The following is a 72,089-nucleotide window of genomic DNA, read 5'->3' as shown; positions in this document are numbered from 1 at the left end:
CTTATATTTTCGTATTTCTTGTCAAGTGGAGGGAAAACTCTTGAGGGGAAAATCCATTTGTTGTTGGCCAAAAATTCAATTTATATTCGATTACGCGACGATGTCTAAGTAGAAAAAAAAAATAAAATAAAAATCAACAAAAGCAAAGCAAAGCAAAGGCAGAATGGCTCAAGTGCTTGAGCAGGTTTTTCTTTTTTTTCCTCTTTTTTTTGGCTTGGAGCGCATTGAGAATGCCCTGTCATGCGTTAAAATTGCAATTTCTTTTGGTGAAAAAACCCCGGGAAAAAAAATGTTAAGCAAATTGATAAATGAAAAGAGGAGGAGGAAAATCAATCCCCCAAATACCGGTATCCCTCTTCTAATTGTAAAACACGAGGTGTGTGCCTGCCCGGCTTCAACCAACAAACAACATAACAATCATCGTCAATTGCATCGGCAGTTAAATATTCATGAGGCGAGTAAGATATAAAACTGAAAATAGATATCCCTCTGTAAAAAAAGAGAGAGAATCGAAAAAAAGTGGAGAGCTCTTGCTTGGAAGTTACGACTACGAGAGATACCCTATTCCAAGAGTGGGAAATAAATGGAAATGGGGCTATATCGGAACCTCTTTCCCACTCTTTCTGGTTTAGTATTTTGAGGATTGCATGAAATTTCGGTATTTAGATGGATTATACCATTATATACTCATATCTATATGTAAAAGATGAGTTCTGTATCTCTAAAACTGTGGACAACATATGCAACATATCCATGATTTGAAATATTTGTGCGATTTCAATGAATTTTGGTATTTAGTTAGATAATTCCATTATATATCTACATAGAGCAAAAGAGTTCTCTATCTCTAAAACTTTGGACACCACAACAACAACAAAAAGTTTCTATTATCTATAATAATTTAACGATTCCAATGAATTTTGGTATTTAGTTAGATATTACTATTATATATCTACATAAATCAGAAAAGAGTTCCCTATGTCTGAAATTCAGGACGCCACAAAGACAAAAAAGTGCCTATGATCTATAATACTTGAACGATTCCAATGAATTTCGGTATTTAAATAGCTAATACCATTATATTCCCAAATTAAAAGAAATAGCTGCATATCTTGAAAATTGTGGCCACCGCATAGAATATACCCCCAGATCCAGTTGAATCCTTCTCTTACACAAATGAACTTCAAAAACAATACCTCCCCGCACCTTAAGAGGTATCAAAACACTCACCCATAGACCGCATTTACCCTGGGAATGAGGAAAGGGAACGAACCCAAAAGAAGTATCCCATGGACATGAGCGCTGATTGCCCACATGTCGTGCATAGAAAATGCCCTTCCCCAACCCCCCTGCCTCATTCAGGAAGAGAAAACTCTATACTGTATTGGAAAACGATTTTCAGGGGAAAACAACAACCAACAGACAGACAGGCAACACGGCATCAGGCAAAACAAAGACAGCGAGAGAGAGTCCTGGCCTCGTCCTGTGGCACTTGCAAAAATTTCATTGCAAATGAAACGAAAAACTCAGCTCAGTTTTCATTTTCAGCCCAGTTGCTGTGAAGAGAGAGAGAGAGAGACTCTCCACTCTTCTCTTTTTTTGCCTGCTTTTACGTGGGTAATTTTCAGGATTGCAGGATTCCTCCTAGAGGAGGGGGATGGGGGATACGGATGAGGGTTAACGCCACATGTTGACAGCCGCATGTCGTCATTACAGGAGGGCTGCCTCTCCTCTCTGAAATGGTATAGGGGTTCTAGCGTTTAATACTTTAAAATTTAATCAACAAAAATCGGAAGGAAATTTCTATGCATATCAGAGGAGGGGATGGATTTTCTGGTGGGTCTCGTATGAAGGCCCATTCTGGCACTTCAGCATGGATTTCGTTTGCCGGAAAGACTGCCCATCTCTTCATATGTTCATTTATTTCCTTTCTGTCTCTGCTTCTTTGACTTCTATGACTAGCCCTATCCTTCAATGCCATGTTTCCATGCATCAGATGCACAGATCTCCGACTTACAAGCATTAAACAAACCACTCAGCATGCGATTTCAAAGACAATTACCTCCCCAAGGCGATGATATCCTTTAAAACACACACACGCACACAAAAAAGAAGGAGACCCACAGACAGCGCAAGAGAGCGGCGGCATGCAACAGAAGGTTCGCTTCGTTCGGCTGCAGTTAAAATGCTTTTCATGTTGTAAATCTATCTCTACCTCCCTCTTTTTGTGTATCTGTATCTACATCTCTTGACAATACGAGAACTGCAGAACATCGAAGGAATCGAAGCAAAGGAAAGGACTCTTTCTGTCAAAGTAAAACAACTCGAAAAATATCAACTTATGTAAATTGTCAGAGAAGCAAAGGGCGGTGGCAAGGGGGGGGAGCTGTCCCCTCTGTTGCCACAACTAGTATTTTATGTATGGGCGGCAGGACTCTGGCAGGACTCGTTTCTGTTGTTAGTTGTCCCTCAAGGAATTGCGGGCATGTTTGCTTCTGCTGAAATGAGCAAAAATAATTGCAAATCGTAAAACGGGGGGAAAAATAGTCGAGAGAAAAGTATTTCGTCGGCTGTCGCTGCTTTTCCATATGTGCCGACGCCGCCGCCGCCGTCGCCGCCAAAGGGGCAGACAAAAGGAGAGGGGCTGTGGGGGTGTGGAGGACTACACTCCATAGACTATAGTCGGGAGCACCGTCTCCCGACAGAAGGAAACGGAAATATGCAATGAAGCAGAAGTTGGGCCAGGAAATTGTTAAGACGCCGCGCCTCCGCCGTCTGCCATTCAGCCTGCAGCTCTCCCTGTCTCTCTCTCTCTCTCTCTCTCTCTCTTTTCTCTTTTTACAACTTTACTTTATTTTCCATCATTCGAAAGGGTTTCCCCTCCACTCCCCTCCCCTTCCCCGCTGCTTGCGTTTTATGTTCTTAGACGAATTGAAAAGCCGCAATGCAAATAAAATTTGCCTTCTTTTTTTTTAGTGTTGTCCTATGACCCCCTATTTCCATTTGCCATTTCCCTTGTTCTCACTCTCTCTCCTACACTCTGTTTCTTTCTCTCTCCCTCTTTCTCTGTTGTTTGCGCTCCTTTTTTTGTGTTCTTGTGGTTTTTATATTTCAATCGAATAATGTTCTTCTTTTTTTGCTTCTAAGCGAGAAAGTATTAAAGTATTTTGCATTTCCCCTTTTTCCTGTGTATTTTCTTTGAAAATGTATGGAAAATTCTAAGGATGTAAATGATGATCTATTGCCGGAGGTCGCACCCAAGAGGGTTTTTCCGTTTGCAGAAGGGGTAAAAGGTGGAATGAGGTGGTAAGGAGAGACCTAATTTTGATGCCTAAAGAATTTCTTTGGCGTTAAGAGAGGGCTTAGAAATTTCAGCAATTTCTTGAATATTTTTACTCAAAATTTTATGAAAATTTAACATTCAAACTTCTAGTTTAGAAATAACCTTGAATCTACACTTGGAACATTAATTTTTATATTCAATAAGCCCTTAAATATTTTTTTTATTAATATTTATATTTCAGAAGGAATTTCCATTTTTATAAGAATTTTTTTTATGACAAAAAACTTGTATGTTTTTTTATAGATCATTGTTTCTACATTTAACGATAGTTTTGTATAAAAATTAAATAATTTCCACAAACCACAAACTACAAATTAAAACCTATTATGCCTTAAATCTCGTCAATTTCTATCATAATAAATTTCCAAAAATTCATTGCTTCAACAAAATAATTATTCACAAAGTTTGCCAAAATTTTCGCAATAATTTCCATCCAAAAATCCATCTCTCTCCGCGTTTTGACCCACTTTGAACACCATAAACCCTTCAAAAACATAGAATATCCATTGAAAGAAATACAAACCCGAGAACATTTTGCATAATTTGAACAACTGTCAGCATAAATTGTATAAACAAATGGAACTTTCACATAAAATTCATAGCCAAATGCGAAAAGTTGGCTACGAAAAACAAAGCCAGCAAAAAAACTTCTCTCGTGAGAGAAAACTTTAGAAATAAAGTAAACGATAAAATGTGTGCCAATTGCAATTATTTTTTCCGTGTGCCAAGAGAATAAACTCAGAACTGGCCGTATAATTAGGAAAATGTTTACTTACGTGCTTTTCCAACCCTATTTTCTGAGAGGGCCATTAAATGCAGATATTATGCCAGGAATTATCCATATTTTAGCTGAAAAGATTCCAATTAGCTGAGGAGTCCTTTAATGGCACGGTTTACTGTGGAAGGTTAATAGAATTATTGTATATTTTTGCTGGTTGATTCGCTGATTGAATTCGATTATGCAATGAAACATGTCCCTTTGGCATTGGAAGAGTGTGGGGGGAAATGATGAAAAAAATTGTTAAACAAAAATGCACTTTAGAGGCAGTGGAGATGGATATGGGCAATGTCCCCGCCCACCTCTATGAAGGGGCACACGTGCCATGGTTTAGTCTGCCACGCTACCCCCAATCCCCGCCCCCCTGCCGTTCGTTCGTTCATTCGGCTGCCGCCTGTCGCCAAAAAAGTGGCTAAAAACGTGATGTGCATTTCAAATTGAGGGCGTCGCTGCATCCACCCACCCCTTCCTACCCTTTCCCCCCTTCCGACAGCATGCACCTGCGGATAACACTCCCTCGAATGAACATGAAACGCTTGCACTTTTCTTTATGTCCCTTTGGCAGGGCGCGTGAAATTGAAAAACCCAGGGAACTCCGGGAGAAGGAGGCCTGAAGGATCTACCCGGAATACCATGTTAAGTGGCTGCTCGTCGGCTTTCAGCGTTTGCCCATCCACAAGATGGCATTACTATCCCGCCAGGTAATGCACATCAGAGAGAATTTCACACGTCATTAGCTGCCTTCTTCCTGCATTGATGTCTCCCCAGAAGTGGGGTGGGGAGGGGGGAAATCACACAAGCTGCTTGGAATAAATGGCATAAGTTATACGAATTTTAACTGATTTATGGGTCCTTACTTGGGAAAAAGTGAACTTTAAAGGAGATTTGATAATCGAGCTGTATTTTATGGAAACCAAAGAGTGATTGAATAAAGGGATTCTCAAAGATTAACGACACCAAGAGACCATCTGATATTACATGGGGATGTTGCAGTAACACCCCCGGATGGGTCTTCTCCTTCTCAGCTACTGCTGATCATCATCCAGGCCTTGGACTTTTGATGTCGCAAATCTTATTGGGGCTTTCCGAAGCTCTTTCCGGCGACCTTAAAACCGAAGCCGATCTCCTCCTCAATGCGCAAGATCTGGTTTCACTTGTCCTCTAGGCTCGGAGCCGCATGGAGCACTGGCCTTGATCTAGCCGTTTGACATACCCTCAACCAAATCACCGATCAAGGAAACGATGGTCCCCCAGCCAATCTTCTTGGCTAACAGGTGGGCGGCAAGTGACTCGGTGGTTCCTCAATTTTGTTATATATTTTAAATAATTTTGCCTTTTCCAACTGTTTTTTTTTTTTGTATTTTCCTAAATACATTTTTCGGATAATTCCAAGAAATATTTATAGATAAATTGGTTGTTTTTCGAAAGAATGGTTTTAAATTATTTAAGAAGGTAGGAAAAATAACTAAAAACTTTATTCATGACTTTGAAAAAGTTTGTTGAAAAGCTCTAAAAATTTTCAACAATGTTCATGTCTTGGGCAAAAGCTTTTCCACAAGTAGAAGATGGTTGTAAAATACTTTGAAATGTATCCAAAGGATATAAGAATTTCTTTTTGTACAAAATATAAATTTAAACTAGTTTTGACAATCAAATATATTTTTTTTATTATTTTGTTCTTATTCTAATAAAATTTAATTTAACTAATTTAAAATTTAATTGGTATAAACCATTTTACGTTTTATAAAAAAAAACATTGCCCAGAATCAAGCATAAATTAAATATTTTATATAAATATGCAAATATTCATACAGAAAATCACGTATGAGTTTAATTCCAAGTCTATTTTCACAATTTTCAAATACAAGTTCAATTTATCCACCAACTATGGTTTTTCTATGGGGCATGCGCGCTGGAAATGGAACTAGTTCAATTCAGGGATGGAAAAGGAACTGGCTCAATCCAGGGATGGAACCATCACTAGTTCAGGGATGCACACAGAGTCCTGAAGCGACCAGGCATGGCTAAAGATAGTAGAGTATCATAGATTATAGGATTTGTCAAGCAGCATTTGAGGTGGGAAAATTCAAATGACAATAGAAGGAAATCCTATGCTTCTGCAAGTGTGAAAATATAAAAAGAAGATAGATTCTTAAATATTTTTATTTCGTTTATGGATTTTTAAATTAAAAAATATTTTTTGGGGATTTAAAAATGGATGAAAGTTGTTTCATTAATTAATAATTTATTCTTCAATTCTTTTTATATTATTTTTGTATATTTCCACTTCTTCCATTATTCTTTCTTTCCAGCTAAGCCCTGCCTTAAACCGCTTCCCATTACTACCAAGATTTTCTTCCAGACATTCAATTCCTCGATTTCCCCCGCCTATCCCATTGGGGTCCTTTCCATCCACCATCAGGCGGCATTCTTTAGGCATGCAGGTCCTTCCTTCGTTCGTTCGTTTGGCCACATGCCGCGTGGTGGCAATTGATGTCAAATTTATAACGACAAATACTCGAAAACTTTTCCACGTAGCCCAAAACACGGCACTTGCCGGCTTTTCCCCCGACAGACACACACACACACACACACACACACTTAGACATTGGCCAGCCAGACTTTTCCTCCTACATTTCCCACATTTCCACGAGCATCATTATTGCTTTTTGATTTTTTGGTGTGAATTTTCTGTTGAAGAGCAACACACAGAGAGTGGAAAGAAGAGGAGAGGAGAGGCCCCGGAAAGCGGATGAGTTATGGTCCAAGCAGATTGGAGGAGAAAGGCGTGGAGTCGAGTGGAGACCAGTGGGGTGGAGGAGCTCCCCTTTGGCTGTGGACACAGCTTGCATTTACGAGTAAAGTCTGTCTGTGGATCCCCCTTGTGGATGCCTCGTGTGTGGAAAGAACATATTAATGCAATTTTATGTAAATTATGCAACGTTTATGCGCCTTTTCCTCTACGCTTTTGATATATTCCTGCATGTATTTGTATCTGTATCTGTGACCCACAAACAATCCACAGACACAAAGGGCGGAAACAGCAATCGGAAGAGACACCCTTCCCTTTCCCCTCCTCCCCCTTCGATGTCTGGAAAGTTTGAACTGTGTCTCCGAACGAAATTATTATTTATGGCAGCTTGATAAATTTAAATGTTAATTAGAGACGACTCCCTTTTCGATGCAGGACGCTCAAGGATGCGCAGTCCGCCTTTGTAGGCAATCCATATTTAAGGGATATTTTTTGCGTTGTTTGCTCAACAATAAATGAATGTCAGCAAGCGCCGGAAAAGTGGGGAATGAAAATGGACAATTAAATGGAAAATTAATAAATTAATGTTAATAATTGAATTGAAAATTAATGCGTAATTTAATGGTTAATCATTTGTCAGGGATTTATAAATGAGGGCAGTGCTGTAAGCGGGTTGAAAAAGTGCTGTAAAACGAAAAGAAAAAAGGAGTATGGAATAGAACGAGGGGCGAAAAAAAAGAGAAAACGCTGCTGTGAAGCTGTAGATACGTAGATATTCGCCCAAGACGTAGTGTTGGTAAGTCCCCAACTTAGTGTTGAAAACAGTTCGGAAAGCACGAAAAAAGTCTTGCAAATGCATCGGCTGCCACCGAATCGAATCGTTTTCCCTTAATTTAATGCCAGACGGAAAATAAATGTTTCAACAATCAATCGAATCATCATTACTCCCCCCCCATACATGCCCTCATTCCCTCATCACATCTTTTCTTCCAGCAAACAATCGACAGCATCAACGCGTACTCCTTCGAGCAGAAAAATGCTTTCCTCAAATTAAAAAAAAAAATTCCCTTAATTTCATTGACATTCGCATTGAAAATCATTCGGAATTGTATGCAAAATGCTTCTGGGGGTGAAAGACGAACTTTTTTGCAATTATGGCCAAGAAATAGAAAATACCCGTCGAGCCGTCAAAACCGGAAATGGCAAAGTGGCAAAGCGCAAAGCGGAAATGGCAGGCATAACGGACACACACACACACAAACACACACACCCATGCACAGACACAAATACAACAACAACAGCTGCAAACGCAACAGAAAAATGCAAATTTTTCTGTGGAAAAGGAAATTATAAAAATATTTGTTGGCTGAAGAGCAGCACCTTAATCCCTCGCTCCCCCTCTTTTTCCATTACTTTTTTTTTTCTACGCCCTGGAAAAGTAGCAAAAGAATTTTTTTGCACGTGGAACGACGTCCCTTTTAAAGGGTATGACAGAGAGGGTATTATGGCTATGGGAAAAGGTGGGTCTCAGATCGGAAGAGAAGCGCTTTTGAGACTTTTCTATGTCTGTCTTTTTCTATGGGAAATGTTCCCCAAATTTACCACCTACTCTTCTTTTTATAGATCTGAAGATCTGGTCACTCTATCATATAGTTTCAGTAGGAAACATCTGTATTTAAGCACTAAATATAAGAGCCAATAAATATCGGAGAGCTTTCATGGGAAAAGTGAAATTAAATAAAGGGTATCTTTATCTTCTCATATAAAAATACCTCCGTATTTTCTTGTTCTTGTTGTTGTTGTTGCCTTGCCCCCGTGCCTGAAGTCCATTTGAGGTTCCCGCTCTTTGGGAACGTAGAAAAAGGAAGGTCCCCCAGGAACACCTCAAGTGCTCCGTCGTCTGGCACGAAAGTTTTTTGTACATATTTTCATTTTTTCCGCAGGTGCTCTTATAACAAATAACAAGTAGCCCTGCCACACACCCACTACATCTAGCCACTATATAGTAGGGATATACGAGTATGTATAGATATTTGGATATGGGCATGGCTATGGGGAGTGTGTAAAAAGAGAGTAAATTTATGCACTGCCAAGTGAAAGGTACGGAGCTCAGAGTTCATATAAATTTTAGCCACCGAACAGAGTGGCGCGGACTGGCTTTAATTATTTTTACAGGTGCAATTTATTTACATGAATTTCAATCTCCGCATTGGGGTATAAATTACCATAAACATTTCTCCAACTCCCTCTCTCTCTCTCAGTTCGTCCTGCATATGGGAATAAATGTATGGAGGATATCGCTAGCATCATTTTTTGTACCAGGGCTTTTTCCATGATGAATATTTAATGCAGCAAAAGCAGAGCGGGGCACGGGGTGGTGAGGTGGGGGGTGAAAAGCAACTCAAAAATGTCAGAAACAGCGAAAACAGCAAAACGCACAGCAATCCAAACAAAGGCCTCTACTGTTCCGATGTGGAATAAGAGGCCAGGCCTTTTTCTGATTCTGAAATCATATATGCACACAGATGCAGATACAAGAGGGGTGGGGGTGTGGATGAGGTGCATTTACTGCTGCTAGTGAGTGTGCGGTTGCACAGGTGAAAAGTCAGAGAAAGTCAAATTAATTCCACTTAATTTGTTTTGACCGCAAAAGCCAAAGAGTATCGAATGCCAAATGGATGTCAATCCAGCAATTGATTCCATATTCATACGAGTGTGGTCATATGGAGGATATTTTAAGCCATTTTATTGGTTAAATAAATATTTATTTAATCTCAGATTTAAATGTTGGCTTAGAAGGGATTACAATTTATTGACAACCAATGGAATTAATTCATTAATTCCTGGAAAAAACGATTGAAAATGTCTCAAAGGTTGAAAGCTGTTAATCCACTGTTAGTTCGCTGATAGAATTACTCTTAACAGTCTTCAAACATAATGTTAATAATCTGTTAAGTTTGATATGTTAATTTCATCATGTTAATGCTAGCGGTTGAAATCTCTTTAATGTTAGGTGAATGCCGCTGTTAGCGTAACTGTTGTCTAGCATTTGCTGTTAAATGAAAGCTCTCTTTGCCTGTTCGTTTTAACAGAGCAGGAAATTTGAACAGACAAGAGAGATAAAGAATTTTCTCCAGCTATTTGTCAGCGGAAAAATATGGGTTTTTCCCCACATATGCATTGATCTGATTGGCTAAGAGGCGAACAAATTGAGAGCCATTTAGAAAGTAATATATCTTTACTTTAACGTGTTTTCTCTCTTTCTCTGTTACCAGAACTGTTTGAATAATTATTATTAAGGCCAAGGCTTTTTTACAGGAGGAACAAAATATGTCGAGGTGGCCCATAAGATTGGTCGTTCAGTCGCTATAACAAGAAGTTGCGATCAGCGAAGTTATTTGCAAAAAAAAATTAGATTAATAATTAATAATAATTTATTTCTTCCCATTGATGAGCGGAATGCTCTTTTGGATTAAATAGATTTAAATACTTATTAATTTATTAGGAGATAAAAATCATGCTGATGGCATTTCTGTTCCGCAAGAACGGATTTATCCTATATTTCCTCCACCACATTCCACCATTCCTCCTTGCTTTCATACAAAATGTACATTTATAGGCGAAATCATTCAACGTCCGACCAACGCATTAAAGGAGATACTAGGGAACAGGTTGAACAAGGCGCTACTCTGGTCTGTCCTCCACCTCCTCTGACAATGCGCAACGTTCAGCTGAAGAACATCCTGAAAAACCTGGTTTATGTGGACGAGCGTCAGGCCTGTTCCACCAAAGATTGGTGCACGAGTTTCAGAACTGCCTGCTCCGAGATCAGAGTTAAATGTTAGCTCTTCGGTCTGTTACCCTTTGAATGTTAAACCCCAAAATTACCCAGTTTATCCACCTATCGGATAAGCCCCTACTGCTAAAAAACATTACAGGCCACATTCTGTTCGAAAATAAAAACATATTTCGCCCCTTCAAAAAGCTATCTTCAAGCTCAGGCTCTGGAGCTTTTATTTTTGTGGAGGAAGCAAAAGCTGTTCCGAAAACACCCTCACTATTTCCACCCGCATTTTATTTGGAATTTAGAAACTGAAAAACGCTTCTCCCATTGGCTGCCAGCAGGTTATAAAAGACAAGGCGGCGCCAAATAAAAGTTTAGTTGGCTCTGAAGAAGGCTCCACGGAGGATAGAACGGACTGAAGAAGGAGCTATTGGAGCTGGGAGATACGGCAAAGGAGTTTGCCAAAAAATAAAATATTATGAATTTTTGAATGATAAAAACACTGACAATAAAATTTATACAGCTCTTTGAAAGTGTTTTCTTAAACAGGATAATTTTTTGGGGAGGGAAAAAAAACACTTTAACCCTGGAGGGATGGAGGGTCATTCTTTTTGGATATAAATTTGATGAAAATATATAGACGATACCAAAAAGAAACGGAAACTGGTGCTGTTTATGACAATATGATGATAAGAAGGAATCCGAAAGTAAAGATTCTTCATTATTTGTTCGAAAAATCCTCTGGAGCCAATGATAGTTTTGGTTTCCCAAACAAATCGATTCAAAAAACACTAAAATGAAGATCCTGGTTCCTGGAAAGATCTTGAGTATTACCAGTGTGGCCACATTTCCAAAAGGTATACGCAGTGTAATCAATAAACAGTGTGTCCCTACGAGGTTCCAATCCTCTTTTATATGAACCTACCAATAGGGAAATACTGAACATTTTGAGTAATTAATTTTTATAAACTCTATAAATTTTTAGAAAAAAAGGTTATAACAAAAATTGTATATTTATAAAGTTAAAAGTTTTTCATAAAGTTTAAAATATGTAAGATGCAATACAATGTAAAATGTTTAATAAATTAAAATTTAATAATTAATCAATAATTTAATAAACTAAAAATTAAAAAACATAATTTTTAATGTGTTTTTTTATCAACATGATTCGTTTTACCAAGTCGTAGTTATTTTCATTGGAAAATTCTTGACGAAACCATAGAAAAAGGAAATCTCCTATGAAGTATTTAGTTTACAGAACATATTGGTGGAGTTATTAGGGTTTAAAAGTGTTCAAAATGAGGCCAAACTTCGATACTATTTTAGCAGAAAAAAACCTTCGTCTAGAGGCTCAAATGAACCTCCTATTAAGACTGAAAATGTACTGAAATTTTCGTTGAAAGCGATGAAGAGCCTCGTTCTTGTAGAGTGCAGATTGATATTGGTAGTTGAAGGGAGAAGTAGGGGGTAATCTAAAGTCTCCCAATAAAGCAGTTCAAAAGTCATCATCCTTTGTGACACCATAAGCAATCAATATAGTCCCTAAGAAGCAGGACACCGCTTTTAACAATAATTTCATTCCACTGCTCCCATGGTCTTTGGGGCAATTTTTAACCACCTTCCATTTCCCTCCTCGACACCACAAACTCCAATTAGGAGGATAATTAACACATGCCCACGCCCACTAATTGCACATCCTGCCACATGCCCCCAGAGCAACTCCCAGAGGGAACCTCCTGGCCTCAATCTTCGACCTCTGGCCTCAAAATGCATTTCTCTCTGCCTCGCGCGGAAGTCATGTGAAAATTAAAACGCTACGCGAAATTTCTTTCTATTCTACAATTTGGCAAAAGGAAAAACCAGGCACAAGAAGAAGAAAAACTTGAGGCTGGGAAAAATGGGGAATTTATTGGAAATGCAATTGAAAATGCAGTAAGCGTGTCGACGGCAGCCATCGAAAATGCTTTGAACTTGCGGCAATAAATTCTTTGGCTCTTGGCTGAAAAATTGGGAAAATCTAATGAAGCCACATAGCAACAGAGCGATAGCCAGCGAGGTCAGAGGTCAGCAGAGCCTACAAATTGTATTACAAGTTATAAGCTTCTACTCAAAAATGTTTTCTATTCATTGAAAAATTACTCACGTATCCCAGAAGGAGGGGCCAGTAGGAGGGGCCAGCAGCCGGCAAAAAAAGATAGTTTGAACTCTGAACTTCATTCGAGCAAGAGAGAGAGAGAGAGAGAGAGAACATTAAACTATCTTAATTCCTGGTTTCCATTCGAGTGAGCAAACAACAAGGGAATAGGATCCATGGCTCAATGACTGATGGACGGATGGACCGACGGACGGATGGACGGACGGACTCTAACAAGCGACGTTTAACGCCCCCGCTCGGAGTCCATTTTCCCTCCTGCTAAACAGATGCCACAAATAATTTGTTATTCAATACGAAACACGGATAAAAGTACACAGAGTGGCAAACGAGAGAGACAGACCATCCATTGGACATTTTAGTAAATTGGCTAACAACTTTTTCTGTGTTTTCGGGGGCTTTCGGCTTTCGGGGCTTTGGGGTTTTTACGTGATTGCTGCTGCCTGCCGGAGGAAGTGTGTGTAGCATGTCCTTCTGTGGTCTGTCCTGTTCTGCCATATGCTTGACCACAAAACACAACACGAGGACAGAAAGGAAGACCAACAAAAAAAAAAGGTTCCGACAAGGATTTTCCGTATGAAAGAAGGTGTTGAAGGGTGTCTGGGTTGCAAAAGGGAAAGCTTAGATACAACTTTGGGGCCTATGGAGGGGGATTTAGCTACAGTTTACAGCCATGTCAAATCTCTCCCATCATCCATCCTTTAACTAGAACAATTCCTTTCAAAATTCCAGCTTTATGTCCAGCAAACAATGCCACGCCACTTATGCCATGCATTTTTCCCGAGTCTCCCCCATTTCTGGTAGCTCGAGTTGTATTTATGCTCTGGCCACTTGATTTCCTTTTTATTTTATTGAAGATTTGTCTCAAAATGTCAACAAAAGGAGGGAAAAACAACAGAAAAAACAGTAGAAAAAGGCAAGAAGTTCCCCTCTTGAGGTGGGATGTGCATTCTGCCGGGCTCCCAGTGTCTCCGTGTCTCAGTTTCTCAAGTTTTCTTTGGGAAGCTGCTCTCCACTTGGTTTTCCTTAGCATTTGAGCAAATAAAATGTTTGCTTAAAAAATTGCAGACATGCATCCTTCGTCTTTTTCTTAAGTTTTTTTTTTCTTTATTTTTATTTTTTTTTTGGGGATAGTCTGGAATTTACTGCAGTCACGAACAAGACTCTGACTTTTGCCTCTGCTGCTGCCATGACACAAAAATACATTTAAAAATGTGATGCCAACATATGTACGATACGAATCCTCTGACAGAAGTTCACATATTTCTCTGCTCTCGAGGGCTGCGTTGACAGCAGAGAGTCCCCTCCTATACCATCCATCGCCTATGCACACGCCTGAGCATGTAACGACAGGGAGAGGGAGACAGAGAGAGATGTGGCCGAGGGGGTATTCAAGGATTCAAGGAGCAGCTGAGAGCAAAGAGTGCGGATGCGGTGTGCGTGTCCCGATAATCTGCTAAGAACTTTGATTCGAAAGTTAGGCAAGAGATTTAAGGCAAGTGGAGGTCTTAAATGGTCTTCATATTTCCCAGAAGTTTAAGTTTTGGGATAAATATTACCACAACAGTAAAAAAATACAGACACAATAGGTTGTATCTTTGAGTTTTCATTACTTTTTGTGAGAAATACCCAACAAACCAGGAAAAACTTCTCTTTTAACCAAGAAAACCTCATGAAAGGCAATACTTTTCCTGCATAGACATATATTTCTCATAAGTTTCGTATCTTCTAGAATATTTTCAATAAATTGCACCCATTTAAAGATATTTTCTACAACAAAAAGTGTTAAAAATTCCATATTTTTCCACATCTTAGGATATTTTCTATAAATATCTTCCATTTAAAGATATTTTCTACAACAAAAAGTGTTAGGAACTCATTATTTTTCTATCTAGGGATATTTTCTATAAATATCTCCCATTTAAAGATATTTTCTACAGTCAAAAGTATAACAAATTCAATATTTTCCACATCTAAGGATATTTTCTATAAATAACTTCCATTTAAATATATTTTCCATACGAACTCCTCAAAAAAAGTAGTATCCTATAAATATCTCCCAAAAAACAGAAAAACCAACCAACAAATGCATTCGAAAGGAGTGTCAAAGCTCATTATCCCTTCTGCCAGCCTCATAGGGGGAGGGGGTGGTGTCCTGTGAAATATTTAATATACTTTCATCCATTTCCCGTTGAGTCGTTGGGAAGCAACCATCTATCCACCTTTATTCGTGATCCAGAAACAGCAGCATCTCCGCATCTCTTATCGAATCAACACTGGCACAAATTCAATTACTCAACACTGGAAAAACATGGTTCGAAAGGGGGTTTCACGTATGAGTGACACTAATGCAATTCTCTCATCTGTCAATCATATTTTTCTTTTCTTTTTTCCCGTATGTATTTCCAAGGCAATTGCCAAAAATAATATTCGACTTTTGTTTCTCCAGAACTCTGTTGTTTTTTTTCTCTCTATTTTTGTTGTGTACCTCTCCGTTTGATGTGTTGTATGGGAGGCAGGGGCAGGTGCTGCTGCTCAATTTGCAATTTAATCGATTGCTGCATCTAACAAAATCTACAAAATAAATTTACACTAGATGTTTTATATAACCAAAGGATGTTCTGTGAAATGGAATTGAGATTGGAATTTTAAAGAAATTCTAGAGGCTATTCAAGGCCTTAAGAAGAATCTATAAGGGTCAGGATGCGTCGATTTGGATAGCTATTTATTGCTATTTTTTGTTCCAAGGTATTCCGAATCAGAATGGAGCTTTAGAGATTCAGCGTGTTAGAATCTGGAGAGTTCCTATTGTCATCAAATCCCTTTTCTTTGGTTTAGATATCGAAAAATCCCTTCTTCTGTTTACAGATAGATGATATGGTCCTCTGATTATCACAAAATCTTAGTTTCTTTTAGAAGAAACACAAAATTAAGTTATATTCCAACGATTTTCAGAGAAATTCCAATGAAATGGTTTTACGAAACACCTTTTTTTTACAAGAGAGACGATATCCATTGCCTAATAAATAAATAAAGCAACTGACACGCTCATTAACACCTACACTCCACTCCACTCCACACCTCTACTCTCTTCCCCCTCCTCTCTGTGGCAAAGGAAAACACAAACAGAATCGCTTTCGAAACAAAATCGAATGTCGAGGCATCGACTGTCGAATCGTCTGTCGAGTCGTCTGTTGCCTGTCGACGGAATGGCATTTGTTGGACAGATTAAAAATACAATTTACGGCAAATCTATTGCGGCTAACATGGCAACAGGAGAGAGAAAGACGACGACAGGCGGGAATTAAAAACGGGAGGACAGAGGATGGAAAAAAACGCGCTGAGGCAAAAAATGAAAAGCAAATAAAAGGCAGAGCCCAAAAGTCCACAAGGAAATCGAAAAATGAAGCCCACACAACAACAACAAAAAGGACAGAAAGAAACGGGGTGGGGTAGGGAGGGGTAGGGGGAAAAAAACAACAGATGTTGTGGCATAAATTTGTATAAATAATAAACAATTTCTGAGGATTGCAACAGTGGCTGGTCTTCTCTAAAGGAAGGATTCTCTGCTCTCAGAGGTCAAAGGACGCCATCTCATCTTCCGAAAGCGGAGGGTAGTAGTTGGGAAAGTCTGAGGGTTCTTCTTCACTCAGGTCCTCTGTAGGTTCTTCAGTGGGTTCTTCTGTCGGTTCCTCCTGGCTCTGCAGCTCTGTATACGATTCCTGGATCTCTGAAGCTTCCTCTTCGGTGTGGCGCTGCATCTCTTCGGGTTCCTCCTGGTTTTCACTCGGCCATTCCTGCGATTCCTCCACAAATCCGCGCCTTGCGTGCGCCACTTGCACCTCAAAAACCTGAATGGTGAGCATCCGCTGCTCCCTCGTGAGGCTGAAGAAGTATATGGCACCCTTGATGTAGGTCCTGAGATCCTTGAGCCTCTGAACGAATGAGCCACTGCCCTGGCTAATGGGCAGGTTGTCCAAGGCCCTGCCAGCGGCCCGTTCCACAGCAGTCTTCATCTTCACGGAACAGACCACCTCGCAGACCACATACAGCGCCGCGAGGCCCATCAGAAGGGTCGAAACGGACTCCACAACGGATTCGCACCAGAAACAGTTCTGGCAAAAGATACGCGACATCCAGTGGATGAAGCGCTCCATGCCGCACCACAGGACATGCATCAGCCACTCCGTGACGAAGACCGTGAACATCACTTCCACAAAACCGAAGATTCCCGGTGCCATTTGCATGAAACGCCTGGGAATCACCTGCATGTGGCTCAGAAACAGCAACGTGGCCAAAAGAAAGGAACTGCTGCCCAGTTTGGGGCCTGGCGAGTATTGGTCCTCCGGCAGAGGCACAAAGAAAGCGGCGCCAATCAGATGGAGGCCTCCCGCTGTCACGCAAGCGAATTTGGATACCATTTTTTCGTGGTAGTTTTCACTGGGAATTTAGTTTGAATTTTAGCTTAAAGTTTTTCTCCCAATCGCTTGTTACTTTCGGAATTTCCTTTTTCGTTTCTATCGAACATCAACATTGACTGAAAGGCAAACTGAGATTTACTTTCTAGAAGATACATTTATCTTTTTCAAAGTCAATGAGGTACATTATCTTTATGCAGAGATCCGAAATGGCAGGGAATTCGAAGGATATTCCATGCTCCCACTACTTTGTCCCATCTCTTCTCTGTTTCTATTTGGGTTCTCCTTAGCTGCTTTCTTTCGCCTCGTTTCTGCTCTACTTTTACTGCTTCCACAGCTCTCCGTCTCCCCCTCTCTTGTGGCTTTTAAACACGTCATAAGCCGTGTTGTGGCTCTCTGGCCTTAACATTTATATAGCATACTTTTGAGGGCCGTAGCCCATTCCATTTCATTCGCCGCAGCAGTGTAGGTGTGTGCTGCCTCTACAGCGTAAGCCCTGGGGGTATTTTAGGCTTTGGAAGGCATTTGGTGACACGTTTGGGTATTTCCAGATTTCGAAGAGAAGTTTGCGCTAGAAACAGGAATTTTTATTACACATTCGACAGATTCATATAATAACTACGTGTATAGCGTTTGAACAGTACGTTCCGCAATTGTAAGACAGTTCAAACAGGATTGGTAAAACATTGAAGACTTTGTCGAGTTAGTCCTCTTATAAAATAGACAATTAGGGCTCGCGCACACTATAGCTGAAAGCGGAGCTGAAATCGGAGCAGATAGCTGATTTATAAGCTCTGAAAAAACAAACACACTGCACCGGTGCAAGTGCGCACATTGCAGACTGAGCTGAGCTGAAAGCTGAAAAAGCTCGCTGAAATCAGCTCAGCTTAGTTTGATCGATCAAGCATGTTTGTTTTTTCAGCAAGTTGATTGCTGATTTTGTTCAAGTTTATTGTTTCATAAGTGATCGTAAATGGGCTGCGAAACATTGTTAAGCGAAATTATGGTTAACCCAGCGCTGGGGAATAAGCGGGATTATTAAAAATATTTGAATAATAGTTTTATTTCTATAATTTCTGGAAGGCGATAAATTGGGCAAAAAAGTTTAATTATTACCATTTTCATATGTCAATAATAAATATAATATACTATGTCCCCAAGTACAGTAAACGCTCGAAAGACATCACAATGTTTATTATTATACAAAATAAATAATAATTGAAAAATGTAATATTAATTCGCAGTGGCTTTTAGCTTTCAGCAATCAGATCAGCCGACAATGTACGCACCTGCAAGCTGATTCTGCCTGAAAAAAGCTCTCAGATCAGCTGAGCTTTCAGCTCCGATTTCAGCGCCGATTTCAGCTCCGCTTTCAGCTATAGTGTGCGCGAGCCCTTAAAGAAGAAAGAAGTAAAGTCTCTAAAGATATACCATCAATATTGGTTGTCGATGTTGTCGAGCCGCTCCCTTGGTCATTTCCTCAAATTTGTGCGGAGGTAACGCGTTTTTAAGGCCAATAAGGTGCTAAATAAGGCGAGTACTATATCCAAGTCCATCAGAGGGAGGCCATGCTTTTCCATTCGATTCTTGTAGGGCAGGTTTCTAGGCAGATACTAAGCAGTCTTGTCTCTTATACACTACAACTGTGCTGCCAGGCCAGAGGCAGATATGTTATCCCCTGCGCCAGCCGTTTTCCTGGCCACGCGACAGACCAGGAGGGGCGCCACACAGATCTCCACCTCGATGCGTTCTAGATCGCGTCCATATTGGACGTGCTCCTTCCAGCAGGGCACCGGCCTGGCCGCATTCTCCTGCATGGATGTGGCAAAACTGTCGGCCAGCACCTGGACTCCGGACGGATAAGCTGCGACTTGAAGACGTAGCGATGAGCGGTCAGGGCCGCCTTGTGCGCCGCAGCCCGCGTGTTCTTCCATTGGGAGTCGACGATGGTCAAGATCGTCTGATAGCTCAGTGTGCGGCGTCGCTTGGGATCGCCACGACTCTAGCAAGTGGCTGAAAACCTGTCGCATTTGATCGAGTGTGTGGCCAATGCGTGGATTGCAGTCGGTCGCCAGGGTGGTGCGGCCGTGGGTCAGGACCTGCTGCAGATTGGACAGCTCTTGTTCGTTCATGCCCAGCGAGTCCACATAGGGAAGCACAAGCCGACGCAGCTCTTGCAGGAGGTTCAGCTCGACAAAGGAGGCCATCTCGAAATGATTCCGTGCATCACTGGGCTGGCTGATCAGCTGCAGTTTCACTTGTTGCAGGCGCTTCTCTCGCTCTCCCGGTCCAATGGAGTCCATCATCTGGAGGCCACTAACCGCCAGCAACTGGGGCTGATAAGTCCACGGATCTGTTTGCGGATTGTGTTGCAGTATGTCGTTGTGCAGTATGAAACGATTGGCACGTGGTGCCACATATGTACGTACCCAACACATTGCCCGCCATGTACTCCAGGAATCTCCTCGCCCGCCAGCCGAGTCTCCTGGGGCAGCAGGCAGCGCAGCAGGACCTCGGCTCCCTCCATGAAAAACCGCACAGCCAATGTGCCAATGGACGTGCTCCTTGTCCTTCACCTTGGAAAACTCAATCAATTGCTTGAATAACGTGCCGTTGGCCAGCTCTCGCTTCGCAGCGGCTCCTTTCCAAGCGAGTGCAGCAGCTCGTCCTCGTTTCTCGAGACCTCCCCGGCGGCTGTGGTACTCCGTGGCATTGATTTGCAGATCTGTGCAGGCTCCACAGCCAATGGCCATCTTGGACGTCCGCTCGATGGCCAGGAGACCGCTGAGCAGCACTGAGGCTCCGCTGAGGGTCTGCAGCGTAAGGTACGCCTGCCAGATAATCGACACCATCACCGTGAACAGCTAGCAGCCCGTCAGCCAGGCCGTGTACTCCAGAGGCGACATCTTTCGGCCGCAAAACTCTTCTCCGGCCTATGGATTCGGTGACTGTCGGTGGATACCGCTTCTGTTTCTGTCCTTCAATTCTGTGTTTAAATTATTATATTTTCTCATTGTCATTTTGTCAATAAAGACAATACCCATACAATTTCCTTTTTGATATACATATATTTTCATTTATTTATTTGAGGCTTTTTGGCAAGTCCTTCGATTTATTCAATCTTCTATTCATTCCTTTAATTACATTTTTCACAGCCCTAATAAAACTCCTTTTCATAGTTCTTCCAAAGAATAAATCTTTAAATATTTCTTCCAAATAAAATTCCCTTAAAATGTTCAACATTCCAGGGTAGCACTCCCGTCTAACACCCAACGAACAAGCATTCCACATTCCCACAGCATTTATTCCCTTCCCCATGACTCCCCCCCTCTTGGGTCTTTCTCTTTGTGGAATTTATATTGGCCACTTTTCCACTTTTCCGGTGTGTCTTTCTCTGGTTTCGGTTTTGTGATTTTCCCCATAAATTATTCGTGTTGCAGGAAGCAGATCTCCCTCTCTCTTTCTGTGGTGCTTTGCGTACTTTGTGGCACACAGAAAACATCGCCACTTAATGTGCAATCAAACAATTTCATGGCCTATACACTACTACATGGCCCCCGCCCGCCCGCCCCTCTTCTGTGACAACATATTCCACTCCTGGCAGGTCCTTGGGCAAACATTTTGATCCCCAAAAGTCAATGACAAAACTTTCGGCCATAAAAAATCAACATTATTATGTTAATTGGTTAGGTTAGGCTTTTACCTCCCCCTCTCCCTCCTGCTTGACCGTGTACGGGGGCCCTCGAGGACTTCTGCCTTTTTCCAGATTTTAATCACTAAATTAGTTTACAAAATATGTAGCTAGGAAAATACCTTTCCAGGAAAATGCCCCCTAATTCAAGGGGCAAGGGGCACGGGGCAAGCAGGTAGAACCGCCTAAAAGCATATGCTGGGCCTTTATTTGTCTTAAACAAAAAAAAGGTTCGCCTTTTTCTTTTGTTTTAGCCGTGGAAAGTTTTTCTTGGAGCAGGAAAAAAAAACAAAAATAATAAGTAAACATTATTTATTTTAAAAGAAAAGCAGCCGCTTCGCTGCTGCGCTGCGGTGCTATGCTGCATGCAACCCTCGGGCGTTGAAAAGTGGAAACAATGGCGGACGAGGAGGCGCCTCCAAAACGTCAAAGTAATTAAACAAAAAGTAATTAAGATTAGCGGACGAGCCAGCGAGCCAGCGAGCGAGAGAGTAGCCTGCGAGGCATCCAGCAGCAGCGCGCCATTATCATCATTATCGTTATCGTTATCATAGTGGAGGGGGCGGGGGAAGGAAAGGTAAGGTGAAAGTAACAGTAGCGGAAAAAGGTAAGCCAAAGGTAAGCTTCGCTACCTGACAACTTTGACGTCATTATAGTCATCACCATGGGTGTGGGGCAGCCTCTTCCCCACTCCACACTCCACCCCTCGTTAGGGTCTCTCCTCCTGGTTTTCCCTTTGGGGCATTTGCCAGCAAATTATTATTATTGTTTCCAAAGAGTTTTCCCCTCTCTCCCTCTCTCTAATGATCCCTAAACGCTGGTTTTAAACAATAACAAAATATGAATGAAGGGCCATTTCTTCTTCTGTGAACTCTGAACCCTTCCTTCCTGCCTTCCTTTAGGAGTGGCAGCAGAAAACTCTTCATTAACTTTTTGATTCACACACGTATCATCCATCCACATCCACATCCATTCGCATCCATTTTCCCCCCACTTCCAATGGCAGAAGCATCGTTCAATCCCTTTCGAACTTTCTGGGCAGATATTTTACTGCCTTAAATCGTATATTAACCCCTAGCCCCCCCACCCCCCCTACCACCAACCCCCGCTCTCCACTGAAACGAGAGCGTTGATAGCCCATCCGAAACCGAGAGATTTATTAGCAAGGAGTGCAAGGAGTAGGCCTTAAGCATGGGGTGATTTTTCACGTGGTTTGTAGACCAACTTTTTGTTTTTGATTAAATGAAGCTTAACGAAGAACGAGGCAGCAGCAGAACGTGGGGCAGTGTGGCAGTGCGGCAGGATTGGAGGTGCCTGCTGCCAACTTAACTAATGAGCTGATTTACAGCAAAACACGTACAGCGATACAAAGGCCAAGGACTGCACTTGGCCGAAAGGTGAGGTGAGCGTCGGGGTCACCTTTGCCTTTGTGACCCCTAGGTCCTATGACAAATGCGCTTTACTGTTATTTATGGCAGGACCGCAGCGCCAAGATGTTCTACGTGCGGTCATTAGGAGACCCTCAAGGCCTAGTAGAGGGGCGTGGCCACGACCAGAGAGTGAGAGAGAGAGAGAGAGACACAGGCAATTTGTAGCAGCGCCACATCCATCGATGGTAGAACTTTGACTCTGCGAAGTGGTTCTTTAAGGGCACTTTTAGAGGTCTTTAATGATCTAAAATCTTTTGGTATTCATTTAGGAATTTTTCAATAATTTTTCGAATAAAAAGTAAGGTTTAGTTTCTTATTTTGCTTCGAGAAATGGTTCCAAATGGGGCACCTCTTACTCATCATTCGCATACTCCCCTCCCTCTTAGTACAGTTTATTATTTTTAAATCTTGTAGATTTCTTAGGAAAAATCGCCTGAAAAATGTATGACTTTTCACACTTTTCGACTTTTCACATCAAAGTCCTTGCTGTGAGGCTCCCCTCGTGTCACTTGAGGCCTTGCCGCAATGCCTAATCCCTAATTAGGCACCGGATATATAGACAGTATATCCTTCTCTTCCAAGACAGGCCAAGGACATCCCATAAGCCGCCCCGAATGCTGACAAATTGTAATTGTGCGACAAACAAGCGGAAATCGGCTTAAACTTCGTCTCCTGCCAAACAAAAGGTAAGCCGCAGGGACGGGCAAGTGCCACGAGGTGGCATGAGGCATAAGGCATGACTTCCTTTATTGAGTTATTAGCCGCAGCGCCTCGTGGCAGCTGCCTGCCACACACACTTTTAGGCCATGTGGCAAGTCAATTTGTCAGCGTGCAAAAAAAAAGGAAAGCAGCCGAGAAAAGTGTTCATCAAGGAAGGGGGAAGGGGGACGGGGGGCAGGCGCTTAGTCATGATTGCTAATAAAGTCGAGCAATGATTTTTGAGTCCGGGAGTAGGAAAAGGATCCACCACCTATTGACAGCCAATGGAAATGCAAATATCAGCGGCATGACAGAACACTTTTCCACACGGTTTTCCAAACGGTTTCCGCGCCTTTGGGCTAATGGCATGCGAGGGGGCTTTTGTCGTGCGACTTCGCGCAGCGAAGCTTTTCAATGAATTTTCACATATTTTCCGACCATGAAATTCATTCAAAATTGTATTCAGAAAAAATAGATAAAGGAAAGCAAGGGGCAAGGAATTTCCATATGAATACTGCAAACGATAGGCGATAATCATCCAGGCAATCGATATCCACGCTCTCTTCCAAAAAGGCTTCGATTTGCAGTCAATTTTCTCGACTATTTTCGCATTTCCAATCATTTTAGTGAACCTCTTCCCTCATGAGTGATGCCCTCATCTTGGCAGTGCATCAAAAACACCTACGTTGCATACATTTTAGGTGCCGCAAGCAGGGGCAGGTGCAGCAGGCACTTATGCGTAACATTGCGTAAGTGCAGCTGTCAGATAAAACGAAGGGAATGGGAATGGAAATGGAAATGGAGGGAAATGCACAAGGCAAAGTGCATGCCAGCTTGAGTGTGAAAATTGCTGGAAAAATGATTGCCACACACACACACACACACACGGGCGAGGGGCAGAAGCTTTGATTATTCCAAGCGGGATTTTCGATTTTTTTTCTTGGGGTGGTGAACCTCAAACATTACGTGATGTTATTAGGTCGAAAGATGTTCCCTTTCTCAACTATAAATCTCTATCGAAACAAAGAAAGAAATAAACCCCCGAGAGTCGACTATTTCTACCTTATTTTGGGGCAGCAGCATCGTTCTCCTAGTAAACCCCCAAAGAAAAGTCGCAGACAAACTGCAAAACAAAATGTATCTATAAAGGGAAAAACTAGGAAAAAGTGGAGGAAAACTTTCAATTTTCAATTTGCTGCAGACTTGGCCCCAAAGTACCAGAAATAAAGAAGGATTCCTTGCCCTGCTATAAGGGGGCTTTTCTCCCCGAGTATCCTTTGCTTTGGGCCACATTTCCAGTCTAATTTTCCCCATGTTTTTCCTCTTTTTGGTCTACTTAAAGTCGCATTGGACTGGAAGAATAACATTGATCAGAAACAGCAAACAATCAGCAGTCAAAAATTTCATTGTTAAGGCAGCAGCAGGCGGAAAATAGGAGGAAAAAAAACACCACAACAACAACCGGGAAGGAAAACTTTCGACAAGGCGTGAAAAATACAAAAGGACGAGAGCGAAAAAAAAATCCAAAGAAGAAGAACTTTCTCCATGGTGAGAGAAAAACTTTAGAAAGCAGCCAACAAAGTGTTGTAATGGCTGGACCTCCCCTCCCCGTCCCTCAATTGCCCACCCACCACAAACAACACTTGACTTTTGACCCAACAACGAGGCGAATGTGTTGCAACGACCTTTGTGGCCTCCTCTGCCTCCTGTTTTTTGGTCACATGTTGGAGCAACAGCTGCCGGAAGACCACTGGGGATTGCACACACAATGAACTTGCCACGCGGCGTTGCACGTATTTCCTCTGAGACGGGGGTGTGGCAGCAGTCATCTTCCACCGTCTACCGTCTAGCCTTCCGTCTGTCCGTCTGTCTGTCTGTCTGTCAGTTTTAATGTTTTTGGCATTGAGCGATGCCTGTGATGCTGTGATGCTTCTGACTCTGATTTGAAAGAGTTCATTAAGCTCGTTTGGACAACTGGGAGATACTTCTACTTCTCGCTCCCTCTCCCTCTATCTCTTTCTATCTCCTTCTCTGTCATGCTGTCGTTTTCTTCTGGCCAAGTTCTGGTATCCGCTTGTTGCTGTTACGATAAGTGGGGGGGTGCTACTTCCCTGAAAGGTGGAGAGCTAATTAGCCCATGCTCCAAAATCTGAAAGGATAATGGGATTCCAGCTTAAATTCTGGACGAAAACTAAGAGGCTCAGGAAAGGCAAGAGATTGAAAGTGTCTGCACGAAAAGATTGAATGGGAATTAGAGAATTTAAATGATTGAAAGCCTCTCCTAGTGTCTATCAACAATCAAACACGATGCTACTCCTAAAAATAAAAAATAAAAGAATTGTATACCAGAAAATAGACAAAAAAAAGTATTTTATAACAAAATTCTTAAAACATTAATACGAAAAAATAATACAAAAATATATCAAAATACTAAAATATATAATAAAATAATTTTATGCCTGAAAAAAATATCAAATCCAAAAGAAAAATACTACAACAATTTTATAATATTAATTACCACAAACTTAAACAAATACAAAATAATAATAAACATCTAAAATACTCTAGAGCAAAAAAAAAAAATCCACAAATCTACTGGAAAATATTAATACTGACGTATCTTAAAAAAAACAAAAAAACAATTAAAACAAAATACTAAACAAAAATTGTATAATATTTATTACCACCAAATTAATGAAATGAAAAATAATAATAGATATCTTTAATACTATAAAGCAAAAAAGAAAACTCCACAAATCAATAAAAAAAATATTAATACCACAAATAACTCTGACGTAGCATAAAAAAATAAATATAAAGAAAAAACACAAATTCTATAAAATTGTTTACCACAAAATTAACCAAATAAAAAATAGTAATAAATATATAAAATACTCTAAAGCAACAAAAAATCCAAAAACCTATTGAAAAATATTAATACCACAAAAAATACGGACGTATCTTGCAAAAAAACTAAGAAAAATCAATTCCTAAAACATACTAAAAAAAATTCTATAAAATGTATTACCGCAAAATTAAACAAAATTAAACAAAAAACTCCACAAATCTATTGGAAAAAATACTAACGTAACTTAGAAAAATCAATTAAAAAAGAAATACTAAAAAAAAATTGTATAAAATTTATTACCAAAAAATTAAACAAATACAAAATAATAATAAATATCTAAAATACTCTAAAGCTAAAAAAAACTCTTAAAATCTATTGGGAAAATATTAATACCACAAAAAATACTGACGTAGCTTACACTCAAGCACAGATTTCACGCTTCCCCTGTCCAAAACGAGTTCCGCTTTAATTTTGAAACAAATTTTAGCAGAAAACTCTCTAAAATGAGAGCTAAAAACATTTATTAAGATACAACTTTCAGCATTGAAAGTTTCACCCAATTATTACCCACAATTAACTCTACTTTCATGAGCAAAAAAAACAACACTCAGAATCAAATCGAATGCTATCTCAAATTAATTACGCTTTTTCAGCTTTCACACACGTAGAAGGCATCCAAATAGTCGTATAAAATTCAAAATAAATTGAATTAACTCTTCTAATTAAATGCTCGCCTTCTAATGTGCAACATGCAACATTCGCTGCACAAAAGGAAAGCGGAGCTCGAGTTGAAAATTGGTTGTGATTTTCGTGTTTTAATTCATTTTAATTCAATTTTCCATTAATATATATGTACAGTGCCTCAAACAAGGATTCGCCCGTCTGTGCGTGCCAACATCCAACGCGGCTCGAGCTCGAACTCCAACCGATGGCATGAGGGTTTGACGGTGGGTGCCGGACACTCTGTTAACATTTTTGTCGCGTGTTTTGCGGTCTGTTGTTGTGGTTGCGGTTGCACGCAGAACTACAAGCCGCACGACACACCGAACACGAGCAGCAGCAGCAACAAGAGCAACAACAAGCACAGCGGAACGAACTGCAACAGCAACAACAACCACATCGAACCGTACACGAACAGCATCGAGCATTTTCCGCCTCCTTTTGGTTGGCTCCGAGCGAACGAAGCTCGGAACTTCGGCTCATTTTCCGTCATTTTCCGGCCTGTTATCATTCGTCTGACCCGGCGTATACGTATACGTAACAGCATTTTTCATTCGTTGGATTTTCTTTTCTTTTCTGAAGCATTTCCGGCGCAGCACGGGCAGCGCCAGAGCCGGGCTCTGTCTCGGAAAATCAGTTTCGTTACGCTTTCCACACGAAACGGACGCGTGTTGCGGCTGGCCTGGGGCGCCACAAAATCAAAATAATAACGTAAAATCTCACGTAATGTCGCAGGGAAAAGTATCGGTAGTAGTACTATATTTGCCGGGAAATTCGGGAGTGAAGTGTGAAAGGTGATCATAGGAAATGGGAATTGAAGTGGACATAGAATTGAATTTCATGGGAATCGAAGTGGACAAAGAATTGAGATGATCTTTTCAGAGCTCTAGGATCATTGGATCCTAAACATTGATCTTAAGATCTGGTGGCGGAATTTCTACAAAGTAATTTGTGTAGATTTTGTGGGAGTTCAAGATAGATATAGATACAAATCACAAATGTCTATGAAATGTTAGGATGTGAAGATCATAATAGATTTTTTTTTTAATCATACCTCTTAATTGACCATTTTTGATAATAAATTATGAAGATCTCTTGAGTTAAGAACCAAAAATAGTTAGAAATGGTCGATAGGCGTGGGATTTTTCTGTAAGATCATAAATGCTTCAAAAAATTGAATGAAAATCGAAAAAAAGGGGATACAAAGTGTATACAAAAATTAAAATAAATTAATAGTTCTCGATATTTTCTCTGAAAGTGGGCATGCACTAGGACACCATTAAATCACGATCACTGTGCAGTGTTTTTCTCTTAAAATACTCCAAAGATCATTGAAAATACTTGTATACCAGCTTTCGCGAACACATAATCATCGGATCGTTTAAAAGGCTCAGGCTTTTCTTAAAATTCCTCCCCTCTTGGCAATTTTAACCACAAAAACCGCTCAATTCTTGTGCAAAAGTCACTTCTGCAGCTCTTAAAATGTGCAAACAATTAATAGTTAACTCTGCTAATGCACATTTCATGCCAGCCAAAAGAGTAAACAATCTCAGAGACGAGTCCTCGAACGACACATGCAACAAACGCACTTCAATCAGTGCTACAACAGCGGGAGTGGCAGTGGCAGCGGCAGACAGTCTGAAAAATTCTCAAACAAACTTATAAGCGAATAAATGAATGAAAAACCAGAGTTCACTTTCGGGAGGGGAAAACCTAACCAAAAAAAAAAAAGAGAAGAGAAGTAAGGGGGAAGCTAGAGGGAGGCACGGTTGGGGGGGAGGGGGCTTTGGTAGCGATTGATAAAGGACTGCAGTGGCTGTGGATGCCACACTGCGAAAGGCAACGCACAACAGGCAAACACAGTCGAAAACAGCAAAGCAAATATAAACAAAGAATTTAGCTTAAAAATACATTAACCCACTACTGGCTGAAGGCAGCACGGCAAAAGGGTCGGGTACGGCCCTGCATGTGGCACTGCACTGCAGCCAGCTGCTTGAAAACTGCATACGTAATGGGTACAGTGTGTGTACGCAGGCGGTACAGTGGAGCCTTGAAGGGCAGCCACTTTTGAAGAATCTCCAGGATTTCAAAGATCACATTTATGGGAATTTTTGTAACAAATTTCTCCTAAAAAGAAGTCTCCTTTCTGGTGCAGTGTGACCATTCTATATTAATTTTTCAAGCAGATGGGTAGCACTGGGTATCATTTTTTAGACTTAGAATTCCCTCCATACTTCAATACTTGCTCAAATCGTGAGAAATAATTACTTTCTCGATACGAAAAATGTTTTAGGGGGCTTCCAAACTCTTTCGACACCTTTCGATAGAGTTTTTCCATGAAACCATTCAAATGTTCACCTCCTAGTGTTTTCCACTGTGCCAAAACTTTAGTTGTTTTGCCTTCCCTAGCATCGATGCAGATCAATGGCAATGCATGCCGTACATCCAGTGTAAGGGGGAAAACAGGAGCAAACAGAGAGGGGGCCTAGAGAGATATAGAGTGAGAGTATCAGTGAGAGTCAGAGAAAGAGGTCTAGAGAGAACGCACTCCCACCAAAAAAAAAACCGTCAGCTGTTGGCGCAAAACTTTTTGTCGTCAGTGCAATGCAGAGCTTATTGCTCCTTTATTTATCCTTTATATCTCTATTTGTTGTACGCTTTTCACTGGGTTTTCTCTTTTCCCTTTTTTATTTAGCTTCGGATTCGGAATCGGGTTTGTTTTGCTCGTTTGCTCTAACAAATTTACAAATTGCGTCGAGGAGGGTGATGGGGGGGGCAAAAATATGATGATGCCATCGATGGCAGCTGATGATGGCAGAGATTTTCGGTGGATATTCTGCGACTTTTGTGCCAGAACTTTGTTTGATCAAAAGTGAAACATTTTGTTAACAATGGAGTAAATATAAACTGTTTGTGATTGGCTTTATTCAGAGTTCGTTTGGTAAGAGAAGGGTTTAGTCGGATTTAGAGATGAGAAATATTATTAAATTTTTAGTTCGTTTTAGGACTTTTTGGATTAATTAAAAAAAAAAATTAGAGCGTTTCTAAAAAAGTAACAAAAAAATAAATTTTAAAAAAATACCAAAAACACTAAAGAAAATCTTAACAAAAAATATAAAAAAATAAATTGGTCAAAAAAAATTAAAATGAAAAAAAAATAATAAAAAACGTAAGAGATACTATAAGAAATCGAAAACCACAACAAAATGTTAAAAGTTAATGCCAAACAATAAACGTAAAAAATACTAGGAAAAATTGAAAACCACCATAAAATATTAAAAATTAATACCAAACAATAATAATTTTATTTTTCCATTATTCAAAATTCAAAATATTTCAATACATAAAATATTACATTATTTTTTGCACCATTTGTCGTGGGAGGCTTTTTATTGTTAAGAATTTCGCTGACATCCATTCCATTTTCCCCAACTCACTCCACTCCATTATCGGGTGGCACTAAAAGCTGTCAGCTTTTAGAGAAAGGAACAGCAAAACGAAGCTTAGGGGGGGGGGGGGGGCAGTGGTCCATCCACTCAGCCAGCAATGATTTACACCCTGGAAAGAAGTCAAGACTGTCAGGGCTTATTATTGCCAACAAAATGCTCTTTAAATAAATTCAAGTGGCGACCACAGGTCCTCGTGGCTAACCGTCTAATTAGAATGACCTCCGGGAGGAGGACCGACAAAAAGTTGCAGCTGCGAGATGTGACCGGAATCCCTGAAATACGAGTATCTGCCAATGCGGCAGATTCTCGTAGCTACGGTTTTTGTTTGCTTTTCGGCTGGCAGAAGTTTCCGTCTCTGCCACAGGCCGAAAATCTGCTTTTTTTTGGAGTCTAATTGGCCGAGTTGCATATGGCCACAGAAATGGAAAAAACATCGTAGATCTCTCAAAGAAAAATCGAATACCTGATGGATATGTTCTCTTCCTTAATCGCGTTTATCGCAAACAAACGATTATGGACAAATTTGAGCAGAAAACTCCGAACAAAACAAGCGCTAAATAGCCTCATTAAAATTTAATTTTCCCAGACAAAAAAAAAAGAAAAAACAAAACACAGCAGAAAGAACTTTCTCAGTCTAAAAATTTATTAATTTAATTACCAAACACTTTGGCAAACTCATAAAAAAGTGCATAAAATGGCCCCGCCCACTTGTTCTTACAACCATTTTTTGGATGTTAAATCTGTTTTGGTCTATGAGGAAAATGCTGCTCCATCATGTGTGCTGGGGGAAAGGGGCATCAAAAATTGCTTAATTTCATAAGCGAGTCATAAGGGAAAAAGTTTTTTGTGTGTTTGCCGGAGGGGTGGGAGGGGTGTGTGCGTGTGGGCGTGTTTGCCAGACTGCCACAAAAAGCTAACTGGCGACACGCTTAAAAGCCATAAAAAATATCAAAATTTCGAAGAGAAAGTTTCGCCTGTAGAGAGAGATGGCCAAAAAGAAGCATCTTTCAGCAAACGATACATAGCAGGACAGAACAGTGCGTTTCGGGCGTGTAAAGATGCCATTTGGTTTATGGAATCTTTTCTTTAAGGGATATTTTGATGGCCCCTTACTCCATAGATCTTTTATATCAGACTTCTAGGCCGAAAGAGATATAATTCTGTCTCGCACTGTACATACACACATTACTCTCAAACGGAAACTTAATATATTACAAGCGTTGACAAAAAAGAAAGTTATAAAAGTAGGAAATAAAGTCAGAAAATAAAGAAAATAAACAAAAGAAAGAGAAGAGGAGCAGATGGAAGACTTCCCTCGTAGAAAACCTCAAAAAACTTAAGATAAACAACAAATGGAAAGAGCATTCAAATTAATTGGTATATTCGTAAAAAACTTTAGACTGTCTGTCGGCACATGTGTGTGCCTCGACGTTAAAATGTTATCCCGCTAAAAAAGAAACAGAAAATATACTTTTAGAAAATACCTCTAACTGTGGAACGCTTTAAAGAACACTTTTCTGCTTATAATGATCTTTCGATTGTGATGAATCTTGGAATTTAGGTGGAAATATCATTGTCTGAGAAGGTTCCACATCAGAACTCCATATATTTGAATTTATGGCTGCTACCAAACCCGTAAGCATTCGTTTTAAAGTATTCAAAGCTCTAAGATAGCGATGAAATTCGGTATATTGGTGGATAATACCATTATCTGTGATTATGTCAAAGTATAAGTCGATATCTTTGAAATTGTGGCTACCATAAGTTCCAGGAGTAGTCCAGAATTTTCTGAGCGATTGCAGTCTAAAGATCGAAATAATCATACAGATATCGAGACAAATAACTTACATTCCTGAACTCTAAGAAACCCAGTTCAAAAAGACTTATTTTTTAAAGAAACATCGAGTAAATCTTTCATTTCGTTAGTTCCTTGGTTTGACTTTTAATTTCGAATCGATATACAGATAAAGCAGAGCAGCATTTATCAACTGCTCGCCAGAGAGAGAGAGAGAGAGAGAACGAGAGAGAGCGGGAGGGTCTCTAGAGCAAATCTTTATGACTTTTTCGGGGTTTCCTTGTAGCCCTTTCCGGGAAACTTTGCTGCAACACGTGCTACACGGCTGTGGGTATGACTGTATGGCGTGGCAGCGAGAATATGGCTCTATGGGGATAATATTTTGCCAAACTTTATTGAATTCCGCCCGGAAAATCTGCATGCTGGGGAAATGCGGGTGGGGGAAACTTACTAGACAGCCGACAATTGGCAAGAGGGGACGAGGGGGGGAGGAAACCAAGGGGAAATGGCAGTGCATTGAAGGCAAATTTATGGGGGCGCCAAAGTCAAATGGAAAACTCGAGAATTAAGGCAGTTTTTGTGTGCCTCTGGCAGACGGAAAATGTTTCTAGGTTTTTCACCAGAGAGAGAGGGAAAAAGTGTGTTTAAGCCAAAAATTTCAACTAAACGTGAGATCTTTTTACATTGAATTTTAAGCCACAAAAATTGCAAAAGCAAATTTGGCCAAAGGGCAATGGAAAAGAAAAACTCTGATAACAAAACCGTGTGAAAAACGCTCGAGAAAAGAAAAACATTGTATCATAAAATCATAAAACAAAACCCGAGGCCAAAGAGAGCAAATAGTGGTGGAGGAGAGGCGCCGATTCAGGATTACAGAGAGGAGGAGGATGCACTTTGGCCAGGAGACGAGGCCATCATTGGGGCTGCTCCTGGCGGTTGAGGTTGAGGTTGCGGTAGCGGTTGCTCTGGCTAAACGGTCGCTGAAGGCCAGAAGAACGGCAAGTTGATGTTGCTGCCATCTTGGCATCTAATTGGGGCCCTCCTCGTGCTCACGGCCACAGCGGGGGACGCCACCAACAACAAGATCATCTTGCCACAGATACTGAACGGTGGTGGAGACGCCCCTGGCAAGCATCCATCCGGAGCCAAGACAGCGAACGGTGCCACAAATGGCGGCGGAGGCGGGGCACTCGGTGTCGCCACAGGAACTGGCAATACGGTGGTCGGAAGCAATGGCGTGATTGTTGCCGGTGGCGGTGTTGTGGCCAATGGCCCAACCACGAATTTAAACAGTGAGTATCTTTCTCAAATATCTTTAAATGTAAATATTCCATAAGCCAACAGTAAACGGAAGTGCGGTCTACACTGTGCTACATACATTTTTGGGCGGTTTTAAAAGGAGAAATAACCGATACTCAAAAAGAATATTGAAAATGGAAAATGTGTAACGTCCAGAAAGAAGCGATCCGACCCCATTTAGAATATAGATTCTTGATCAGCATCAATAGCAGAGTCGGTAGAGCCATGTCTGTCTGTCCGTTCGTCCTAGTTCTAAAAAACTATAAGACCTAGAGTCACGATATTTTGTATTCAGACTTCTGTGATTCAGATCCCACAAAAGGCGAAAATCTGTGGCATCCACATTTCTGAAGTCAGGAGAAAATCGAAGACGGAGAATTATGGAGAATGACAATATCTTCTATAATGCCGAAGCTGGATCAGATCGGATTATTATTACAGTCAGACGGAACAAATGAAATTTCAGTGACTCAGTCTCTCTCTCTCACACACTCTTTGTCGTTCATTTTGTGCGCCCTATGGCCACACTGACTGCCTATCGGGTATAAATGTAGAGTCGCGGCCGTAGGAGCGACTCACAACGATGCCCCACGTTTTGCTTTAAAATCGTAGCCAATCGGTCTTATCTGGGACCTCTTATATCCAAGAAAAAGAAAATTTCGTTTGAATTCTTCATTTTAATGCACATCTCCTTAGAATTAGTATTACCAGATGATAAACGAGGCTATCTTTGGCTGGGGTGCCTCGCAGATAAACCGCCGCTTGATAGAACAGTCCTTGTCATTCAATAAATTGAAGGCCCTAGCCCTGTAATACCACACTTCATCACAGTGCTCCACTCCTTCCTTGTTATTCGGTTCCCCCGGAGACCAGATGTTCAATGTCAGCGGTTCTCCAGTGGAATGCCATACATGTTTACCCTCATTCCCCAAATCATTGCCTGCTGTCCAGTATATACCACTGACTTACAGTTCTACGATATACTGTCTGATCAGATCCCATTCTTCGATGGTTTCGAAGGCAATCAAGTCGGCATTTCTACGTCGACACGACTCATAGGCTTCATACCAGTTCTTTGTAACTTCACTCTCAATATAATAGTAGCCATGGCCGATCTTAACAAATGGTTCTGTGGTAATGTTCAGGGATCCAGGAATTCCTAAAGGAAAAACCAGAGAACTGTATAAAGTGCTGGTTACTGATTTCTCAAGATCTTACCATCTTCGACAACGGATGTTATATCGTACGCCGCCGAGAGGGAAAAAAGCCCAGGCAGGCGAGGACTGCAGTGCCTTTCAGAAATATTTCGGGACGACTAAACCATTCCTCTCAAAGCTTAATTCTTTTATATACCCCAAGAAACATAGGCAACTTATCGAGTCGGAAATTGCAAAACAAATTCACCTACAATATTCTAGGAATCCGATTATATTTTGATTAAAATCGTATTAAATCGGGGACATTGCGATTATATACCGCCGTACATAAAATCTGTTGCGGATATTTGGCAAGGCTAGACTATCTATACCTTTCTACTCGAAGGTTGAATCTTGTATACATACCTCCAAAAAAAAAAAAAAAAATACAAAAATATTAAAAAGGATCCCAGGTATAATTTAATGTATTTTTATGTATGCGTAGTCTTGCATATTTCTCTGTAGAGAGAACTAGACCTTACTGACGTAATACTAAAAGCGTCAGCAGAGCTTCCAACCATGTCCCTATCCAAAAAAAAAGTTCTTTTCGCATATGAAAACCCTGCAGTATTCTCTTACGTTACGCGTATCTTTATCCGCGGCGAGTGTTGCACCATGGCCCTGTGGCTCTCTGACTCTCTCGATGCTGCTGCCATCCCGATGATGGCATCAATAACATCTGCGGATACAGTAAGATACAGTAAGAGACGTATCTCGTCGTAGGCGTCATATTTATACAGAACAATAGAAGGGGCCACAGTGGCACACGGCGGGAATGATGGGGAGAGAGAGAGACAATAGAGAGCCGCCTAGGGTCATAAGTGATACACGGGCTTTATGCCAAAAATGAAAGCAGCTGCACAGATATGTGACGAAAAAGAAATACGGCCCTCAGGGGGTTAGGTGTTGCTCTCTTTTTTCAATGTTATATCCCCCTATGCTCTCCCCCCCCCCCCCCCCCCCCCCCAACCACAACTGCTGCTACATGCCACAGGCCCCACCAAATGCCGGCTGCCACTGTTCTCAGGTGCAACAAGCAGCCGCAGCAACAAGAGCAACAGCATAAAAAAAGAGAGACTTTTGAGGCTGAAAGTCGAAGGTTTAGATACTCTTGAAAAAACCCAGATATATTCTTATTCAATTTCGAGAACAATTGTCTTATGTGGAAGTTCCTCTTTCGGGTGATTTTTCATCAGCCTACCTCTAAAGCCCCATCAATCCTCCCTTTTATGATGTCACGAACATCATTATACCCTCTTTAATGGGTATGCTTTGCTGTGCACAAAATTTATTCAGGCAGCGAAAATTTATGTGGCACCAGGCGACGACATCCAACCGCATCATCCTCGTCCTTCCGCCGTAGTATTATTCATGAATAGTCGTGTTAATATATTCACTATTCAACCAGCAAATGGGGTGTGTATTTCAATTAGGTGTTGAAACTAGAATGAATTTAATTGAAAGATTAGGGCTAGATTCAAGTCTGAAAATTCTTTCGAAAATGCTCCGAAATCTGTATGGAACTTCAGCAAAATATAAACCACACACAACTCAACATTCCATGGAAAATCTCTCTCGTTTGCCCCATGAAGAGTATCTCCAATTCCCTGTCAATCCCTCGAGGAAACTGTCATCTCTTTGCATTCGCTTTGTTTTTGTTTTTGTTTGGATGTCGCTTTTTGAGGGCGTGGCCACAGCCGCCTCGTCTCGTCGCGGCAAAATTTATATGCAGACACGCGCTCTGGCGCGAAAATTGCAGCTGGATGAAATCCCATGATTATGCAGGGAATTTTGCCCCCCCCCCCCCCCATACGCCCACTGCGTAAACGTTGCACGCTTGACTTGCAACAGTGTTGGCCCGTTGTATCCGCGCATTTTTTTATGGGTCGCCTCCTCCGATCGCTGGTCGTTCCCCTCTGGAGTAAGGAGGAGCTCGTCGCAGCCTTTCACTAATTTATGCAACATTTTGTGTTATTGTTTCGTTAATTAGTTGCGGGGGCTTGTTAGCCACTAGCAGGCAGGGTCACATGGTGTCACACAAGGCGATTGAAACGCTGATCGATGTTGAAGATACCCCTTACCCCAGAGGACATCCAATTTGTAGTCGGATGGTCCTATCGAAGACTCCGTTTTCTGTTTTACCAAGCCTCTCCTGATGCTCTAAATACCCTCCCTTTTTAAGGGGTAACCACATACCATTTTCATGCCCCGTTTCGAGAGTCAACTGTCGAATTTCTATTGACTTGTGCGGCGCACACACTGCCCCCAATTCCCATTCCACTTGAAGCAAATGTGTAACTCTATATCGAACAACATTTGTCTATATATAGCGTACATACCCAACCGCTGTATATATATCTGGCGGGCAGAAGCCTGCCGGACATCATAAATAGATAATTAAGCCTAGGCAATGGATGGAAACTGGAGAGGCCTCCTCTGCCGTTTCGCTGTCGTTTGTCGCTTGTCGTCTGTGAAAATATGGAATATATATAAACGCACATAATCATAAATTGCAATTAAAATGTTGGGGGCTTTTCCACCGAATTTCTCCCCATTTCCACAGAATGCAAATATCAAACGGAAAGAGCATAATAAATCGAATACTATACATAATGTCAAGGGTATTTTTGAAGGTATCAAATAAGTCAAAATTATGGAATATTCCTTGATTATAAAAATATTCAAATATTTACCCAACTAATCGTCCAAGTAAATGGCCTTTTCTTTGATTTATAAAATAGCTAATTCCACATTTAATTGATCAATTTATCACACATAAGAGGGCCTCATTCTTTGAGCGTCTTTCCGCCTTTCATTGACAAACATTTCCATTGAAATTCGAGTCGTTTATTAGCCGCCTCGCCGTTGCCTTTGGCAGGGGGCCTCCTGCAGGAAGGACTGCTAAATAATTGCTGCTGCAAACAGAATAACTGGTTAATTGAATGACCAAATTCAAATGATTCCGTTTACCTATCGAATGCCCAAAGTCAACAAAAATTGCATTTCTATATTCAATATTTGCTTAACTTCAAAACAAATTAGCAGCTAAATGGTTTAGGCCAAGTCGCTCTCTCCCTCCAAAGAATGCCAAAGAGAATTTCCCACAGTTATTTCTACGGCCATTAAAACTTTAATGAATGCGGCATGCAACGTGCAGCTGCTGCCTGCAGGAGTCTGAAAAAGAGGCAAAAAAAACGTTCAACTTGTTGATGTTTCAACCGAAATAACGACAGGGATTGGGGGGGTTACGGTGTAGGGGGAGTGCCCGAACATGTGTTTAATTATATTTGTACACATTTGCTATTGCTATTATTACAGGGTACAACGGGGTATGTTGTAGTCAGGGAAAAGTTGCACCTAAATCGAATTTTGGAATAAAGAAAAATCGTGTAACTTGGAAACTACCAAAGCTATAGAGCTGATCTTTGGTTTGGTTATATATAATGTTATTTTCCGTCTAAATTGAAAAATTCATTACAATCGGGATGTGAGAGGCTACAGAACTGAGCTTTGGATTGGTTACCTATCATAATCTATGAAATTATATATGTATTACCTTTAGAATAGAGAAGTCCTTTGTTTTTCCTCCAAAAATGTAAAAGCTATACTCTTTGAAAGTAGATCCCCACTTGCAAATCTCTTCAAGAGTTGTCTGGCAATATTTTCCCATTCAAAAGGTATCCTCTAGTTCACATTGCAACCATTGGCATTCCTTGCCCCCTGTGCCGCTGGCACATGCCTCAACAGCAGAAGCAATAATGATTCGATGCTGAAATCAATGAAATAATTATTTTCCACTGGCCCCACAAAAGGAATTTTTGCAACCCAACAATGGCTCTTGGCGATGTGTTCCACAAAACATTTTTACAATTAATTTTGTGCGCATAATTGATTTTTATGGTCTATTTGATTATGCAAAATGCAAAATACAAAATGCAATCCAAATGCATGACATATTGACATTGGAACCCAGCCAAAACCACCCGAACCCCCGAAAGAACAACTTAGTCAAATATGAAAATATCAAATGAAAATTTGGATAAATATTTTATGCACTAAATTAATTCGCTGTCTCTATTTCTATTTATTAATTTATTTCATTTGCAGCTGTTGTCGAAGAACCCGAATTTACTGAATACATCGAAAATGTAACTGTACCTGCTGGACGTAATGTTAAGCTCGGATGCTCCGTTAAGAATCTGGGATCATATAAGGTAAGACTTTTGCATTTTTGCCTCCATCGATGGCTCCTGAAAGCTTTAAGAGTTCTAGTTCTAATTATGGTTTAAGAACCCATAAAGATTTCCCTAAGTTTTATTACCATCAAAAATCCTGCCTCTCTTTTCAAAACTAATCTTTCGCCTTAAATCACAAATTGGCTCAAATAAAAATAATAAAAATTCGCCGTTTTATTCATTTATCTATTGAAAAAAAAACCCTCAATGCACACAGCGAAAGGAGAGACCCTGAAAAGTGCTGACATTGCGTCTCGCTGCATAGTTTTAATGCATCATTAGCGCGAAAATAGAATCAGAAGGAGGAGAAAGGAGAAAGGAGCGAGCCCCAAGGGTAGGGGAAAGCATGAAAGGAACGTGAAATGATTTATTAATTAAGGAGATTGTAATGAGTGCTAATGATTTGATTACTTGGCATAAAAACGGTGTTCAAACGGCAGTTTAGGGGAGGCAGGCAGGGAGAAGGGGAGAGAGTGGAATGCATAGCAAATGAGGCGCGATGATAAGACGAGAAGGAGGAAAAGTCAACTAATTAATTATCCACACGACGATGATCCCAAAAAGATACGACTAGACGACCGACCCATCAAATTACCAACTTATAGAAGGAGAGATAGCTGCCACACAGGACCTCTGGCTAGGGGCATCATTAGAGGACACTTCACACTGAAATTCCAAGCTCTGCAGCTCAAGTACCTATCGCATCATCATCGCATCCACTGGGCGAGCGAGCGGCTTGTTAGTACCAAAAAGAAAGAAAAGAAAAAACGAAAGAAAACCCGGGAAAACCCATTCAATAGTCTCGTCTGAACGCAGTAGGAAATGGAATCAAATTGAGGTGTAAATGAGGAAGAGAGAGTGACACACACACACGCACACAGAGGGAAAACCTACACACAAGCACGTGCAGTGCATGAGGAAAATGCCAAAAGGAAAAGTGCAGTGGGGAAGTTCTCTCTTTCCTTAGCTCTCGTTTTAGCCTTAGAGTCGTCTGATGGCATGTTTAAGTAGCAATAGTGGCAGTGCCATGTGGCAGGTTCTCCTGTGAGTAAGGCTACACACTTCTTGCTCCTTCTGCTCCTTCATCGTAGGATGCATGTAATTCATAGGAGCTATCACCAGACACATCCACAGGATACACAGGATCCTGTAACCGGTTTTGCGTTTATTTTTATATGCGACACTATGATGCAATTTTCTCGCTTCCGCTTTCTGCCTTTTCCAAAGCGTTCCATTTCCACTTTTTTATTTACTTTTTTTTCTGAATGCTGACGCTGCGAAAATTGTTGAGGATATGTAGTCCTTGTGTGTAGTTTAGTTGGAGAATGGACGGAAAATGCCATTGGGCGATGTTATTAAATATTTTAAGCTTCCATTACAAGTGCTAATACGGGGCGGTGTGGATTAGAGGTCACTAAATCGTAAGAAAATATGCATAAGTGTAGTGTATTGACACTCAGACTTAAGCACGCGTTGTCTTCAAGATTCTCTTTTATTCTATATCCCTTGGATGGTGTGACCGTATATAGATATTAATATAATACCTAACACGCCTCTCCTTAGATGTTTAATATACATGTCATTTACAAATCTATTTTCTTATAACAATTTGATTTGTGTACTTAATCTAATTAGCGTATATAAAATTTATGTGATTTCGTATTTTTCTTTCTTCTTAATCTGTTTAGTATTTGTTTCAGTGTTTAATTTGTACATAATTTGATTTCATAGTTCCTTTCTTTATATTATTTTATTGTTAAATACGCTTTACTACCTTCCCTGCCTCACGTGGTCTCAACTCTCTCCTGGTGGGTGTTGGTTGAGAAACTATTTGTTCATTGTTGGTTTTGGAATTGTCACCTACTGAACAATTGCTTTCGACATCAGGTGTTTTCGCATTAGGCGATGTATGATTGTTAGTGCTTTGGTTTCTAATTTGATCCAGGTGACGTTTTATTTCTCTGTTATTGTTCGCCAAAATACAACAATACGAACGCGGGCCCAGTTGTTGTTTTACAGTTGCCTGAGTCCAGCTTGCTTTGTTAGGATTTTTGTAGTCCCTAACCATAACTTTTTGACCCTTTAAAAATTCTGTGCTTCGTCTACCTTTGTGATTTACAACACACTCAGTCTGTTTTTTATTTATTATGCTTTCGACCGTAGGTGGTTTTAACAACGAAAATCTTGTTTTTAGTGTACGACCAAAAAATAATTTAGCAGGAGATTCGCCCGTAGTACAATGAATCGTATTTCGGTAATCGATCAAAAATCTATTTAAAATTGTATTAAAATATTGTCTTTCATTAGCCTTTATGTTTGCATATAGTGATTTCTTAACAGTCTTTACAAAATTTTCTGCTTGACCATTAGTCGCTGGATGTCCTGGAGCAGTAAAAATGTGATTAACACCATTGTTTTTCATAAACGTTTTAAAATCATCAGAAGTAAACTGTCGTCCATTGTCACTAACTAACACGTCTGGTAAACCATATCGACAAAATACTTCTCTAAGCTTGTTGATAGTAAACAATGAAGTTATTTCCTTCGTTTTGAATACTTCTGCCCATTTTGTATAAGAATCTATAATAACCAATAAATGAAAACCTCTAATTGGTCCTGCAAAGTCTATGTGTACTCGACTCCAAGCCTTTCCTGTGGATTTCCACGGTATTAACAGACTCTTTTCTGGACTTGATTGTAGTTCCTGACAAGGAATACAATCTCGAATTAATTTCTCAATTTCAGAATCCATGCAAGGCCACCACACATAAGAACGTGCTAACATTTTGGTTTTTACTATTCCCAAATGCGATGCATGAAATTCTGCTAAAATAGCTTGTCTCAGTTTGGTTGGAATTACTACTCTGTGTCCCCATAAGATACAATCATATTCCACTGAAAGTTCATTTGTTTTAGAGATGTAGGCAGAAAACTCGCTGCCTTTTAATCTTGTCTTCGAACCAGTGTTAATTGCCTCACAAACTTTTGATAATATTGGGTCACGTCGTGTTTCACGAGCTATTTCTTTGAAGCTAATTTTGAACACCTTTTCGGACTGTATAAAATGTATGTAATTATAGTCTTCGTTTGGTACAGCCGTTTCCCATTGAGGCATTCTTGAGAGTCCATCTGCTATATTTAAGGTCCCCTTTATGTGTTCAACTGTATATTGAAAACCTGACAAAGTCAGTGCCCATCTTTGCATTCGTGCAGAGGCCATCAATGGAAGTCCTTTCAGGTCTCCAAATATGCTTAGTAATGGTTTGTGATCTGTTCGAAGGATGAACTTGTTTCCTAAAAGATACTGTCTTAATTTACTTACACAGAACACTATAGCCAGGGCCTCTTTCTCGATTGTACTGTAATTATGCTCGCTTTTGGATAATGCTCTTGATACAAATGCTATTGGTTTGATATCTTCATTGCATTTATGTGATAAAACACCTGAAACTGCATGACTGCTAGCATCAGTCGTTAATACTAACGGTTGATCTGGGTTGTAGTGAACTAAAACTTGTTCAGAAGTTACTTCTTTCTTTACCTCTTCATATGCACTCTGACATTCGCGTGTCCAATTAAATTTTGTATTTTTCTTTAATAATGCATATAAAGGACTCATTATCTGAGCGAAATTATTGATAAACTTTGAATAATAATTTACCATGCCTATGAAAGCTCTAAGCTGTGATACGTTTTCCGGAGCCGGTGCAAACAATACACTCGCAACTCTATCATTGTTTTTGCTCAGTCCTATCCTGTCAATTGAAAATCCTAGGTAACAAATTTTGGATTTAAAGAACTCACATTTCTTGTCATTTAATTTAAGTCCAACTGATTTCAGTTTTCTAAGTACAGCTTTTAGGTTTGAAATATGTTCTTGAAGATCTCGTCCTGTAACTGTTATGTCATCTTGATAAACCACAACTCCTCGCATACCCTGAAACAACCCTTCCATTGTTTTTTGAAAAATAGCTGCTGCAGTTTTTATACCAAATGGTAAGCGTTTAACTTTCAATAGTCCAATATGTGTGCTCCAAGTACACAAATTTTGAGATTGCTCATCTAAATTTAGCTGATTGTAAGCATTTGACAGGTCAAGTTTTGAATACAGTGTACCCCCTTCAAGCGCTGCAAAAATGTCGTCTATTCGAGGTAGTGGATACTTTACGTCGACTAAAGACCGGTTTAATGTAACCTTATAGTCACCACAAATTCGTATGTCACCGTTTGGTTTTAAAATCGGTACCAAAGGTGTTGCCCATTCAGAACTAACAACTTGCTCTAAAATTCCATCATCTATGAATTTTCGTAACTGCACTTCAATCTTTTCTTTCCATGCTAATGGTACTGACCTAGGCTTGAAAAATATTGGTTTTGCATCTTCTTTTAATAGTAACGATATCGTATTCGTAGTATATGAACCTAAACGAGGCTCAAAAACTTCAGCAAACTCCGATTTAATCTGTTCTGTAATTACAGAATTTGGTTAATTTACGTACACATTGTTCACCTGCATTAACTCAAAATTAAAAGCTCTCAAAAATGTTCTACCTAGCAAAGGTGGACTCACTGCATTGGTTACAACAACAACAATTTGTTTTTTTAGACCTCGATATTCGATCGTTGCATCGTACTCACCAATAACTTTGATTGAATCTCCATTGTAATCTACATATGGAACTAGACATTTTCTAAGTGGTCTGCTGGTATTTAAGCTTTCGTAAAATGTTTTTGGAACCAATGTGCACGGTGCACCAGTGTCGCAAGCAATTTTCGTTATGTTTCCATCAATTTTTACAGGTAAATAATATACTCCATTAGTTGAGGTTGTATCAACGCTATAGATAGAAAAGTTATAATTATCATTATCAAAATTATTATCAGAATAGGTGTCATGTTTTGTTTGAGATACATAATTTACGGATTTTTTTGATTTATTTTTACAAATGCTCGCCAAGTGACCTATTTTTCCACAGCTGTGACATTTGCATGCCTTATACTTGCAATTGTTTGAGTTATGATTTCGCCAGCCACAGTGTGTGCATGGCTGCTGCTTCTTTTCTCTGCCAGCGTCGCAGTCGTTTTCGCCGTCGCCGTCACCGTCGCTTCTGCCGCCTCTGTAACTCACGTTTCGGTTGCCCTTGAAATGACTTCTGCCGTTGCTCTTTGCTTGATCTCTGTTCTCGCCTCTTTGCCTCTGCCATTGACTAGTCCCGTTCTTTTGATGCATGTAGTTGACGTTGTGTTCTGTCTTCCTTGTGCTGATCTTCGTCTCCATGATCATCGCCTTCTTGAGTGCATCAGCCAGAGTTAGATTTTCGTCTTCTTCACATATTCTTTCATATATAGGGTTGGGAAGGCTCATCACAAATTGGTTTAATACAAACGCTTCCAGATTTGAGCCAAATTTGCATTCCAATGCCAATTGTTTAACTCGAGCATACCACTCCGCTACAGTCTCATCTTCACTTTTTGTGGACATGTGAAATTTTTTTCTTTCTCTGAATATGAGTGTAGGTGGTGTGTAGTGTGTTTTTAAAATTTCACATAATTCTTTGTATGCTTTTGATACGGGTGATACCGGATTGCACAAACTATGTAGTACAGTGTAAGCCGCTGTACCGATCGACTTCAACAAAACTGCCTTTTTTGTGTTTTCCTCTTTCACATTCAATTCGCACAAATGTATGTCGAATTTTTCCTTCCAAATGCAGAACGTTTCTTGGTGTGGCGAAAACTCAGCAATTGTTGCCATTTGATAGAATGTTGGTGCTTCATTTTTCGTCATGTTGCTATTCATATATTATATGCACTTTTAACATGTGTATGTATATTAATACGTTTTATTTTATGCTCGTCGCCAATTATGTAGTGTATTGACACTCAGACTTAAGCACGCGTTGTCTTCAAGATTCTCTTTTATTCTATATCCCTTGGATGGTGTGACCGTATATAGATATTAATATAATACCTAACAATAAGATATAATTTTTTAAATTTTATTTCTAGGTAGCATGGATGCACTTTGAGCAGAGTGCTATCCTTACCGTTCACAATCACGTGATCACGCGGAATCCACGGATCAGTGTCACGCACGACAAGCACGACAGGCATCGCACGTGGTATCTGCACATCAACAATGTCCACGAGGAGGACAAGGGACGCTACATGTGCCAGATCAATACGGTGACGGCCAAAACGCAGTTCGGCTACCTAAATGTTGTGGGTAAGTGGGGGGCAGGGGGAAAAACTTATGCGAAAATCTAATCAACGACGAGGCTGCCTCCCCAGAGGGTCGGTTCGGGGGCGGGGCGGCAGCAGCGTTTGGCCTAAGGGCAAGTGAAAATCGCACCGGAAAATCCTGTGCAAATACGCGGCGAATTAAAAAATAATTTATGTGCCTTTAAGCACAGGGAAAAAACAACAGAAAACAGGAGAAAGCCAAACGGGAGAGAGTCCACAATCCAGAGTCCAGAACGAGACCCGAGAGCACGGGGCCGGCCAGGCACCCGAAAATGTGGAGCACAGTTCAGTGAATCCTGTGAATCCAGTATCCTTTGCACAGGCGAAATTATTTTCCCTGCCTTTCGCAAACAACAAACAAATTATTAAAAATGCATGCGATATTTGTGGAAGGGAAATGCGCGAATGCGCGCATGCTTTTAATTAAAAAAAATTTACACAAACAAAGATATACGAATTTATACGGAAGGCAATAAGAGAGAGAAATTAAGAAATAATTGCAAAAAAATTACATTAAAAAACTAACATGTTTCCTTCAAAATTGTTCCTAATGAAAATCGCAATTAAATTGATAGCTGAAAGCGCATGATTCTCCGACTAATTGTTTTAACAATTTACCCTAAAAAAAAGGTGTATAAAAATAAATCTAAATAAAAGGAAACCAAAGCTGTAGATATCCTTAAAAATCTATAATTTGTGTTACATTTTGCAGATTTATTGTAGAAAAACCCATTGTTTCAGAGGCTGATATTAAAATTAAGTTCTTCCAGGAGGCCCTGGAGCAAACACAACAGTACTCCTGAAATAAAGATTTCACTCAGGTTAATGTATTGCTTTTGATCATTACTAATATTTTATTCAATGGGTACAACTGCGAGACCAAAAAGAAGGGACGATCACTTTTGTGCATGTTCGACTTCGACAAGTCTCGGCTTCGACAAGTCTCGGCTTGGACAAGCCTCGGCCCCGACAAGCCCCGGCGCTTGTAAGAGCAAAAGTGTTGTTGCTTAGCTCAAAGGCGAAGGACTAGCATAAAGTAGACTATGAAAAATTTTTGTTGGCTTGAGCATCGGCTGATCTCCATAGCAGGCAAAAATAAATGCGTTGTTTTTGTGCTTGTAGTGCTGTCTCTTTCTTTCAAGCAGATAAGCTGGGCTTCGGAGGCACTGGCTATAACTGTAGCACAGAGTATAATTCTGTTATTCTGCAAGAGAGAGACCAACATCTGCTTAAAATTAAAGGGTATCTTCTAACATAAGCTCCTTATCCACTCATAATGAGAAATATTTTGAGGCCTCGTTTTAAAAGCAATTTCCTGTGTGAAAACCCCTAATATTATGGTTGTTATGAATAAACATGAGGCCAAAGTTCAATTGTAAATATGTATATTTAAGAGGATTATCGTTGTCACCGTAATTCAAATCTCTCTCTCTATCTCCCTCTCTCTCTCTGCAGTTCCCCCCAACATTGATGATTCTCTGAGCTCCAGCGATGTGATTGTCCGCGAGGGCGCCAATATTTCGCTGAGGTGTCGGGCGAGTGGTAGCCCGAGACCCATTATAAAATGGAAACGGGACGATAACTCCCGTATAGCCATCAATAAGAATCACATAGGTAAGTGCATCAAATGGAAGGGCGGGAATGGGACGATGCACTGCATCAATCATTTAACACTGTCCTTTCCATTTTTTTTCCTCTCTCTCTCTCTCTCTCTCTCTCTCTTCAGTAAACGAATGGGAGGGCGATACTTTGGAGATAACTCGCATCTCCCGTTTGGATATGGGCGCCTACCTGTGCATCGCCTCGAATGGCGTGCCCCCAACGGTTTCCAAGCGCATCAAAGTCAGTGTCGACTGTAAGTATCCTTCCCTGTCATCCCCAAAATGATAAAGTGAATCATCCAGCAATCTGTGTCATATTTCCATTAACCATTCAATGGAGTATCCTCCCAGAAATGTATCTAAACACAAACTTGGGTTATCTGTCATTTTGTTGGAGGTTCTTTTTATTTTTCCATCCAGTTTTCCATTTATTTTCCCTGACCAAAAGACTTGTTTAGCTGTTAAAATTCGGTCTTCCTTTTTTGTTTTTGTGGTGTGTTCCCACTCATATTTCCATTTGAGGGATCAGCGGATTAAAGTCGAGAATCTGGGAAAAGGTTTTCTGCGCTACAGTGGCACAAAGTGGCAGAAAACTTCAGCAGAACTTGAAGAGGAATATATCTCTGGTATTTTCTGATACTACAGATACTCTTGCATTTTAGGAGTATCTTTCTGATATTTCTGCTCCTATTTTCATTGCCTTTTCCTATGCCTTTGAGTCTTCACTGTGCTTAGTCTTTTGCTGGCATTTTTTCAAACATTTTTGCAATTTAAGCCCACACTTGTAGCTGTATCTGCAGCAAAGTTTGAGGCTTAAAACGAGCAAGAGAAACAGCTGCACAAAGCAAGAAACAAGCAGAAAAAAACCTCCATAAAATGATGAAATCAAATCACTGCGTTCGCTGGCTGTTGGTGCAGTTTTTTAAGATTTATTACAGGCGACAGACAGCCACCACCACATCACATCACATCACATGTGTTGTCAAGCTCCTGTCGTGGCTCGCCACGGAGTATGCAAGGCAGGAAGGATGCAGTGGGGCCACCAGCCATGTCGCAGTCGTCACAGAAATTTCCTCGTTTGCTGTCACTTAAAAATGCCGCAAGCATAAATCTATTTTTGTGTGTGTGTTTTCGCAACTGACATTCGAACTGGAACGAAGGTGGGGGGGAGTCCTTGTTGCCACAAAAACTCCAGTACAAATTACACGTGTGCACCACAGAACCACACAGCAGCGGCCAGTGGCAAACACAAACACAAAAACACACAAAAAACCATAGAAGAAAAGACGAAAATACATTGATTGCAGGAAAAGAAAATGTACAAACCCTCTAGAGGTCGGTCTTTGGGGCAAAGGAGAAACTCCTATAGATACAAATTATTACAAAAATAACAAATCTTCTCAACAAAACATAAACCCAAACGTTTTCTTAATGTAATTCCCATCCCCTTAAGCCTTTTCCAATCCCATAAAAGGCTTTATTTCCTCTAGACAATTGTCCTCCAAGGATAGACGCCATCTCCTGCCATTATCCTGTCCGGCAATCAAGTCAATGCCATCGTCATTTCCCATTTACACAAAACTGTCTCACACTAATTCCACACAAATATTGTCCCTCCATGGCATTGTGCCCCAATCAATGGCCACTTGCAACAGTAATAAAAAAAAAAAGGAAGAGAAGGTAATCCTCCCTGCAAATCTCTCCGTTGATTCCCGAACCCTCTAACGAGGCTTCATTAACGGCTAATTTTCAAGTTGTTTACACTCGACAGTTCACCTCTTTTTTTCCTCTTTCTCTGCAGCTCTCAGTTTTTTCTCAGTAATTTTCTATAGAAGCAAAAAAATGTCACTCAGTGTCCAGTGCCCAGTGCACCTTCTCTGCCATCGGTTTGGAGGGCTAAATTATTGTTGACTCAAGTCCTGGCCGGACGCCCGCCCACCCGTCGACTTGGGTTCGGTCTGTGGCACTTAGCAGCTGCTTGGCGAGGGTCCTTTCTCCAGAGCTGGCAGTCCCTCCACCGCCGCCTTTCACCAATATTGTCGCCACTCAATTGTAATTTAAATCAGTGCCCGGAAACGTAACGAAACGAAAGAAAAGTCGAGTAAAAGACCGTGGGAGTGGGAGTGGTAAAGAAGCTGTTATCCTGGGACAAATGTTTGTCCCGTGCCAGAGGGGAAAAAGCACTTGAGCGGGACTCTTCTTTTGTAAGGGCAATTAAAATGAATGGAAATTATGGGAAAATAAGGAAAACGACGACAAGCGAACTTCAAGGTGATTTCTACCACTTGACTCTCGCTTAAGCTCTTTCGCTTAAGCCCTCTCGCTCTGGGAGGGGGATTGAAATCAACAGAAATTATATCAATATAAAATATCTCTGCATTGCATACGAAATTACAAATACTCTGAGACATGTACACTGTATCTATAGCGGAAGAGGGTATAATATGTTCTTTCGCAGGTTAGTTACAGGCAGAGGAATCTATCTTTGGGCTCAAAAAATGTGTAGACTGTGGAGAAACATCGATTATTGAGTGCTTATAGCCATTTCCTTATTTCTTTCCCTAAGAAAACTGGGAATTTTTGAGTCTATGATCTAGGAAAACTTTTGGTTTCCACAATTTTAAAGATATCATTATGCTCTTGGGTTGTAGTATAAATCTTTTTAATATCTACCTATGTTCCGAAATTCAACTTGATCGTCTGATTTCTAGAGCCAAGATCAAAAAAGAAAGTCAATCTGTGGTATGTTTTTCCTCCAAAATTCTCCTTTGGCAGCACTGCTCCACCTTTTTGACTTTTTCTAAGAGTGTTCTAAAGATGGAGTGTAATTTTTAGCAGTAATTTCCACCTACAATCCTTTATATCCTGCCGTCTTTTTTTGTAGCATCCACAGCTTTAAAGATATCAAACTCTGCTTTGCTATGTTTGTAGATACTGATATTATCTACCTAAATTCCAACTTTCATTGGAATCGGAAAATTATTTTAGAAATAAATGTCAAGTAAAAAACTTCCTAGAAATTCCTCTTTATTTTCTTCTAAGATTATTTTTTAGATATTTTTTCTTTAATACAGGGTACCCTTTAGTCTCCATATAAACCATAAGATTTCCATTTCTTGCTCTTTTTCTTGAAATTCCTTTGCCGTTGCAGGACGATTCTCTGGTACAAGTGGCGCCAGGTTAAGGGTCGTTTGTAGCACATGTTGCCTTTTTTCCTTGATTTTCTTGAGGGGAGTTTTCCCAGTGTTTCTATGTTGTGCTGTGCCATTCGGTTGCACAAAGAGGCAACAAATCAGTATGCAGTCAGAACTAATACGAGCATACGAGGGGTATACATATATAGAAAACCGAAGAAGAAAGAAACAGAACTACGGAAACAGAAACTGAATTTGTTGCTTCCTGCTTGTTAAGCAACGCACGCCACAAAAATAAAACGTAGACGTATGCTACTCCGACTGTGTGCCTGTGTGTGTTGGCAGGACTTAAGGACATAAAGGACATCGTATGCAAGCTGTCACACAGAAGTTGTTTTAACAAATTGTTGGAGAAATCTGTTTCCAACAAAGGAACAAAAATATTATCCCCAAAGAAACAGCCAATCAAAATATCATCGCAGGATAAAAGTTTGTGGTTTTCCAGCTCCCACACTCGACAGTGGACACTAGACCGTTGACCCAAACCCCTTGACAACTTAATTAAGCCGCTCATTTCATCACACTTAAGCTGTATTTTGATTAAAAGGATTATGCCCCACAGCCCCTAAAGGTGGGTGGGGCTCATGCCTCATCAAAAATACTAAAGAGCAGGGCAGAAAAAAAATCCTGCTAATTTGTGTCCAAAAGCTGATTAAAAATTCAATTGGTGGTACAAACAGAAGACGGTCTGCCCCTCCTCACCATCACACCTTTTTATGCCACACAATTTTTTTGTGTTAGCCTTCAGCTTAATTGCCATCTCGTGGTGGACATAAATCCACAAAAGGTAAAGGCAGCCGCAGAGGCACACAAAAAATACGAGAGAAATACGAAAGAAGGAGAAAGGACCTCCATTGTGGCACTTAATGATGATGAAGATTCCTCCGCCGTGGACTGACAATAATTCTGAATGAAAAAACCCGTAATGCTCGAGTGTTCATTAGTCCCCACTTTTCGTGACATTTTCCCTCAGTTTTTTTTTCCCATTTTCCACACTTCTTTTTCCCATTTAATATCTTAATTAAAAATGTGCGCCGAATGCGCGAGAAGTGTGGTGTTTCCTGTGCATTTCTATAGATGCAAAGATACAAAAGGTGCAGGCAGGGCAGAATGAGTGCGAGTATCTTCAAGATAAGAAATCTTCGTATTCGTATTCCGAATAATGCTATTCATGGGATAGTTTTTTGTTTTTGTTTTGTTTTTTTTTTGTGTTGAAGAACTTTCTCTCTCTCACTTTGCTTGACTTTTTCTTGCAATTTTAATGAAAATCAGCAGGAAAAAAATGCTCTGAAATTTGCATACAAAAAAAATACCCCAGGGAAAACATTAGTGCGAAAAATCTAGACATATCTCATACTCTGATGAAATATATGCAATGGAAAATGTATACCAAAAATGTGAGGGCACAGCTGAAGGAAAACTTTGAAAAGTTTGAAAATGAATTAAGAGAAAAACTTGACCTCAAATTTGGGAAATGGGATGATGAAAGTGAAATAGGGATTTCTGGAGACTTGAGTTATTTTTTAAGCTGAGAAATTCCACATCTAACTCATGTATTTTCTTCAATTCTATCTTCCCCTCAAGTCCCCCCAATGCTGCTCATTCCCCATCAATTGGTTGGCGCACCAGAAGGTTTCAATGTCACCATCGAATGTTTTACGGAGGCGCATCCCACATCACTCAATTATTGGACACGCGGCGAGGGACCAATCATACACGATTCGCACAAGTACAAGTGAGCGTCCAAAAAATATAAATTGTATTTAAACGAGAGATTAACTTAAGTAGAGTTTAACACAGAGATCTCTAACCAAAGGCAGATTTTCCTGATGTTCTTTAAAGGATTTCCTCAATTCTCGAGATAATTCCCTCGGACTTTCTTCTATAAAAATCTATCTTAAGAGCCATTCTTCTTACTAACTCTTCCTTTATTTATAATCCCTTTGTTTTTTTGCCATTTTCAGAGTTGAATCAAGTGTAGGCGTGCCTGCCTACAAGACCCACATGAAGCTAACGATCATAAGTGTCAGCAGCGGCGATGATGGCATCTACAAATGTGTGGCCAAGAATCCCAGAGGAGAGACAGATGGCATTATCCGATTGTATGGTAAGTGGAAGAGACATGAGAGAACTTCAAAATGCAATTAGGAATTGGCATAAGGGGAGAATGTTTGCAGGCAAATGCATTTTTAATGGAAGGAAAACACACACAAAAACCAAGAGAAAATCTTGAGATAATGGTAGAGCATGCTGCGGAGGAAAAGTGCCTGAAATTTCCTTCTTAAAGTTCTACTTTCTTCAATCGCAAGTTCACATCCCAACTAATTAAGTTCTCAATGGTCTCCCAGTCCATTCAATGCCTCGTGGAACGCTGTGAGGCATTGAAAAACTATCGCCGCATTGGCCTTAACACAAATTGACAAATCTAAGCCATTTAGACCCCCCGAAAACAAAGGCCAAATGAAAAACCGAAAAGAAACGCAGAAAGTGGCCAGGAAAGAAAGAAATCTCGAACGATAGTCCGAGGACTGTCCGTGACTTAATTGCCTCACCACGAATTGCCATCAAGGCATCCCAGACATGCCACATGGCACATGGGCACATGGCCACCCCTCCTGCCGCATGGAATCGCAATTGACTTGAATGAACCTGCCCCAGAGAGGGGCAGGGGTTCGCGTTGCCTGCTCGTTGCTCCTCGTCGTTGAGCAGCGCCATAATCAAGCCAGTGAAAAATCAAGTCACGTCCTTTTTGGTCCGAAGGTGTGGAATTTTTTTTGGCCAGGCTGTGCCTCTGGATTCTCGGGTTTAGCCTCGAAGGGAGATCGAGTCCCCCTCCCGCCGTCCGCCTTGCACATGAGGCACACGAGTATGCACGTATGTGTACGTTGCAAGTGCGGGGCCTCAAGTTGCAAGTTAATATCACGTCTTTACGTTTAATTACGTGATGGATTCGTTCAAGAAATTTAAACTTATCGATTGGCGAATTCCGCCCAAGGATGTGGAACTTTAAGATAACATTCGTAAAAGATAGAAAGATAGAAAAAATGTAGAAGAGTAAAAAAAAACCTAAGCCCATCGAAATTTCTGATTTCCCTTTTTTCTATTGAAATTTCTTTCATATTTTCCACATGACACACCGCTTAGGGGGGGGTCAGAGATCAGAGGGCGCGTTCTGGCATTTGACATATTTTCATTAATTATGAATTTCGGCCATCCTCTTCTCGGGAAAACGATTTTGCATATGAAAACAGTGTTTTTGGTAATTTAGTGGAAAGTGCAGCTGTGCAGGACTCGCATTCGAATTATAATTTGCAACAAATTGAAAAATGGAAACGAAACGATGGAGACACAAAGGGACAGGACACATACATATTTTAAACATTATTATGGAAATGGAAATACGAAATATTGACGGCAAATAATTAGCATTTTGCATAATCCAATGAAGCGAGTGAAATGCAAAAATCAAAAGAGAGACAAAGCAAAAAAAGACAGTAGACTGAATACAATTTTTAAATAAATAAAAAGACAACAAAGAGACACAAATAAAAATTTAAATAAACATACATATATAAAAAAAGACACAAATAAACTTTGAAATACATTTTATAAAAAAAAGAGCAAACGTGCTGAAAATTCAAAGTTGAAAAATGTAAATTTTATGAAAACAAGTATCTTTTTTTGTGCAACGCAAAAATATATTCCGATACATCTTTGTTTATTGTTGGTTCGAGGAAATGTAAAGTAAATGAACGATTGATGGATGGAAAGCCAATGAATGAAATGAAAAGCAGATTGTTGAATGATATTTCACACCGAATATAATGAAAGAAAGGAGAGCCAACAATTGGCATTCACTTACCTGATTTTAAAATTAATTTTCATGATCTTTAGGCATATAATTTCCAGTAATTAAAACCCTATAAAAAATTTAGAAAAATGTTGTAAATGCTGTATAAAATCACCTTTTAAAAACCCCCTTCTTTTCCCCTCTTTTTCCAGTCTCCTATCCACCAACGACCGTATCATCGGGCACAACCGATTCCCATTGGGAGAGGGAAAATGGCATCAATGGCAACAATTACGCCTATGGCGGATCCGATGGCCAACGCTCTAGTTATGGCCAAGACAAAAGTGAGTATCATATCATCTATCGATAAGGAAATACTCCCCCCTGAGAGAACCCCCTCATGTCATGCTATCCCTTGGCTTCTTCTTTGTGTGATTTCTATTTCATTCCATGATCCACCACCACTACCACCATCCACCATCATTCAGATACGAGATATCAATCGAATTTGAATGAAATCGGTTTATCTGAACAAAAATCCTTCCTAGATAAGACCCAAAATCCATTGGCGGCCAATGGAAATGGCAATGCAAATGATCCAGAGGATTCCGAGGCCAACAGGGGAGCGAATTCTTCCAAGGCCATTGCGTGGATGACGCTCCTCCTACCAATAACATTCTTGTTAACAATCCGCCAGTCAGCGGTTGGTTCTACTAGCTCTATCGTAAGTGTAAGTCTATGAACCAATGGTATGGGACTAGATCTAAGGCTTCAAACGTAATGTTAGCATATAAATGAGAATACTATATTTAATCGCATAGAACCACTAGTGGAACCGAGACCCTAATTACGATCCGCCCTTTCCCCATATACTCGTATGAGACACACATCCAGGCAGACAGACAGAGAGAGAGAGAGCTTGTTATATGCATATGTATATCCATCAAATCACAATCTATACAAATACTCTATATATATAAATCTATGTATAGGAACAAGGGTAAATGCAATTTCATTTTGCTTTCAATGCTGTGCTTCAAAACTGAGAAATCGTTTCACATGATTATCGGATCGTATAATGTATCTATCACACGATCTCCATCATCGATATCTATATATTATATTTGTGCGTTAAACGCTGATCAATACACAAGAAAAAACAAACACTCATGAATATACATACAACAGATACGTATGCCTTAAGGATTGCAAATGAAATATATATATACATACATATATAGATATATAGACCCACACACACATATCGAGCATAGAATATGTTTAAGTATAAAATGCAGGTTAATTTAAATATATTTTGTAGTTTAAAGGCGGCCAAACATTTTTGGGAATTTATTTTAAAGTTGAAAATACCGGAAAATACCAACAAAAATACCAGAATTTTTATTTCAATTTTCCATAAACTATTAAAAATTCAAAAAATACCAGAAAAATACCAAAAACTTCCAAGCCCCCTAAAAACCGCATTTATTTCTATAATTTTTCCAAAGAAATTTTTCTTAAAGAAACAGTATTCGGAAAGAGAAGTGCTTTAGAACGAAACAGACCCGCACAGACCCTTCCAGTCTTCTTCCAGTCAGAATTAATATCTGTTGCATCATCAGCGCCAGCAGAAAAATACAATAATTTAAGTAGCTTGTAAGTAAAGGCTTAATATGTAATGTAAAGATTAAACCAGATGTTAAACATTTACATATGTAAGCTAAAAATATAATAACAAACGAATACTAATGTGTTGCTTTATAACTACATTAACAAATTAACAAACAATGAAATTAAATGAAATGAAACAATGTTAAATAATGAGAAATATATTTGGAATCGAGTGAAGAAACACACACACGCAGACACAGTACATATAATCGTATATAAAGCATTATATACAGCCCCCCACACACACTTATGTACGTATGTAACATGTATTTAAGCATATAAAATGAGTTGTAACTGAGGCATTAAATTAAATAAAAATCCCAAAAAAGACACACAACGAAAGCGAGTAGTACTAAAGCAGGAGAGTGGCAGGGGGTTGGGTAAGTATTGGTAGTGGTAGCACGGCAGAGGCTGCAGAGTATGCCATAAAAATGATGTGTTAAATGCTTAATTAGCAACCAAATTAAACAACGCCCCGGTGCAAACAATTGGCCAAACATTAACATTAACAATATTAAAAAAACGCGAAACTCTGCAAAACATTAATAAACAATTAACCTGCTTGCAGTGGGCCATTTTTTGTGTATTTTATTGGCATTTTCGGCGAGAGGTTATCATGATTTTAAGATGAGGATTGCAACGAAAAAAAAGACACAAAAAAAAAAAAAAAAAAAAAAAAAAATAGAAATTTTAAAATTATGTATTTCTACACATCTCATACAAAAATAATCAATCGGGTTAATTCTGCTCTGGAAAAAATACCAAATACCATCGGCTTATCTCATCCATAGTTTAAAAATACCAGAAAAATATTTGAAAATTCCAGATACCAAAGATCTAGACTATAAATCGAATAAATATCTGAAAGTCAAAGTCTACCTCAAAACCAATGAATCTCCAGGGTATTCCAACCGTCGACTTTTCTTATTCATTCCTCAGTGTGTCGCCACAGATCTCTAGCAATTGGCTTTCGATGGCTGCACGCCCGACCGCATTTTATTCGTTATGCACTTTTATTTTATTCATTTTTAATGTCACCCATTCAGAAGCAGCAGCAGCAACACCAACATCAATAACAACCATTAAAAACCAAGTAAAAAATTGCATAAAAATGGCCATATTCAATTTAATTATTATGTGGACGTGTGATGCCTATGGTGGGTGTGGGGTTGGTGCTTTGGGGGCTTGTCACTTGATTTTCAATGACGTAAACACAAACGCAGCAAAACTTTGGTCTGCTGCATATTTCATTATGCTTTTTAATCAAACAATTGCCAAAGGCCACAACAATGGGACACTGCTGCACTGGGATACTGGGACAGGGTTGCCATGGTTAATGATGCATCATCCCCATCCCCAAACGCGCAGGAAGTGGATGATCAGTAGAGGACAATGGCGTAGGCATTGAGGGGTTTATGATTGTCTCCTGTAAATGCGATTATATGACCGAAGAATTATATGACTGGGGCAAAATAAGCGGTAGATTGTAGAGAAACAGTAAAGGATTTATTAATCAAGAACTCTCTCGGTTGGATGTACCACACACCAAATTATAGAGGTCTGGAGTGGAAGATGAAATTTGAATGGCGAAAAGCTTTGCGAATAATATACAAAAAAATACAAACCAAAAATTACCAGAAAAAATATTTTACAGAATTCCCTCAAACAATTTAAAATCAAACCCAAAAAAAAAATACTAGAAAATAACAAAAGTACCGGAAAAATACCAGAAAATATGGAGATTAATAAATAATTTCTTTGAAATCGCCACAATTAAAAAATACTAGAAAATACCAAAACTAAATACCAGAAAGTCAAAAATGTTGATCAAGAGTTTATATGGAACTCCCACAATAAGAATACTAATAATACAAAAAAATACTAGAAAATAACAAAACTAAGTACCGCAAAAATAACAGACAATATGGAGATTAATAAAGAATTTATTAACAATCCCCACAATTAAAAAATACTAGAAAATAGCAAAACTAAATACTAAAGAGTTTATTTGGAACTCCCAAAATAAAAAAATTCTAAAAATATATAAACAAAATACTAGAAAATAACAAAACTAAGTACCCGAAAAATACCAGACAATATGGAGATTATTAAAGAATTTATTAACAATCCCCACAATTAAAAATTCCAGAAAATACCAAAACTAAATACCACAAGAAAATATAGATTTGATCACGAATTTTTGTGGAATCCCCACAATAAAAAGAAAACTAAAAATACAAAAAGAAAAGACCAAAATAAAAAATCAGAAATCAGAAATTTTATTGAAATTTTTTTTTTAAATCCAGAATATACAAGAATGATCTACATAATTAAATTCTATAAAATTCTTTAGAAATGGGAAAAAAAATAACTATCATAGAGAAATTCAACATATGTATCTCAATTCGCAGTCCTCCTCTTTAGAACTCGCTCAAAATTTAATCATGCCACCGAAAAAAAGATGGGGCTCCATGCCTCAATCAAAGTTGCATTTGTGATGCTGCTACAAGTATAAATGCCCCATAATGCAGCACTCAGCTGCGGCATGCCTGCAAGAGGGGGAGAGACGGCAGCAGAGGTCGCAAGAAGCCAGAAGTGAACGCGGAAATTGAATTGAAAGACACTACCAGAAGAACGGCAGCAACAACGAGGATATTAAGAGAAGTTTTCACGGAAAACTGGGTGGGGGGAAAAGGAAAAGGCCAAAATACTTGATGAGGAAACAAGGAATGAATGAAAGAAAATGAAAGAAACCAGAACGGAAACGTAACAAAAACGGAAATCAGCTTGAAATCGCGACACAGCGACACAAGATGTCAATTTCATTACTACAGAAAAAGGACACTAGGAGAAGGGAGACCAAAAAAAAAAGGGAAGGACTCATCTGCATAAAAGGGAAATTATTTTTGCTATTTTTTTGTACTTTGCGGAAAAACTGCAATCTGCTTGAACGAAAGTTTCCGCCAGAGAAAAAAATGTGCCGAAAGAAGGATAAATAAATCCTCGGGAAAAACTGCTGAAATGAAGTATTCAAAACAATTTCCGCAATGCACAGGGAAAGCCAGGGAAAACTAGCAGGGAAAATGTCACCAAATTTATGTAAAGTTAACAAAAAGTCAAGCACATAAAATACCGAAGAAAAACTGCGAAAAATATGGAGAGAGTCGGAGTCCCACGGAAATAGTTGGAGAACTAAATTAAGCCCCAAAGTAAATGGCATTCCGTTGGAAATATTTGGCAAAATGGTCGCAGGAAAACATTAGGAAAATCCCCCCCATACCATGATTAACCCATTGAGGCCGCCGCGGGCTCTCTTTATGCGATGCCCGCCTTCCTATTGTTGTGGGAAAAGTTTTCGACGAGGAAAACCCTCGGAATCTGCCACAAAATGGATGCAGCTGCTGCACCGCTCGCATTCTTTTAGGCTTTTCTTTCAAAAGAGTCCACGGCTCCTAGTGCGCCTAGCAACAGCAAAGGGGTATGCCCCATTTGGGGCACACACATGTGTGTGTTTGTGGAAGAAAAAGTTTGTTGTGGAGGAACATGCTCCATTCCGTATACTTTTTATCAGAGATCCAAGGAAAAGGAAAGGAAGACAGGAGTTTATTAAAGGAGGAAGCGCACAAAAAAAGCGGAGAAAGAGGCGGGACGGAGGGGCAAGGGGGTGGAAAAGTTGTGAGTGCATTTCCCGCACATAAATGGAAAATTGTTAAATTTATCGGCAAACAACAAAAACACAAACACAAAAGAAAGAAGGAGGAAAGGAGAGCGAATCGAAGGAATAACTTTATGAAAATTGAAAAAGATAAATATTTTCCATGTTTTGTGGTCAACTTGTGGGTTAATCTTAGCCCCACAATGACTGTTATTCCTCCCCTTTTGACCACAGTCCCCTCTTCACTCTTCCCCCCTCTCAACCGACGAGTAATTGCCACAAATGAGGCACATGAAATTTGATTTGATTTCCATCGTTTAAGCCACAAAAAGTTAAAAAAGGGAATACCCCATCCGATTGGGAGAATGGGAGGATAACAATCGAAGGACAGCACTTAAGAGGGGAATGGATGCTGGAGGGATAAGGGTAAGCAAAAAAGAGAACTCCAGAGAGGCAGGATTAGGCGGGAGGCACTGAAGTGAGCATTCGAGGGGAGTCGAGCAGTCGATTGTCCAAATGACATCAATAAAATATTTAAACCCCACAACAAAGCACGCCCCCTGCCGCATACCGCCCCGCAAGGCGGGGGGGCGAAAGAAGAGAGAAAGCTGAGAACTCCACTTGAGTGGCGCCGAGGATACAACAGGATAAACACGAGGGGAGGAGGATGAGGATTGGGACTACGATGTGGATTCGGGCACGGAAGATGCGGCAGGAAGCAAGGAGACTTCCACTTGAAGCTGCAGCCGAACCGAAGATGATGCTCCTTCCAGGAGGAAGGACTCCTCCGCGTCTCGGCTCCTCCTTGTCCTCGTATACTCGTGTCTCGGTTTCATCTTGACTTTGAAGTGGATTCATCGACGGAATTTGAATTCAATCGCAGGAATAGCTAACCGATTCGCTGCTCCTCCTTCCATTCCCCTTCTTCCCATCGCAGCTGTGGGGTTTTATTGCGGCTTCCCTTTCCCCTTTCTCTATGCTTTCTCTATGCTTTCTCTCTCCTTTCACTCCCCTTTCCATCTCGTGGAATCATTTGTGGCCTCCTGCAAGCGGCTTAGACTCTTGTTAGCAACGTCTTTCATGCTGTTTACGGCTCTCCCCTGCCTCCTGCGGCGGAAGGTCGTCGAAGCAGGGGATGGCGGGGGAGGCAGACATAAGTTTGTTTTGCCATCGCGTTGATCCGCTCTTGGAAACGGGCGTCGGGCAATCAGGAGGGGCAGAAAAGGAGGGAGGCAGGGAGGACTCCTCATAGATGGGATCCCAATGATAGGAACAGCAATTGCCGAATGGGAAATCAGTGATAAATGGACAATCGCGAGGGGGAGGAGTGCAGGACGCCACTTAAAGGATTCGCCGTTTCTCTGGTTTCCGATTTCTCATAATTTCTCTTGCATTTCCACCGCCTTTCCATCTTCGAGCCGTTTTCCTTGAGGGAAATTTACATATTTTAATCAGAATTCGAATCCGAATCAGAGAATTTCCCACTCGATTTCCCCAGAGGCAATCATCCGATTCTCAATTTCTGTTCCACTTTCTCATTGGAGGCGAGGAGATGCCATCTTTCGATTCTCTCGTTTGATCTTTCCACCGCTTCGATGTCCAGCCTCTAGCCGCCAGCCTCCCTCTATCCGCTCCTCCTCCTCCTCCTGCTGCTGCTGCTGCAACATTCTGTGGCATTCTCTGAACTTTAGACCTCAGTTCTAAGCCGCGATGTCAAGCATTTTCCTGGCTGTCAAGTGTCCGCCGAAGGGGCTTAGGCGAGTGCCTGCCACGCGGGAAAATGATAAATGACTCCGGGGTGCAATATTTTTCTTTTCTATTAAATGGTTTTTCTATTAAAAGCACGCTCCCGCTCCTCTCCCTCTTCCGTGAGGCAGAGAGTCAATAAAATATCAAATTACCTTTTAATGAGTGGCATCCACACTCCCCACCCTCTCCGCTTGTGGCACTGGGAAATCATTGGAAAAGTTAAGTGTTTTACAGGCATTTTCCTTGTGTATTTATGTTAATTTGCCATCGAAGGACAGGAACAGGAAATGTGCCACAAATTTAATATAATTATGGGAGCGGGAAACGCGGACTTTAAAGCGGAGGGAAAACCAGTGGGGAAAAGGCCCCAAAGGAAGGTTGAACTCTCGTGGAAAACCAATAATCTGCCTGAGCAAACTTTCTTTGCTGGTGAATTTTCCAAAGAGAAAGAGCGGGCTAGGGAAAGCCCGAAAATGCAATTGGGACATAAATTTCCATTTCCCGGTTCTATGCCCTCGAGGATTCACAGTAATTTAACGCTAAGTTTTCCCGGCCTCAGACTGGGTTTTCCCCCTAGGAAAGCTCTTCTTTTTTTTTGGGCACAACAAAATAGTAAACATGAAAAACGAAAGAAAAAGAAAAGTCGCGCAAAAGAATTTCTGTGTGCTAAGTGTCCTTCGTCCTTCGTCTGGCGTGGTGGTCTCCGGCAGAGATGACCGCGCCTGCCGGAAAACACACACACTTTTCCCCTTTCTTTTTTCGGAGGATCTTCAATTTACGTTGCGCTGTGAGTGGTTTTTCTTTTTGTTTTCTTATTTATCTTTTTTGGCCTCGTTACAGGACATCCCCTCTGTCCCCCTGGCCCTTGCCTCGTCTAGTTTTTCTTCTCCTTTTTTTGGCGGCAATTTAATGCCATCCATAAATACAAATTCAAATGCTGAAAGGCTCTGCTGTTCTTGAACTTCATTTTCCTTGTGGTTTTTCCTTGTGGTTTTTCCCCGTCTGACTTTAATCCTTTGTGGTGCCTTTGCTGCTGCTGCAATTCTATTAGCATCCTGGCAGCATCCTGTGGCCGCCTCAATTGCCTATAAATTCCAGCTGTTATCAGGCGCAACCCCTTGCCACTTATTCATGCAACACATTCCGTGGGCCACGGCAGCAGCAGCAGCAGCAGATGGTCTCCTTCGGACCCTCTTTGGCGGCTGCGGGAGTAAATTATTTAGCAGTTTTTCACTCTCTCCTCAGCAGAGCATAAAACTATCAAAAAGCGAGAGAGTTCAAGGGAAAGCAGGGTATTGCAGGAGCAGGAGACACGACCAGGGGAGTACCCTGTAAAAGAAAAGTGTATCTCCTTTGTGGAAGGACTCCTTGCTGCCCTCCCAAATCATCACTCCCTTCTTGCTACATTTATTCCTTTACAGGGTATCTTCTACAGTTCTTTTCCCATTCCAAAAGCGCATTTCTGTGGCAGCATGTCCTTGCACTTGAAGCAACACTCGTTTCCTGCCTGGCAACAAATGCAATCAACGGGAAAGAAGTACAGCAATGTGGCACGTTTCTCCCCCTCTCTCACTCCCCAGAGAAGGCGCTACAAGTGCCCTCGCGTTTTGTTTTACCGTTGAGTGCAAATTATTTATGCCACATGGGGGAATACTCTCGTACGGCCCCACACCTGGCGGGGCAGCAGGCAATGCAATCAAAGCGAGCGGCAAGCGGCATGTGGCAGAGGCAGCAAATAACAAAAGCCACAATGCCACATTGCCACATTGCCACTTTCTACTTTCACTCCAAGTGCAATTCGGTGACTCTTTCGCCCGCTCTTCCCCTCTCTCTCGCGCTCTCTCTTACTGCCCCTCCCTCGTGTCTATCGTTTGGCCCGGAAGTTGAAGTCTTTTGTTTTCATTTCCGTTATTTAATGCAAGTGGCAGCCACAGAGAGCAGCCAGCCCTTGCCGCGTGGCAGTGGCATGGCGCCTCCTTCTGTTGTTTTCCTTTTTTTTTTTTTGCTAGGTGCCACAGCTGCCTGCCGCTTCTTGACTAACATAATATATGGAACTCCCCCTAACCCACTTTACCACACCATTTTCCCCGCATTTTCATCTCCTTGAAAGTTGGTGGCGGGACGGGGGGGGCGAGACGGGGAGGGAAGCGCACCTTTCAACAACTTTTTAGCGCGACTGCAGAACTTGTTGGCACCTACTTCTGGCTTTCACCCCCCCACCCGCCGTTCCTCCCTCCAAGGAGGTAGCACTTTTCGCGGGGCACAGAATTTGCATTTTCCCCCCACTCCCTCCCCTCTCCCACTCCCTCTGCGGCTGGCTTGTGTTTGTTTTGTTGGCTTTTTGACTGCATTTTGAAAAATGTTTGCATTTTACCTGCGAGAGAGAACTCTTTCTCTCTTTCTCGCACCTTTTTCCGGCGCTTTCCTTTCTCTCCTTTCTCCCAAACGAAGTTAACCAGATTTTCATGTGCAGATAATGATTTTCGCTTTATTTGCATGCAATTTTTCTTCTTTTTTCTTTCGGCGGTCTAACGATTTTCTAGTTATCCTTCGGCTAGAGCAAAAGGACTTCTATTTTTAGTGGCTGCTGGAAATTTATAGCACACTTTTGTGCGCTCAACAAATGAACTTTTCCCCAAGAGGATTCTTTTCGCATAACAGAAATAAAGTTTAAAGAGAAAGAAAGAAAGAGTTGGCTTTCTTTTTCTTTTGGAGTGGAAATTTCTATAGTCGGGAATGTGGGCTTTAAATATCAGTAAATTTATTCAAAGATATTGCATAGACAATGGAATAAATAACCAATTAGTGAATGGGTGGCTAGTGAGTGTTTGAATGGCTATGGAATTATTGGCGATGGTACTTCAATAAATAAATAATAATAAATAAATAATAATAAATAAATAATAATAAATAAATAATAATAAATAAATAAATAATAATAAATAATTACTGATAAATAAATGGTAATAAAAAAATAATTTATAATAAATAAATAATAATAAATAATTAATGATAAATAAATAAATAATAATAAATAATTAATAATATAATAAATAATTAATAATATAATAAAAAAATAATAATAATAAATGGTTGTGTAGGAAGCTCAAATATCAAAGATTTCTCAATCGTATGGCAAGAAATATTTTTAAAAATATAAAATTATTTCGAAAAAATTACCTTTTTTAATTTCTTTTGTAAATTGCATTTTTTAGAGTCTTTTTTGTAGGCTTTCAATCAAGGGACATCTTCATTGAGGGTATTTTTTCTCTGAAATAAATCGACATAAAAGATAAGATCTTTAGATTTTTTTTACCTTAAAAATTATTGCATTTTAAATAATTTAATGACTAAATATCCATTCAATATGTGCACTATTTTTCATTAATTATGATTCGTAAGTCTTAAAAGATAATTGATACAAAATCCCATAGAAACTCTCGGCTATAAATGCCTATAGAATAAATAAATTCTGAGAGGCTCTTTTCCAGAGATTAGTACGAATATCCCCTAAAAAAATGCTACCCAGAGATATATATTCGTTCATAAATAATAAATTCTTTTGGAAAACACTTCACACAGCAGATCTCTCGTGGATTCCATAACCGAAAATCCCGAAAGCCAATTCCTAAGCTTCTTCCAAAACTTTTCTTATCCCCCCATCCCCCAAACCCCCCCTCTCTGGTCGATTGATTGGCTCTCAATTTTGTTGTTGTGTGAGCCGCTTACTTAACCCACTGATGCCCCCCGTCGTCTGTCCATCTGCCAACAACTTAACTTTGCAAGGGCTGCCACATGCCACAACCCACACTCATACACACACACACACTCGGAAAACCCCAAGCCACGACGGCCACAAATTGCTTTTTAATAACTCAACTAAGCTGCAGCTCTCTCAAACATGCAACATGCAACACAAACAAGCTTCAACAGGAAGTTAAATGAAGGCAACACCAACTACAACAAAACCAAATACCGAAAACTATTCCCTGCCCCTGCCCCTCCCCCACCCACCCAAGATCTGCATTCCCTCTCGGATACTCCATCCTCCAGGATCTGCTCCTGCTGCTGCCTATGGGATGATGGCAAATCTCTGTTTCTGAATAGTTTCCCTACCACCGACACCCCCTCTTGATTCTCAAAACTTTAAAACTTGAGCAATTTGTGAATTTAGTGCCAAACTTTTGGGCTTTCCTTCAATTTTCCTGTGTATTCTGCCACTTTTTCATTATCGTTTCGGTGTCGAGTGGGGGAAAACCTCTTTTCCCGCCTGCTCGCCTGCCTGCCCCCTTTTCCAAATCCCATTGCCATTCCGATTGTGTTGTTGTTCTTTCGGTAGCCCGGAAAATGATAAACTGCTTAGACAAATGCCTGAATATTGCCATCATTTTCCGTATTTTTCCCCCCTCCCGCCATTGGGATGCTTTGTGTGCTTTTGCCAGCTTCTCTGCCCAAAGGATAATCAGGATTATCATTCATTCCTCCAGAGATATAATGAGTTTAATTGAGATTTTTCGGGGCGGATTCCAGTAGATTTTTGGACGTGAAATTAGTAGGAAAACAGGCGTAACTTCCTTCCCTATTCTGTTCCATTATGATCCATCAATCTGCAGTACAAATAATGCTTTACTTTATAACTTTTCACTCACTTAAGGGATTTACAACGCCACCAATTTTCGTGTGTCCTTGACAGCCAGCGTCTAAATAAACACTCCCTCGGAATGCCCCACGAAACCTCCTCCTAAACTCTCCCTTTTCCACTGTGTTAAACAAGTCTGTGGCACAACACCTCGCGACGACATAAACCCAACATTTAAATAGTTATGAGAGGGTGCCACACACACACAGACGCTCGAATGTTGCATGCAACATGAAATGAAACTATTAGGGAAACGAAATGCCATGGACTTTAGTGCAGCGTCGTCTAAAGGGTACCCACAGAAAGAGAGACAGACAACAGAAGGAGAGAACAGTACAGTCGTACCCTGCAATGCCAAATGGCAATGGGGCAGATGCTTGCCACGTTGTGGCAGCCGTAGTTTTAGAGATATGCGGCACATATTTAAAGGAGTTCTAGATAAAGCTTAAATCTACTTAAATTCCAAAAATCATCATGATCTAAAAGATGGGACAACGCAAAGGAGTAAAAATATATATTTTCCCTATAGATTCTGCTGAAATCCCTTACCTTTTCTTTCCTTTCTAAAATATCCCATTTATAGGGTATTCTTCCATTCGTTGCAAGGTCCTATTCTCTGTTGCATTTTTTCTTGTTGCGGTAATAAAAACTAATTAAATCTGCACGGAGGGACTGAAAACAAGTCCCAAACACCAGAGACGCAGGAGGTAGGAAGGAGCCTCCCTCCCAGCCAAAACAGACTGTGGGAATCTCTGCTTTACTCTCTCTCCTTTCTCCTCTTTCTACTCTGCTGCTCTTCTCTTTCACTTTGCAGTCATCGTCTGGTGCTCTTCTCATCTTTTTTCGCTGTGTAGTAACATGTTTTAACACTTTGCGTCTAGCCGGAGAAACAACAGAGAAAGAGAAAGACAGAGAAAGACAGAGATACATATATAGAAAGGCAGAGAATAGTGGAATGGATACACTACAGGGATCTGTGGAGAGCAATTCAAAATCCCATTGAAAATTTAATAACCAAAAATGTTTTTTGGGGGGTAAAAAGTTGTTGCTAGTTTTTTTTCTTTTGTATCCCATTTCTGGCTCCTCCTGGCTCCATTCTTCCCAGCTGCCAAATTGCAAAAGTGAGACTCTCTCTCTCTCTCTCTCTCTCTCTCTCACTCTGTGCATCTCTCTCCCTCTGGCACTTGTCTATCTATCGCCTACTCCTTTCCCCTCTTTTCCTTTCCTTTCCTTCTGCTACTGCTGCTAATTGTTGTTGTTATTCATTTATGTTTTATGCCGCATTTCCCGCTGTCGTTGTAGCCTGCTGCTGCATCTGTTTTACTTCTCTTTTGATACCCTGTACTGGCAGGGCGAAGAAGGGTATGTTCGACTTGTGGAATTGTATGTAACAGGCATAAACTATTCACCCTTTAACCCCAGAAAGTAATCCATAATCGCTAGAGCTAGAGACGTTTTTAATGACAAATATATCCAATATTTTTGAACCTGTGGAGTCTTTAATTTTAGGGATATGATTCGCCGATTTGGTTGGATTCAAAATATATGTAGATATATTTTACCTTCACTTCAAGAATCATTCACATCGAATAAGTTTTATAGCCAGAATTTGAAGATATTTAGTTCCTGCGCATCATGAAGAAATTAATGAAAGATTTATTAAAGATATATACAGACAGATATACAGATGAAAGACGGTGAATTAATGACTTAAGATGATAAAGGCGATGATATCTAGTCAGAATAATTATACCCGATACTCAAAATGAGTATTGGGGTATATTAGATTTGTGGTAAAAGTGGATGTGTGTAACGTCCAGAAGGAATCGTTTCCGACCCCATAAAGTATATATATTCTTGATCAGCATCAATAGCCGAGTCGATTGAGCCCTGTCTGTCTGTAATTCTGTCCGTCCGTCCGTCTGTCCGTCCCCTTCAGCGCCTAGTGCTCAAAGACTATAAGAGCTAGAGCAACGATGTTTTGGATCCAGACTTCTGTGATATGTCACTGCTACAAAAATATTTCAAAACTTCGCCCCGCCCACTTCCGCCCCCACAAAGGACGAAAATCTGTGGCATCCACAATTTTAAAGATATGAGAAAACCAAAAACGTAGAATTGTAGAGAATGACCATATCTTTAAGACTGCGGAATCTGAATTGGATCGTATTATTATTATAGCCAGCATCAAGAAAACAATTTCATTTTTTCTCGCCCTGTCTCTCTCTAACACACACGTAGCATAGGCGGCTTTGCTTAGAGTAAAACATTAGCGCCTAGATCTCAGAGACTACAAAAGCTAGAGCAAGCAAATTTGGTATCCACACTCCTAATATATCGGACCGAGACGAGATTGTTTCAAAATTTCGCCACACCCCCTTCCGCCCCCGCAAAGGACGAAAATTTGGGGATATTCAAAAATCTCAGAGACTATTAAGGCTAGAGTAACCAAATTTGGTATCCGCACTCCTGTTAGATCTTACTATAAAACGTGTATCTCAAAATTTCGCCCCACCCCCTTCCGCCCACACAAAGGACGAAAATCTGTTGCATCCACAATATTGCAGATTCGAAAAAACTAAAAACGCAGAATCATAGATAATGACCATATCTATCAGATTGCTGAATCTGGATCAGATCAGATCATTTTTATACCCAAAAGGAACAAATCAATTTGCACTGGCTACGCAGCGCCCGACGTCACGCTCAGACTGATTTTCTGTCTCTCTCGCACGCACTCTTTGTCGTGTCGTTCAATATTAGCGGCGTCTGCCGGAGGAAAGGCATACTGACTTAGTATCGGGTATAACCGTAGAGTTGCGGTGTCCGCAGCAACTCACAACGTTCCCCCTCGTTTTTAGATGTATTTATGGAGAACTCTTTATATCACAGTTTTTCAAAATTCATTCCTTATATTGTAAATCCGTAAAAATTGACATTAGTGTGCTCTGGCTTTCGCAACTTTTTGCTTCATTCCCAAATTGTTTTGCAATATTTCGATTTATGAAAAGATCTGTTTTTTCTTTCGAAAGCTGAAATATTTTGCGTACATATGACATAATTTTGTCAGAATTTAACAATTAAAGATTAAACGACATCTGTACCCCATGATAACTATTGATATCGATATTTTGTTGCTTTGGTTAACTTTGGGTGAGATAAAACTTGAGGTGTCATTGGAAAGAAATATATCAAAATATATTAAAAGGTTAGGTTAGGTTAGGTCAGCAAATACATATGTTTATATTTTTATACGACTCACAAAAATTTGTATCTATGAGCTACATATGGATAAATTAATAATAGATGGAATAATGAAGAAAGAATATTATATTCATATTTTGGGAAACAATTTGTCAAATTTTATAGACAAATGTGTCTACCCCTTTTCGGGATCACTTTCTAGCAAGACGGTAAACGGCTAAAATGGTGAAAAATCGTTCCAATAATTCGAGTTTGCACTTAATCCAGTATCCTGCTCTACAGCCCCTATCTAAATCCCATTGAAAATCACTGAGCTCTGCCTAAAAAACACTGGAAAAGTTCGAGTCTGCACCAAAGAGAGTGGATGTGACGCGATTTGCGTCCTTTAAAGGGTATCCTGGAGTCGGTAGGGAGCAGTTCCCTCTATATTTTTTTTTTGCATTCTCCTGGCACTTGATGACAAAAAAACTTTTGCCTGCCAGACAGAAGCGGCGAAGCAGAGCATCTACCGCCGTTCCCCGCCCGCTGATGATTGTTGTTGCATTTGTAATTATTATTGTTGGCACTTTTGATGCCCCACTGTTGTTGTTGTTGTTGTTGTTGTTGCCCCTCAAAAGTAATAAGCAGCCGCCGCCGCCGAAACCGCAGAAACAACAAAAATCACAGCAGAGCAAAGCAAAAGTGTCGACAAAACGAAAATGTAATAAAATTTTGTTGGCAAACTTCCGAAGCGACGAAGACGAGTGCCAAAACAGGCACAGAAGAAGGGGCGGAGGAAGGAGAGGGGGGGGAGAGGGGCGACACACACACCGACACATAATGCCGTCGTAAGCAGGTGTAATTGAATGGCCTAGACGCCCCACCGCTCCACCTCCCCTCCCTTCAGTCCCTTCGGTGTGACGACTCCTCTGGGGAGTACTTCCGCTTTTGGCACGAGACTTGAGAGCACTGCCGTCTGTCTTCCTTCCCCCCTCCCCGCCCCTCTGTGTGTGAATTTTCCTCGCAGGAAGGTCTCTTACACACTCCTCGTGTGCTTCTACATGCATTGTGCACTGGCATTAAATGTGATAATTGTATTAATTGCGCGACGGTTTGCCACAAAAAGCTGGAAAGCGGGAAAGCGGGAAGGAAAACAATGTGGTTGATGGGGAAAACGCGTGGGGAAATGATGGGAAATGTTTGAGGGAATATTTAATCGGATAAGGATATGGCCCAGAGAGTGGAAAAGGCCACGAAAGGAGGTAGAAGAAGACAACCGGAAATATAATAACAAATATTTGAAAGTCATATTTTCCTACAGAAATTTCTTTGCCAAATTCCAAGTAAATAAACATAAACTATTATTAGTATCTATTATTAAGTTCTTAGTTCATTGATCTATCCAAAAGTCATTTTATTACTCCTCAAATTACTCTCAAAATTAATTACCGAAATTAATATCCGAAATTCGGAACTGGAGAAACAGTATTTAATTAGTCCTTAAATTGAGACCTCAAATGGGATTCCAAATGAGATTCTAACTAAGTTTATGACTTGCCCCCGAAGCAGCAGGAGAGCGGCAAAACACATCAAAGGCTTGCCACAGGACCAGAGGCCAAATGCTAATTTGTTATTTTATTGGCCAGGCCAACAGCCACGCCTACTCTGAACTTCTGCAGTGCTTTAAAATTAAATGCAAATTTGTCCAAAAGAAGCAACAGACAACCGCAGAGGACAGAGGACACCGCTCTCTAGAGTCATTTATCATCGCCGCGTGGCAGACTCCGCGCCTAAGCTTCGGCGGAAACTTGACAGCCAGGAAAATCCTGGGAGGAGCCGCTGACATCGCGGATTAGAACCATTTTAAAGCACACTTTTCCTTCGAGGCCTAAAGTTCACAGAATGCCACAGAATGTTGCAGCAGCAGCAGGAGGGGGAGGAGGAGGGGATAGAGGGAGGCTGGAGGCTAGAGGCTGGACATCGAAGCGGTGCAAAGATCAAACGAGAGAATCGAAAGATGGCATCTCCTCGCCTCCAATGAGAAAGTGGAACAGAAATTGAGAATCGGAGGATTGCCTCTGGGGAAATCGAGTACGAAATTCTCTGATTCGGATTCGGATTTTGATTAAAATATGTAAATTTCCCTCAAGGAAAACGGCTCGAAGATGGAAAGGCGGTGGAAATGCAAGAGAAATTATGAGAAATCGGAAACCAGAGAAACGGCGAATCCTTTAAGTGGCGTCCTGCACTACCCTCCTCCCCCTTGCGAGTGTCCATTTATCACTGATTTCCCATTCGGCAATTGCTGTTCCTATCACTGGGATCCCATCTATGAGGAGTCCTCCCTGCCCTCCTCCTTTTCTGCCCCTCCTGATTGCCCGACGCCCGTTTCCAAGAGCGGATCAACGCGATGGCAAAACAAACTTATGTCTGCCTCCCCCGCCATCCCCTGCTTCGACGACCTTCCGCCGCAGGAGGCAGGAAAGAGCCTTAAACAGCATGAAAGACGTTGCTAACAAGAGTCTAAGCCGCTTGCAGGAGGCCACAAATGATTCCACGAGATGGAAAGGGGAGAGAAAGCATAGAGAAAGGGGAAAGGGAAGCCGCAATAAAACCCCACAGCTGCGATGGGAAGAAGGGGAATGGAAGGAGGAGCAGCGAATCGGTTAGCTATTCCTGCGATTGAATTCAAATTCCGTCGATGAATCCACTTCAAAGTCAAGATGAAACCGAGACACGAGTATACGAGGACAAGAAGGAGCCGAGACGCGGAGGAGTCCTTCCTCCTGGAAGGAGCATCATCTTCGGTTCGGCTGCAGCTTCAAGTGGAAGTCTCCTTGCTTCCTGCCGCATCTTCCGTGCCCGAATCCACATCGTAGTCCCAATCCTCATCCTCCTCCCCTCGTGTTTATCCTGTTGTATCCTCGGCGCCACTCAAGTGGAGTTCTCAGCTTTCTCTCTTCTTTCGCCCCCCCCCGCCTTGCGGGGCGTTATGCGGCAGGGGGCGTGCTTTGTTGTGGGGTTTAAATATTTTATTGATGTCATTTGGACAATCGACTGCTCGACTCCCCTCGAATGCTCACTTCAGTGCCTCCCGCCTGCTCCTGCCTCCGTCTGGAGTTCTCTTTTTTGCTTACCCTTATCCCTCCAGCATCCATCCCCCTCTTAAGTGCTGTCCTTCGATTGTTATCCTCCCATTCTCCCAATCGGATGGGGTATTCCCTTTTTTAACTTTTTGTGGCTTAAACGATAGAAATCAAATCAAATTTCATGTGCCTCATTTGTGGCAATTACTCGTCGGTTGAGAGGGGGGAAGAGTGAAGAGGGGACTGTGGTCAAAAGGGGAGGAATAACAGTCATTGTGGGGCTAAGATTAACCCACAAGTTGACCACAAAACATGGAAAATATTTATCTTTTTCAATTTTCATAAAGTTTTTCCTTCGATTCGCTCTCCTTTCCTCCTTCTTTCTTTTGTGCTTGTGTTTTTGTTGTTTGCCGATAAATTGAACAATTTCCCATTTATGTGCGGGAAATGCACTTACAACTTTTCTCCCCTCCCCATTGCCCCTCCCTTTCCATGCAGGACCTTCTTTTGTGCGCTTCCTCCTTTAATAAACTCCTGTCTCCCTCTCCTTTTCCCTGGATCTCTGATAAAAAGTATGTTCCTCCATAAAAAACTTTACCACCCCCCCCACACATATGTATGTGCGTACGCCTTTCTCCTTCATTATTATATAGGTGCCACGCCCCCCACCCTTCTTTATGCCTAACACA

The 72,089-nt window shown here is 40.6% G+C and overlaps 2 protein-coding genes and 1 pseudogene across 4 annotated transcripts; 1 reads left to right on the top strand and 2 right to left on the bottom strand.

Annotated features, from left to right (window-relative positions):
- Positions 1 to 16,298: 16,298 nt before the first annotated feature.
- Positions 16,299 to 17,350, bottom strand: LOC108161443. The gene has a single exon (XM_017295705.2). The coding sequence runs from the start codon at positions 17,228 to 17,230 to the stop codon at positions 16,382 to 16,384; it is 849 nt and encodes a 282-aa protein (XP_017151194.1). The 5' UTR covers positions 17,231 to 17,350; the 3' UTR covers positions 16,299 to 16,381.
- Positions 17,351 to 18,342: 992 nt separating this feature from the next.
- LOC108161469 lies at positions 18,343 to 20,289 on the bottom strand (annotated as a pseudogene).
- A 6,841-nt stretch (positions 20,290 to 27,130) lies between these two features.
- On the top strand, positions 27,131 to 55,494 carry LOC108162974 (lachesin). Of its 3 annotated transcripts, none has more exons than XM_033393688.1 (10): positions 27,131 to 27,338; positions 32,556 to 33,151; positions 38,462 to 38,568; positions 44,599 to 44,815; positions 46,288 to 46,446; positions 46,559 to 46,687; positions 51,212 to 51,362; positions 51,592 to 51,734; positions 53,630 to 53,761; positions 53,906 to 55,494. In XM_033393688.1, the coding sequence occupies exons 2-10, from the start codon at positions 32,866 to 32,868 to the stop codon at positions 54,157 to 54,159; spliced, it is 1,578 nt and encodes a 525-aa protein (XP_033249579.1). In that variant the 5' UTR covers positions 27,131 to 27,338; positions 32,556 to 32,865; the 3' UTR covers positions 54,160 to 55,494. The 3 variants fall into 3 exon arrangements, with proteins under 3 accessions (XP_033249579.1, XP_033249578.1, XP_033249580.1); XM_033393687.1 differs by having other exon boundaries at positions 27,131 to 27,409; XM_033393689.1 differs by having other exon boundaries at positions 27,134 to 27,409; positions 53,966 to 55,492.
- Positions 55,495 to 72,089: the final 16,595 nt, after the last annotated feature.

The sequence above is a fragment of the Drosophila miranda genome, chromosome 4 (genome assembly GCF_003369915.1).
Source record: "Drosophila miranda strain MSH22 chromosome 4, D.miranda_PacBio2.1, whole genome shotgun sequence".
NCBI lineage: Eukaryota > Metazoa > Arthropoda > Insecta > Diptera > Drosophilidae > Drosophila > Drosophila miranda.
This window is presented reverse-complemented; position numbering and strand designations above follow the sequence as displayed.

Coding starts and splice junctions, on each gene's coding strand:
- LOC108161443 (XM_017295705.2), bottom strand. CDS start 17,230: ATGGTATCCAAATTCGCTTGCGTGACAGCGGGAGGCCTCCATCTGATT.
- LOC108162974 (XM_033393688.1), top strand. CDS start 32,866: ATGTTGCTGCCATCTTGGCATCTAATTGGGGCCCTCCTCGTGCTCACG. Junction 33,152..38,461: donor CCCAACCACGAATTTAAACA/GTGAGTATCTTT, acceptor TTTCATTTGCAG/CTGTTGTCGAAGAACCCGAA. Junction 46,688..51,211: donor CATCAAAGTCAGTGTCGACT/GTAAGTATCCTT, acceptor CTTCCCCTCAAG/TCCCCCCAATGCTGCTCATT.